This window comes from Scardinius erythrophthalmus (assembly GCF_964197995.2).
Source record: "Scardinius erythrophthalmus genome assembly, chromosome: 24".
Taxonomy (NCBI): Eukaryota; Metazoa; Chordata; class Actinopteri; order Cypriniformes; family Leuciscidae; genus Scardinius; species Scardinius erythrophthalmus.
The window spans coordinates 26,782,453-26,854,229 of record NC_138244.1 but is presented as its reverse complement, the minus strand read 5'-3'; the positions used below and the strand labels follow the sequence as shown (position 1 = coordinate 26,854,229).

The 71,777-nt window shown below is 40.5% G+C and overlaps 9 protein-coding genes and 2 pseudogenes across 11 annotated transcripts; 3 read left to right on the top strand and 8 right to left on the bottom strand.

Moving 5' to 3' along the window:
- Nucleotides 1-1,374: 1,374 nt before the first annotated feature.
- On the bottom strand, nt 1,375-2,232 carry LOC308684626 (zinc finger BED domain-containing protein 4-like; annotated as a pseudogene). The gene is made up of 2 exons: nt 2,222-2,232; nt 1,375-2,175 (listed from the first exon to the last, which is right to left on the bottom strand). The product of its transcript is annotated as a zinc finger BED domain-containing protein 4-like (transcript).
- Nucleotides 2,233-2,238: 6 nt separating this feature from the next.
- Nucleotides 2,239-4,074, top strand: LOC308684625 (zinc finger BED domain-containing protein 5-like; the record flags this gene model as incomplete). Its single annotated transcript, XM_081355889.1, has 1 exon — nt 2,239-4,074. One exon carries the CDS (start codon nt 2,239-2,241, stop codon nt 4,072-4,074), a length of 1,836 nt encoding a protein of 611 aa, XP_081212015.1.
- A 225-nt stretch (nt 4,075-4,299) lies between these two features.
- Nucleotides 4,300-5,580, bottom strand: LOC308684624 (annotated as a pseudogene). Its single transcript has 2 exons — nt 5,434-5,580; nt 4,300-5,090 (listed from the first exon to the last, which is right to left on the bottom strand). The product of its transcript is annotated as an uncharacterized misc_RNA (transcript).
- A 5,975-nt stretch (nt 5,581-11,555) lies between these two features.
- Nucleotides 11,556-34,634, bottom strand: LOC308684707 (piggyBac transposable element-derived protein 4-like). Its single transcript, XM_081355961.1, has 2 exons — nt 34,408-34,634; nt 11,556-13,822 (listed from the first exon to the last, which is right to left on the bottom strand). The coding sequence occupies exons 1-2, from the start codon at nt 34,557-34,559 to the stop codon at nt 12,199-12,201; spliced, it is 1,776 nt and encodes a 591-aa protein (XP_081212087.1). The 5' UTR covers nt 34,560-34,634; the 3' UTR covers nt 11,556-12,198.
- Nucleotides 34,635-39,561: 4,927 nt separating this feature from the next.
- On the bottom strand, nt 39,562-39,955 carry LOC308684368 (histone H2B; the record flags this gene model as incomplete). The annotated part of the gene is made up of 1 exon (XM_081355544.1): nt 39,562-39,955. The coding sequence occupies one exon, from the start codon at nt 39,953-39,955 to the stop codon at nt 39,581-39,583; it is 375 nt and encodes a 124-aa protein (XP_081211670.1). The 3' UTR covers nt 39,562-39,580.
- A 762-nt stretch (nt 39,956-40,717) lies between these two features.
- Nucleotides 40,718-41,029, bottom strand: LOC308684413 (histone H4; the record flags this gene model as incomplete). The annotated part of the gene is made up of 1 exon (XM_081355615.1): nt 40,718-41,029. The coding sequence occupies one exon, from the start codon at nt 41,027-41,029 to the stop codon at nt 40,718-40,720; it is 312 nt and encodes a 103-aa protein (XP_081211741.1).
- Nucleotides 41,030-53,755: 12,726 nt separating this feature from the next.
- Nucleotides 53,756-54,166, bottom strand: LOC308684705 (histone H3.2-like; the record flags this gene model as incomplete). Its single annotated transcript, XM_081355959.1, has 1 exon — nt 53,756-54,166. The coding sequence occupies one exon, from the start codon at nt 54,164-54,166 to the stop codon at nt 53,756-53,758; it is 411 nt and encodes a 136-aa protein (XP_081212085.1).
- Nucleotides 54,167-54,798: 632 nt separating this feature from the next.
- Nucleotides 54,799-55,402, bottom strand: LOC308684675 (histone H2A-like; the record flags this gene model as incomplete). Its single annotated transcript, XM_081355922.1, has 1 exon — nt 54,799-55,402. The coding sequence occupies one exon, from the start codon at nt 55,400-55,402 to the stop codon at nt 55,016-55,018; it is 387 nt and encodes a 128-aa protein (XP_081212048.1). The 3' UTR covers nt 54,799-55,015.
- An 835-nt stretch (nt 55,403-56,237) lies between these two features.
- LOC308684744 (histone H1-like) lies at nt 56,238-56,852 on the bottom strand (the record flags this gene model as incomplete). Its single annotated transcript, XM_081356012.1, has 1 exon — nt 56,238-56,852. The coding sequence occupies one exon, from the start codon at nt 56,850-56,852 to the stop codon at nt 56,238-56,240; it is 615 nt and encodes a 204-aa protein (XP_081212138.1).
- Nucleotides 56,853-62,349: 5,497 nt separating this feature from the next.
- LOC308684820 (histone H4) lies at nt 62,350-62,679 on the top strand (the record flags this gene model as incomplete). The annotated part of the gene is made up of 1 exon (XM_081356134.1): nt 62,350-62,679. The coding sequence occupies one exon, from the start codon at nt 62,350-62,352 to the stop codon at nt 62,659-62,661; it is 312 nt and encodes a 103-aa protein (XP_081212260.1). The 3' UTR covers nt 62,662-62,679.
- Nucleotides 62,680-63,422: 743 nt separating this feature from the next.
- On the top strand, nt 63,423-63,883 carry LOC308684819 (histone H2B). The gene has a single exon (XM_081356133.1). The coding sequence runs from the start codon at nt 63,440-63,442 to the stop codon at nt 63,812-63,814; it is 375 nt and encodes a 124-aa protein (XP_081212259.1). The 5' UTR covers nt 63,423-63,439; the 3' UTR covers nt 63,815-63,883.
- The last annotated feature ends 7,894 nt before the right edge of the window (nt 63,884-71,777 follow it).

Genomic DNA, 71,777 nt, shown 5'->3' with positions numbered 1-71,777 from the left:
GACAAGTTGCAGTCCGTACAAAACTTGGGTGGGCTCTTCAAGGTCCTGAAGGTCTTTCAAATCGGTCAACTTCCACTCATCAGAGTTATTTTATTACCACTGCAGCAGCCCATGATACCCTCTATAGAGACGTGGAGCGATTGTGGAAGTTAGATTCTCTACCTTACCGCAGTGAAAAGCTGTCTAACTCGATCTAAACATGAGCAAGAATCTATTGAGATCCTAGATGGCAAGACCTGCAGGGTGTTAATCGATGGAATTCAGCACTATGCCACTCCCTTGTTAAGAAGAGATGATTCCCCAAGCTCTGTGCTCCTCAGGAATCTGTGCTTGCCAATCTCCGCAGTACCGAAAGGAGACTCCGGGATCAACCAGAGAAGGCAGCCGACTATCAAGGTGAGATGAATAGACTAATTCAACCAGGTTATGTAAAGGAGATCACAGCTAATGAAGCTAATGAATAAGGCTCGGCATAAGTATGAGCCTGCATTATGAAGTACCTTGCAGTGCAGCCTTTCAAATTTGCCAGGCCAGTGACAAGCGCCTCTCACTGATTTCCTTCCTGTTTCAGCTGGTTTCAGTCACGTGACGCTGGGCATTGTGGTAGGCTAGTGCTTTTTGTCCCTCTTTGCTATTAAAGTTTTTCAAAATGGCGGAAACGTCATGGAAGCCTCCTTGGACTTACCCGTCCAATGGGTGCTTCACAATATCCCTCCTCCGTCCTCCATCCTCCATCCTATGAACCGGAAACTGATCGAGCTCAGCCATCTTGAAGGCAGGCTTGTGCAAAATTCAGAATTTCAGAATTGGCCTCCATTCAATTCATGAATTGGAATTTGAATTGAATTTACTCCGCGCCACAGGACGTTGAATTGAATTGGAATTGGAATGACAGGAAGTGGAATTAAATTCATGGCAATTCAAAGAAATTCCACACAGTCACACAACAGAAAGAATGTGTTGAGTCTTGCATACATTCAGTGTTAGGAAGGTTACTTTGGAAATGTCATTGCTAACTGTTATTAGTTACCCATTATAAATGTGGTTTGGATTACTTTATTTGGATAACTTTATTAATGCAAAGCAATTTCATTTTAAGTTGATTAGTAACTAATTGAATTAAACATTTTACCTCAGTAATACAACTAAATACAATTACATTAATTTTGTAATTTAATTTCATTTAACGTAACTATTTACTCCTCAACCCTGCATACATTTTGTTCTAAAATAGATATTGATCAAATTATTGAAATAAATTACCCCCTCAATGTTGTTTAATTAGTTTTGTTCCAATGTAATTTTAATTTCAAAGTAATCACACAAACACAAAGTTGTTGTAAATGCAGTTATCATTTATTCCAATGCAAAACATTACTGAGCAACACTGTTGCATCTAATTCTCAATAGCTCCTCAAATGTTTTTTCATTGAGTCTGCACCGTTCTGGTCTGAATATCTTTCCTGCAACACTAAAGATTCTCTCAACAGGTGCAGAGGAAGCTGGTATGGCAAGATATTTACATGCAAGTTGAGCTAGGGCAGGAAAACGGCTTTGGTTTTCTCTCCAATAGTCCAAAGGATCAGTATCCTCTGTAAGACAAGGGGTACTCAAGTACACAGGGACCTCATGTGGGGCTGTGTCAGCTGGCATGGCAGACTGTAGGAAAACAGGGTTGCATTCCCTTTTGGGGAGGCAGACTCAACTTTTGCAGTGAGAAGGTTTTTGATTATTACCTGCTCTTCACCAATACACCAGTCTAACTTAAACCTTGGGTTGAGCGTGGCCGCCACCTGGAAGCATTCCATGTCTTCAAATTTGGTTAAACGTCTCTCAAGTGAGGATTGTAGAGTTGAGACAAATTTTTTATTACCGGTCATCTTCATGTTTTTGATAGCATGCCTTAAGCCCCTGACACAAGGGATGATGAAGCTGGAGGTCACTATTTTCTCAGCCTGGCATCTGTCTGTAGCTTCCTCAAAGGGTTCCAATACCTCACAAAGCTCCTGGATTATTTTCAGCTCATATGATGTCAGCTGGATGGGGCAATGGAGCTCAGCAAGTACATCACTTGTGAAATTGAGAACAGACCTCAGCATCTTTAACTGTCTATTCCAGCGAGTGGCATTCGCAGGCTGAAGTTTGTGCCCTCCGTCTAGGGCAGTGGTTCCCAAACTGGGGGGCGCGCCCCCCCACGGCTACGGCTTCCCGGGTTAGTTACAATGCTAGCATAACAGCATGGACAAGTTTGTGACAGCGGTCCCAGCTAAACGCAAACCAGATGATGAATCTTCACCAAATGTAGCAACTTCAAAAGCAAAGACAAGAAAATATGACGAGGCATATCTCGCACTCGGCTTCACCAGCACAACAGTGGGTAAGGAGGAAAGACCACAGTGTGTTGTGTGTCAAAAAATACTAGCTTGCGACAGTCTGAAGCCGAACAAATTAAAACGCCACTTGGAGACAACACATCCCGAGCACAAAGACAAGCCGGTGGAGTTCTTCAGAAAAAAACTCACACAGTGTCGTGCACAGCAGAGTCGCTTTACTAAAGCAGCATCCCTGCCTGCAAATGCTCAACTCGCATCCTACAAAGTTGCCTACAGAGTTGCTCAGTGTAAAAAGCCACACACTATAGCCGAGGAATTAATACTTCCCTCTGCGATCGACATGGTCTCAACTACGATCGACGAAGCCACTGCCAGCAAGCTAAAGGCCATTCCTCTCTCAAACAATACTATCTCAAGGCGTATTTATGATATGTCAAAAGACATAGAAGAGCAGCTAAATGACAAGATACGGGACCGACGCTTTGCTCTGCAGATGGATGAGGCGACTGACAGTAATAAAGACTGCTTATTGATAACATACGTCAGATTCATTGATGCCGATGATTTCAGGGAGGATTTGCTTTTCTGCAAACAAGTGATGAGCAGAGCCACTGCAGACGAACTGTTTAAAATAATTGACACTTACTTGAGAGAGGCCGATCTGAAATGGGAGGACTGTGTGGGGATCTGCACAGACGGGGCTCAGGCCATGGCTGGGAGAAGAGGGGGGCTGCAAGCGCTCATCAAGCGCATCTCCCCTAACGTGCAGTGGACACACTGTATGATACACCGAGAGGCGCTGGCGTCTAAACAGCTGAGTCCCGACCTGCACGATGTTATGACGGATGTCATCACTACAGTGAACTACATTAAAACACGACCTGTCAAAGCACGTATTTTCTCTGCACTGTGTGAGGAAATGGGCTCCGACCACACAGCTGTTCTGTTTCACAGCGAGTCCCGATGGCTGTCACGTGGGAAGGTTTTATCCAGGGTCTTTGAACTGCGGGATGAGATCCGCATCTTTTTGGAGGAGGAGGAAAATGAACTTGCCCACAAGTTTAACAACAACAAGTTCCTCATGAAACTTGCGTACCTCAGTGACATGTTTCAAAAACTCAATGAGCTAAATCTGCAGATGCAGGGCAGCAACACACACCTTCCACATCTGGCAGATAAAATCACATCATTCACAAGAAAGCTTGAGATGTGGGAGCAGCGAGTTACAGAGGGAAATATAGACTCGTTTGAGAACCTGAAGTCATTCATTGAGGTCAACAAGCTGCAGAACACAGTGATCCCATGCATGAAAGCTCACATCTCTGCCCTCCAAAAGCATTTCCAGAGGTACTTCCCAGTGCAGGATCCTACACAATATGACTGGATCCGAGACCCCTTCAGTGCAACACCACCTGCCGAATTCAGCACTACAGAGAATGAACAGTTCATTGATGTCACCTCTGATTCAACAATGAGGCTTGAGTTTAAGTCTAAGACACTAGCTGCATTTTGGATTGGAGTGGAGAAAGATTTCCCACTGCTAGGTAAAAGAGCTCTGGCCACACTCCTTCCATTTGCCACGTCTTACCTATGTGAGATAGGTTTTTCTGCTGTGGCCTCCATCAAGACTAAATACAGATCAAAGCTGGACATTGAAAATGAACTAAGAGTAGCAGTTTCACAGCTGCAACCCCGATTTGAGAAGATCTGCAGCATGAAGCAAGCCCACACCAGTCACTGAAAAGATGTGGACATTAAAGGTGCAGTTTTTGCAGAGTTAAATGTTCAGGATTTTGTTATTTTCTTCAGAGAGCTGGTAAAGTGTAAAAGGCCACTTTCATGCAGGAATGGAGTTTATAAGAAGATGTGTTGAAAGCCATGAAAACCATTACATGGTAAAATTTTATGATACATGATGCAGTGTCACTTTTAATAATTGTGAAGGTGATTTGTCATTTTTTTTTTTTTAGTTTTGTTCAGGAAGAAGTTGCCATTTTGTATGACTTACAATGTTAAGTAAAGTCCAGTGGAGTTTAGAAACAAAGGATTTGTATGTTTGTGTCAGTGTGGGGGGGGGCTCGAAAATATTCTTATCTTCAGAAAGGGGGGCCCTGCAGAAAAAGTTTGGGAACCACTGGTCTAGGGCATCAGTAGCCAGTGTGGACTTGTGACAAAAAGAAACAAGTTTTTGGACCTTTCCCAGTAAGTTTTTTATGGAGCCAGCATCATCCATTGCATCACAAACCACAAACTGAAGAGTGTGGACAAAGCATGAGCTTCTCTCTGGTGGGAAGTAGACCATCTCCTCTTCAACATTCACCACTTCAAAATCAGATGTCTCATCCTGCTCTTCCTCTTCACTTTCAACAACATGCATTGGTGGGAAGAGGGTGAATGCCTTTATCATGTTGGAGGCATTATCAGTCACAATGAATGACACTTTGTTCTGAATATTGTAATTTTGAAGAACATCTTCATAAATTCTACAAATGTTTTCAGCTGTATGCCTCCCTTTAAAACGCTGACAGCTCAGCATTACACTCTGCAACATGAAATCTATAATGAAATGGCCAGTCATTCCAAAAAATGACTTCATTGATCGGTTTGACCAAAGATCTACTGCCTAGATCTACTAAGGCAAATATGCTCAGTTTTTTCCATCAGATGAATCAGATGTGATTTTACAGTAGCTGAGCGCTGAGGGATAAGGTCCTGGCTGAGAGCTTTTCAGGAGGGCATTGTGAAGGAGGGTTGGGCCAAATCAAAGTCCTTTTAGTTCATCTACATTACTCACCGATCAAATAAGACATATTTTGTGTCTTTTACTTAGAATGTAAGGTAACATATTTGTGGTCGATATAAAATGCTTTAACTACCTTGGTAGCTGTCGCAAAACCTTAACTGTGCGCATGCGTCAGTGGAACCAGACGATAGGGTTAAATGTTTCCTGGCTTGTCTGTTAAAAGCAGATGATTGGCTTTCCAGCGGGAGGGGCGGGACATGTGCATACAACCGCCATCTTTGCCGTTACGGGTTTTCCTTATATAGTTGTATTGAGGATTGAGGAAGTGGCATGTCTCTTATATAAATTGTCTCTGGCCAAATGCAAAATATTAATGAAATCCTTATTTTCAACAGTACAGAGAGGGAGGAGACCATTTGCAATATATGTAACAACACTGTCAGTAAGAGCAACTTGTCTGAGAGCTGGAACTGGCTGTTTCAGAAGGACAGTAAGGATTACCATGATCTTCATTCTGGTTTGGCTGGATTGTGTAATCGCTGGTTTCACAGTACATCAAGATTTCCTGATGTTTCTTCTGTAGGAAAAAAAGTACCTCAATGTATTACTCTTTAAGAGAACAAATATTTCTATTAATTCCACAATTGACAATAATTGTTTTCTTGATTTTCAATAAGTAATAAGTAAAAAGTGTGCTTGCATGCTTTTAAATGCATGATATCCAGTGTTGGGAGTAACTCAACGAATTTTTATAAGTGAATAATGTGTATTACACGTTCTTGAGTAGTGACCCCAACACTAGTTATATCAAATATCAGTTGTTTAATACCATCAAGAGATGGTTTTCAAAAGATAAGACTGTCTGTCTGTTAACTTACTTGTAGATGCCTTTTGAAATTTGAAGTAGCCTTGACAGAGCCACAGACTGGAGAACTGCAGTGCTTGCATATGCGGCTCTGTGGTTTCCAGGTGCTATTGATTGAATTGGTTCTTCAAAATGAACTAGTACAGATGACCTTTTATGCCTGCTATTATTTTCCATGTCGCTGTTGTTACAGGTGTCAAATCTATCAACCTTTGTAATCTGATGTTGTAAGGGACTTCTGAAACTTAAAAAGTCCAGTGTTGCCCATCAAATTGTCATTTCAAACAAATGTCCACCTGAAATTGTTTAGCAACCATTTTAAATACTTGGTTAAAGTAAAGCATTCTGGGAAATGGAGTCATGTTCCATCATGTTCCACAAAATTACAATTACAATAAATCAAACGTAATTATTTGTTCTGTGACTAGAGCTTTTAACATTCATTGCTGGGGGAAAACATATCCTTTTAATGTAATCTGTACAAGTAGTTCAAACTAATATCATTTATAATGCAATCATATCTGACATATACTGTAAAGCTTCATTGTTAAACACTTCACTTAATATATGTATATGAATTTCTTTGAATTTTTTTTGAATTGCAATTCTGCTTCCTTTAATTCAAATTCGAATTGTAATTCTAGATCCTGTTTTTGACATCAATTCAAATTCAAGAATTGAATTGGAATTAAGGAGTCATTCTCAATTCAATTCTGAATTGTGCACAAGCCTGCTTGCAGGACATCTCAATTCTATAATTGCACCGCGAGGAGTCGAGGATCGAGGAGTGAGGAGGCTTCCTGAGGAGTTATGAGGAAGGATACACAGGTGTATCCTTTGCGGAAGAGTTTTATCAACTAAACGTGACGCAAATATACATTCTCCTACCCGATCACATCTGTCACAATAATTTTAATTTATACTTTACCTTTGCAGTTCATACAAACCACTCATCTCACATATTTCAACAGGACATATTGCTTTATTATTATAAATTTCTTAAATAATCAAACTTTAACAACATAATGGCAGATCCTTTGAGCACAGTTGATGAGGCTGTGGAGTGACGCTCGAGTGATCAAGTATTCCAATGTATAAATAAGCTTTCCTTCGATTCCTCCGTCCTCACTTCTTTTCCTTGCAGCCTTCCCTCACATCCTACAGGGGACGGAGCTGAAACGCGAGGAAAGGAAGCAAGGAAAGGAAACAAGGATGCACAAATAAGAATTGAGAAGCACCCGATGTAAATGGGTCAATGACGTGACGCCTAATTTTTCTGTCCGATTGCATTTTTTCAGCCAAAAATGCGTTTACATGCATACAAAGGTACTGTATATTTGTAGTACCTCTCCCATGTATGTACTCACTTTGAAGAGATATTTCACTTTGAAATTAAATTTTGGTATGTTTTAGCTTACCTCAAGGGCATCCAAGATGTAGGTGTCTTTCTTTCCGCAGTAGTTTCAATTTTGATATTTTTAGGTCAAACCGTTCTTGTCTCTCAGTCATTTGATGCAGGTCTATGGATACTGTCTCAAAGAGCATGCACAGAGTCCAAATTAAAACAATTCCCCATCGTCCAAATTAAACAATTCCCCATCGTAAGTACACATTGATGGACTAAGACACGAAACGAGCGGTTTGTGTGAGAAAATGAACAGTATTTATATCGTTTTGACCTCTTATACACAGCACAAGTCCAAGTGATCTGAGGGCGCGAGCACATCCTGGTGTGTGACGTGTGCGCAGACTGGTGCATAGATACACTAGATGTTGCCTTGTCTATGGCAGTTCATTGGAACGAATGTCTTTAAGGCAACATCTAGTGTATATATATATCTATACTGCACAAACCGCTCGTTTCGTGTCTTAGGCCATCAATGTGTACTTACGATGGGGAATTGTTTTAATTTGGACTCTGTGCATGCTCTTTGAGACAGTATCCATAGACCTGCATCAAATGACTGAGGCAAGAACGGTTTGACCTAAAAATATCAAAATTGAAACTACTGCGGAAAAAAAGACACCTACATCTTGGATGCCCTTGAGGTAAGCTAAAACATACCAAAATTTTATTTCAAAGTGAACTATCCCTTTAACTTTTCAAAAACCTTACTTATTTTTTTTTTTTTTTTTTAAAGTGTCAAAACATTATGTGGTGCGACCGTCCGGCCATAACTTCTGTTTTGAAAACGTCTTTGAAATTACTCTGAATTTATTCAAATTTATTTTCTACACTATTTGGCATGATTTCCAAAATGTTTTGTAATCCTTTAAAAAAAAATCAAAGCATTTGTATTTTTATTTCCATCATAATATACAAACAAACTTTGTCCGATGATGTCCATTTTATGAAATATCATGTGGCGCGACCATCAAGTAACTACCATTTTGGGACTTTTACGTTGAAAACTATTCAAACACAGGAAGTTACATCATAAACCAATTTACCAAGGACCCATGGAAGCAGCAAGCAGGTTTGTAATTTTCTCAAATGGTTGGTATGTAGTTGCCACATTTGGATGTCATGTGGTATGAGTATGACCTCAAAAAAAATTATATTAAAAGGCAAGCTTAATATAAAAATATTTTTTTTTAATATTGGCAAGCTAGCTTGTTTTGTTTAGGTGGCCAATTCTGTGCCTGTAAATTTTGACTTAAGTTGAAAATATCATGTGGTGCGACCACTGCAGACTGTTTTTTTATGATAGATATTTATCCTAGATTGGCAGTTTTATGCTTTTATATTTAATTGACGGTTTATATATATATATAAAAAAAGTATTTTACATTAGTATCATTTGGAATAGATTTTTATGCAATTTGGGATATATTTTTATATATTTCAGACAGTTTATGTTTACTCTTTGTACAATATGAGAAAAATGCAAAAAAAAACAAAAAAAGAGCATGTAATTTCAGTTTACTAATAATGCATTTATTAGTAGTGTATTTATTATTGCCTATTTATTTGTTTAAAACTATTTTAATCTATTTTACCAGATGCCACTTCCATGCGAAAAAATGCTGACCCTGCAGTTAGAGCGGACCTTGATAGGAGAAGAGTGAAATATTATTACTATTTAAAATAGCTGTTTTCTATGTGAATATATAGTAAACTGTAATTTATTCCTCTGATCAAAGCTGAATTTTCAGCATCGTTATCAGTCTTCAGTGTCACATGATCCTTCAGAAATCATTCTAATATGTAACCCTAGACCACAAAACCACTCAATGAGTCAGTCACATGGGTATTTTTTTTAAAATTGAGATTTATACATAATATGAAAGCTGAATAAATAAGCTTTCTATTGATGTATGATTTGTTAAGATAGAACAATATTTGGCCGATACAACTGAAAATCTGGAATCTGAGGGTGCTACAAAATCGAAACATTGAGAAAATCGCCATTAAAGTTGTCCATTTAAGTTTGCGATATTGCTATATTCACTCACAAAAATAAATGTTTATAAATTTATTGTAGGACATTTACAAAATATAAAACATGATCTTTATTTAATATCCTAATGATTTTTGGATATAAATTGTCTCTGGTATTAATCACTTAAAAACAAAAACAAACTATTGACCCCAAATGTTACCTGTATACAATACTTTTATGAAATAATTTATATCTATAACATTATTATTTGTTAGAAAGAAATTCTAAGTCAAGTTAAATTAAATGGTGCACTAGTGTTTGATGCAATTTTTATATTATTTTTTTTTTATAAAATGTTTATGTTCAGGAAAAATCTGTGAAATTTGTATAAAATCTGGTTTAAATCTATTTTGTTGTATAAAATGTATTGTTCATTGATCTCTTTAAATAGATTTTTAACTATATAAGGTCTTCGTGTCATTTGGAGCGACCACTTATGTGGTGTGACCAATAAAAGCAATCACTGTATTAAATTTAAAATATATTATTTCTGTGGCTGAAATATGAATCACTGATTCAGTATGCTTTAGTAAATTATATTTTTAAAACATTTCTATCAGTTTTATGTGATTTACAGGAAAAATAAGTCTGTTAACTAGATTTAAGAAGGCAACTCAGAAATTATAGAACAAAAAATGATTTACAAAAACTCAAAAGAAATGCAAATATTTGGTTTCTAAACACTTCAATTACTAAGAGAACTGAAATTAATCAATTTTAAGATAAATCACGGTCACACCACATGACATTTTTTTAAGGCTACGGACAATTCATCTAGATGACAAAAAAAACTAAAAAAAAAAACTAAAATCACTTAAATTATTTTTTTTAATGAATTTAGGTGTACACAACATCCTTAATGTTTGAACAATTGCAACAGGTATTATTATTTTTTGTATTTTAAAATTGGCCTGTCGAAAATCCTTATACGTCATTGGCCCAAATATGTAAACACTTGCCCTGATTTCTTCAAGGGGAGGGTCTATGGCCAGGTATATGTATGGGCTTTTTAAGATCTTTCAATTTAATGGACAGAATAAACTTGCACAATTTACATCTGAACATGCTCGGGGACTACGGAAAAGACACGGAGAGCAGCAGCTTTCGTTTCTGCTCTGACAGCAGTAAAATCACAGAATCATGTTAAAAATCAGAAATGGAGAGAGAACATTGCGCTTGGTACGTTTTTCATCTTCATACCAAACTTGGCTCTCCAGCTAACTTCAAATCCAGTCTGGGGAAAGCATCGTTAGCCAACTATGGTCGCAAGTTCCGTCGTTATCAGCATAGTTCAATGATTTGGTGTTTCCCGAAACCATCGTTCCAACGAACGTTCGCAAACAGCATCGCAAACTTGTGTGGTTGGAACGACAGCTCTCGAGCTGTGGTTAGAAGCAGTTTCTAGTTTACATGAGATGTAGACTGAATAAATCCTTATCTTTAGCAAAATAAGCAAGCTGACATTCAGTACAACCCGTGTTATTTATTTAGAATACATACAAATGTAATTTACGTCTTTTAGTTTGTCAAGAGATTTAAAGCACCGTTTTTGAAGACTGCGCATGTGCGAATGTGCTAACGAGCCAAATACTGAGTCTGGTAATATAACTGAGAAAAATTAAAATGGTCTTCAGATGCCATGTCTGTAACTTATATGACAAAATCTAGCGTTAATTCGATCTCAAACAGATTAATTAAAATAAGTTATTAGTCCACCACATGCGAGACGTCATAAACCAACGTGGTTGAATGATACTTTGGGACATACGGTTTCGGGAAACAGTCGTGACTAGCTAGTTGATTTCTCCAATGATGCATCATACTATGGTAGTTAAGCAGCGAGCTATATAGTTGTACGGGAAACGCACCCCTGGCTAATGCGCTTCCCATAATGTTTACACATGAGGTCAGTAAGCGGAGAGTAGATGCTGGTCTTTTATGGCTGTTTGAAAACATTCGACCACCTGAGTGTTTACACTGGGAAAGCAATTTGGTCAAATGCATTTCCGGCTACCTCTGAAAGTGGTCGAAAGTGGACAAGCTCAAAACGTTTTAGCCCCCGTTTACACCTTTATTTTAGCGTTGTCCACTTGTGATCCAATCGACCAAAAGACGTCTTAATACCAGGTGTAAACAGGACGTTAAAGTAATCTTAAAAGTATTCACATTATATGACCAAATATGTTTAATATAATAGTTAACATTGCTAACTAAAATTGTTGTCATGTAATTTGGAAGCAGAAACATACAATTTGTAAGTAATCTACCCAGCACTGCTGGGACACAACAGAAGAACATTGTGCTAGTTTCCGGGAAAACTCAACGATACATGGAGATTACCTGAATTTGAGCACAACAATTTTGAACACTCACACAAAAACAATAGACCAAAGCACACTCCAGATTCAAAATTTTTAAACAAATGTTTTACTGGATAATTCATATGGAAATCTTTTAAAAATATGTATAAAAAAAAAAAAAAAAAAAAAAAAAAAAAAAGATGAACTCTAAGGACTCCACTAAAAACAATGTATTAACCACATTGAAATATATACATATATACACATCAGATGAAGGCAACAGACAGTTTTCATTGCAATAATAACTTTAAACAGACTCTTATATTTTTACCTACTGTTTCTAATGCTACTACTACTTCTACTACGAGGCTGGATTGCTGTTGTGTGCTACCATCTCACCAAACGACCACCCCAACATAAACAATACACCACATATTCTGTGTTACAATAAACAAAATACTTGATATCATGAACTCTTTTTGGGGCTGATCTTCCAAATATCTACAAAACCCACTCACAAACCTTTGTGCCACTCCTGGAAACAGTTCCTGTTCAACTGAAGACACAAGTGAACGTCACATCCCTGGCATTTCCATGGTGTATGGTGCTTCTTTTCACCCACTGCTTTGCAATGAACACACATGCGGCGACCAGCAGTGGCAATATTTCTGACATCGGAGGTCAGCTCAGCTCCTGGAACCGGCACATGGTCACTACTGGTGTGTTTTGGTGCTGTTTTCTGAGACACACCACAGAGCTCTCCAATAAGCTCTTCCATAAACTCCTTGTGCGTCATGTTGCCGTGTAGCTCCTTGTGCAATATGAAAGCGTTGGTGGCAGCAACGTCCAAGAAGTGTAGAAAGACTTTTCTGTACCACTTCATGGTTTTGTGCTTGATAGTGTAGTACTGCAACAGCTGATCGGACAGGTCAACACCCGCCATGTGCTGGTTGTATGCGCTCACAGGCGCAGGACATGGAAAAGTCTTTTTCCTCCATGTCTCTTGTGCTTTCACTTTCCTTTTCACACGGTCTCCTTTATAGGCAGCATGGATGGTGGAGCAAACAGACACCTCTTGTTTGTCCATCCACTTCACACACACAAGAGGCCCATCCCGAATCCACCTGATGGATCCCCTGGTGGACTTGTTAGTCAGTGCATTAGATGAGCTCCGTGGAAAGTCCTTCCTATAGTCTCTGTAAGTCCCACAAGCACCAAACTTCATAGCAAGCAAGTCTGTTAAGAGCTTTGGACTGGTGTAGAAATCATCCATGTACACATGGTACCCAGAGCCCAAAACTTTCTTGTCCAGAAGAGACATCACAGCATCATAAGAAAGCCCACGGCCTGTGGGAAAGATGTTCTTGCCAGTGTATACAGAGAGGTCCACAGTATATCCATTTGAGGAGTCCGTAAGGACAAAAAACTTGAAGCCCACCTTAGTAGGCTTGGCTTTCATGTACCGTGCTATTTCTGTATTTTCTCTGGATGCCACAAATCTTTCCTTCACAGCTAAATTTCTTCTAGGATGATAGAAGGCTTTGCACGCAAGACGGATGGTGTCCAGGAGGGGTTTGACTCTGAAAAGTCGGTCATGTTCAGCTGTGCCCCTCTTTTTGTCATTTTCCTTGTCTGCATCTGGGTGGCTCATGTGTAAATTCCATGAAATGGTGCGGTATCGGTCCCTAGACATGACTGTGGCGGGAAAAGGCATAGTAAAAATACTGTGCTGACGCCAGTAGTCAGCGATGGAGCTCATCTTCACCGTGGCCATGTAGAAAACGAGTCCAATGTAGTGGTACAGCTCGCCAACACTGACATCTGTCCAACTGTATTTGCGACCCTGTGCGAGTGCCCTGGCAGCCTGAGCGTTTGTGTTGTGGCACAGATTTGACACGGCGCTCTCTGAGAAAAACTGTTTGAAAAGACTTATAGGGGAGTGTGAGTCAGCAAGATTCAACTGCGGCCCAGGTTCCCGTGCCGGCAGGAATCTCCGAGGCTTTGGGGCCACGTCGACATCAGTCTCTTCTCTCCATGACAGAGTCTTCTTGGCTCTCTTTGCAACAGTCTCTGCTTTCCATGGCAAAGACTTCTTGCCTCTTTTTGCAGCAGGTTTCTTGTCACTGTCATCCTCACATCTGAAAATAAATAAATAAATAAAATTAACAATAATAATAATAATAATAATAATAATGCTGACAAGAACATAGATGTATTGGAAAATTCAGCTAATAGCCTAAACTGGTGACTGGTCCTGACCATTAGCTGGTCATCAGCATCACTAGCTTGACTGGGTTGGTGGACCAGCTTGGCCGGATTGCTATTAGCTTGGCCTTGCACAGGGGTGTCCAATCCTGCTCCTGGAGGGCCACTTTACTACTGAGTTTAGCTCCAACACACCTGCCTGGAAGTTTATTTTGATCCTAAAGACCTTGATTAGCTGGTTCATTAGCTGGCACTAGAGATAAACTCTGCTTGATAGTTCCCTTCAAGGATCAGAATTGGAAACCCCTGCCCTAGTTGTTCTACCAGCATCACCAGATCAATCAGGTCCCAGCCAAATATTGTAAAAAAATAAAAAATATATGGATGTAGTGTCCGTGACATCACCCATTGGTTTCTGAAGAGATTTGATAATAATAGTACTGTGGTTAAATAAGCTGTGTTAAGAATATATATTAAAAAAAATAAATAAAAAAAAAATAAATAAATAAAACCTGACGAATGGTGGTTTTGTCTGATGTACTGTGACAGTGTTTTAAAACCCGAATTCCGGAAAGGTTGGGACGTTTTTTAAATTTGAATAAAATGAAAACTAAAAGACTTCCAAGTCACACGAGCCAATATTTTATTCACAATAGAACATAGATAACATAAATGTTTAAACTAAGAATTTTTACAATTGTATGCACAAAATGAGCTCATTTTAAATTTGATTCCTGCTACAGGTCTCAAAATAGTTGGGAGAGGGGCATGTTTACCATGGTGTAGCATCTCCTCTTCTTTTCAAAACAGTTTTAATACGTCTGGGCATCGAGGTTATGAATCGCTGGAGTTTTGGTGTTGGAATTTGGTTCCATTCTTGCCTTTTATAGGTTTCCAGCTGCTGAAGAGTTTGTGGTCGACTTTGACATATGTTTCCGTCTAATGATGCACCAAATGTTCTCTATAGGTGAAAGATCTGGTCAATTCAGCACCCGGACTCTTCTACGACGAAGCCATGCTGTTGTAATAGCTGCAGTGTGTGGTTTAGCATTTTCCTGCTGACATACACAAGGCCTTCCCTGAAATAGATGTCATCTGGAGGGGAGCATATGTTGCTCTAAAAACTTTATATACCTTTCAGCATTTGTAGTGCCTTCCAACACATGCAAGCTGCACATACTTTATGCACATATTCACCCCCATTCCCACATATGCACCCCCATTCCATCAGAGATGCTGGCTTTTGAACTGAATGCTGATAACACGCTGGAAGGTCTCCCTCCTCTTTAGCCTGGAGGACACGGCATCCGTGATTTCCAACAAGAATGTCAAATTTGGACTCGTCTTTTCCACTTTGAAATAGTCCATTTTAAATGAGCCTTGGCCCACAGGACACGATGGCGCTTCTGGACCATGTTCACATTTGGCTTCCTTTTTGCATGGTAGAGCTTTTAGTTGGCACAGCGGATTGTGTTTATCAACAGTGGTTTCTGGAAGTATTCCTGGGCCCATTTAGTAATGTCATTGACACAATCATGCCGATGAGTGATGCAGTGTCGTCTGAGGGCCCGAAGACCACGGGCATCCAATAAAGGTCTTCGGCATCGTCCCTTATGCACAGAGATTTCTCCAGCTTCTCTGCATCATTTGATGATGTAATGCACTGTAGATGATTTTTGCAAAACCTTTGCAATTTGACGTTGAGGAACATTGTTATTGAAATATTCCACAATCTTTTTACGCACTCTTTCACAGATTGGAGAGCCTCTGCCCATCTTTCCTTCTGAGAGACTCTGCCTCTCTGAGACATCCCTTTTATAGCTAATCATGTTACAGACCGGATATCAATGAACTTAATTAGTTGCTAGATGTTCTCCCAGCTGAATCTCATCAAAATGTCTTGCTTTTTCAGCAATTTGTTTAAAAAAAAAACTTTTGTAGCAGGCATCAAATTAGCTAATTTAGTGGATAAAAGTGTAGGCTAAAATGTCTCCGTTTAAACATTTGCTATGTTATCCATGTTCTATAGTGAATAAAATATTGGCTCATGTGATTTGAAATTCTTTTATTTTTCATTTTATTCAAATTTAAAAAACATCCCAAGCAACCTCACAGGACGAGTCATCACAATTGAAAATGTGACATGATATCATACAACAGTTCAATAAACAGCTAAAAATGAAGTAACTTACATTTTAGATGCAATATTGACTGTTTTTGTTCTGTTTCAGCAGTGAAAATAGTTCCAAACAAAGATCACAGCAGAACGCGCATCTCACAGCAACACTCAGCCGTGTTTTCATTACTGAATGATTCAGCGTTTTGAAAAAAAAAAAAAAAAAAAAACCTTTAGTCCTGCACGGGCAGCCCTACTTATTTCACATATTTTCAAACCAGCATGTCACTTATGGGCATTCTGAGCGAGCGGTGCTGAATCTTCAGAAAGTCGCTCTCCGATGTGGAGGAAATATTACCACTCTGCTCACATGCTCTGGTGTGAGAATGTGTTTTATCTTCTGTTGTCTGAGAGTTGATTGACATCTTTTATTTTATTTTTTATTTTATTATTGGCATCGCCACCCTCTGGTTACATGAACGTGTCATCACCGCATCAGAACCGAAAACATGGGGATTTTTTTATAGACAATAATCACACAATCTATTTGATATTCTATAGTAAAATCAACTAATTGAATATTCGAAAATCGTGACATCCCTAATTTACAAGACATTTATTATTTATTTTTATCGGACAAGAACATGAAAAGGCTTAATGTCAAGCCCTGCCTTTCATTCATAGGTACATAGAGGGTTTAAATGGCAAAAGTGAAACAGCCAGTGTAACAGAGACTCAATTTGATTGGAAATGTGTAATTTCTAAATTCCCTGATGTGTGGGTAAAAGACAAATATATATATACACATACACATATACATATATATATATATATATACACACATATATATACACATATATATACACACACACATGCAAAAAGTGGGTATGCGCTATATGCGGCGCAGCACCAGGGGGGGGGGCACCGTAGCGATGGTAATTTTTTTATTTATTTTTTAAATCTATACGTAGCTGCTGTTGTGCGTTTCTAAATGATTTCTGCATTTCCTCAATCTTATATAACTTTTTAGAGGACTAACAGGCTAAATAAGTGGATGTCAAAGGCAACAGGTAGGATTTAAAGTGTGACGTCCACGCATAGGAGATTCCCGGTGGGCCGACGTGCTTTTTGGGCCGAAACATCTAATAGGCAATTTTCTTTTTGTCTTTGTCTTAACGGCCCATAAAACTCGTACATCGGCGGCCCATTTGTTTTGTTTTGTTTTGTTTTGCTTAATTGCCAGCGCTGTGTTAGTGCCATTGTAATGCAATGGTCAAAAAAATAAATAAATAAATAAATTTCATTAAACACGTAGATCAGCGGCCCATTGGTTCTTTTCTTGATTGACACTGGCCCAATCACATCTCTAATGTTAGGTATAGAAATTAATACAAAACTAATTATGAAAGTTTCCTTTATTTTTCAGTGCATTTGTTTTACAATTATGTCTATTACTATCATGGGATTAATATTATAACTATTATTATACTAGTGTAATGTAGACAAACACTGTTACTAAAAAAAGTTTGAATTTTTCTTTGTTTAATTTGCACACTGAATATGGGTTGGAGCTTTTAATTTTGAACTCTCAAAGTGCACCAGATTGATGAATTCAACATTAAAAAAAGCACAAAATGTCCTTACGGGGGTAAATTTTCATCAGCAAGTACTCCAGTCTTTGGTGTCTTATGATCCTTCAGAAATCATTCTAATATGATGATTTGATACTCAGTTATCAATGATGGAAACAGTTGTGCTGTTTAATATATATTTTTGGAATACTTTTTTCAGGATTCATTGATGAGTAAAACATTAACAGCATTTATTCATAAAAACAGCATTTATTCAAAATAAAAACATTTCTAACAATATAAATCGTTACCATCACCTTTTATCAATTTAACGCATCCTTGTTGAATTAAAGTACTAATTTCTTAAAAAAAAAAAATAGTTATTGTTCCCAAACTTTTGAACGGTAGTGTATATTGTTACAAAAGATTTCTATTCTAAATAAATACAGTTCTTTTTAACTTTTTATTCATCAAATAATCCTGAAAAAAGTATCTCAGGTTATAAAAAAAAAATATTAAGCAGCACAACTGTTTCCAACATTGATCATAAATCATCATATTAGAATGATTTCTGAAGGATCATAAGACACCAAAGACTGGAGTACTTGCTGATGAAAATTCAGCTTTGCATCACAAAAATAAATTACATTTTAAAGTATATTAAAAAAAGAGAACCATTATTTTAAATTGTAATAATATTTCATAATATTACTGTTTTGTTTTTATATATATATATATATATATATATATATATATATATATATATATATATATATATATATATATATATATATATATATATATATATATATATATATATATTGGGGGGGGGGGGGTGCCGGTACTCTCTTGCCTTACTCTCACCGCCTTCACCCAGGGCCGGATTAACAATTTCCTGTGCTCTGGGCTACCAGACTCAAGGCCCCCCGTAGTTAGGGGGGTTCGGGGGCGTGCTCCCCCGAGAAAATTTGGATTTCTCTGATCTACATATGTGCAATTTAGGACTTTTGAAGGCCAAAAAATTATAAGAAATAGGCTCTCTTTAAAACCTTGTCATTAGATTATTTGTCAATACCTGCTCTCTCCTCATCTTCATATTTCTTTTTCTCTCAGTCTTCTTATCCTGGACTATTTCTTCCCCTCCTAAAGCTGAACTTAGTCTTTTCAATTTTGTCTGTGACAATGACGAAAGTAAACATAGGCTCAACAGATATTTATACGTTTTATGAATCATTTTCTTAGACAAGTTAATTCACTCAAGGCTACCAGGAAAGCTGTAGCCTAAGTCAGTATTGCCATTAGGAACCTTCTGCAAGCTTTGGAATTTGAAAACGTCTGTTTTTAAATGTTAAAAGTAATTTTAAATAATACAAATTATATATAATGTCATATTCTGTGTTAATTTTGACCACGAACCACGCGCTGTCACTTTAATTCAGCGCGTGCAGCACAGCGAAAATAGGCTCGGTGTGGAAACGATCGTTGGACTGCTGTATATGCACCGCTCCTGGAACGCATTGCCGGACCGCATCTGCGTTAGAGGTCGACCGATAGTGGATTTTACCGATAACGATAGCTAGGTTGGGCCATACTTGCCGATAACCGATTTATGAACCGATAGTTTTTAAAATTGATACTGGATAAAAACAAATTGCACCTTAATCATTCATGTTAGTTTGATGGTTAACAAATGGTAAACAAATAAAAACCTTAATTTAAAAATGTATTAGTACATGTTAATTAACAAACAAACAATGAACAATCCTTATACAGCAGTTATTAACCATAGTTAATGTTACATATGGAATTTTATTGTAAGTGTTATCATTTCATATCAATCCAAACAGTCATGCTTAAAGATGGCCAACTTTAAATATCTACAACGCCAGAGCATTGAAATGACAAATATTACATGTATAGTCTCACACTTTTGCTTCTATTTTATAAACACTTGATGATTATCTAATCAAAATAACAAAATACATATTAAAGTGATGATGAAAAAATAACCGAAATCGAATGCTTTTCTGATTTATGTTTCTGTCGGCTGTATGAACATATCAGTTTGCTATCTTACATCTCTAGCTTTAAATATGCAACTTCTCTGCATATTTAATGCATAAAAGTGACTAGCTGGATATAAACTAATGCAAATAGATGTTAACAATTGTGACATTAAACATTCGGTTCGGACTTAGTTTATTTTTGTCAGTGTTTTTACCACTTGAGGTACTGGTACTAATGTTAGCGTCCTCTCAGCCTCGAAGGCAAACAAACAAACTGTTGTACTGTTCTTTCTCTACTAATGCAGCATTTAGTCAACAAATTAATCGCTTTATAATGATATGAAAAAATACCTTTTAGCTGTTGGTGGTTTAAACGCGCATCTGAGCGCTCTCCACGCAGCGTGTGCTCTCAGTGCAGCACGCAGAATCACATGTGGAAATAAACAACACCAGGCATCAGCGATAGTTTTTATTACACCTCTAGAGGCCGCTCTTGTACTGCATGATGCCAGCAGAGCCTTCTCAGCTCTCTCTTACTGTGTAATGAATGACAGCGCGCGCTTCTCAGCCGCTCCAGCAACGGACGCAACCAGGAAAAACTATCGGTCTGTATTTTTGCCGATAACGATAGTTCCACCAATCAACTATCGGTGCCGATTAATCGGCAAAACCGATGAATCGGTCGACCTCTAATCTGCGTGCAGTGTGAAAGCTCTAACCTGTTAATATGGGTGCGGAAAAAAAATAAGCCCCGCATACGCATTGCAAACGGAGTGTATATGTGAAATGGGCGTGACACTGATGCTTTTTTTGTCAGTGGTAGAGTACCGGCTACATGCGAGAAGTAGCGGTACGCAAGAAAACGTGCAGGTACGCTTTGGAGTAAAATGCAGAAGTGCCGGTACTGCGTACCGGTGAGTACCGCCCCACTTCGAGCACTGGGGCTGCACAATTAATCGAATTTCTAATCGCGATTACGATTACGGATGCCACGATTACGTAATCGTTCAAAGCCGTGATTACAAAAAAAAAAAAAAAAAAAGCCGCTTACATTATTCTGCGTGATGTGTTTAGAGCATGTTGCGCTGTGAGAGGCGAATCACGACTACTTCAGACAACCTGGCACAATAGGAACTACCAGAGACATAAGTGTACGCTGAAATAAAAAGTCTCTCACCTCAGAAAAACGGACTTTGCTGTCCTGTCAGCCGCTATACTGCAGTAGCGCGCACTCTTCAATTGCAAGCGCAAATGCGGCGAAGCGCGCTGTATATCGCTTCACTAAATAAAGCGCAAAATAAACAAGCATGCAGCGTCGTTACATTTTAAATTAGAAAAAAAAAAAAAAAACGCGTTGCAGTGTTTCCCCTAGAATTTTTTCCAGTAGCGGTGCTGTTATGTGCCGGAGGTTGTTAACAAGCCGGTCGCGGGGGGTCCGGGGGTGCAAGATTTTTTTTTTTTTTTTATAACCCCTTAAACCATGACTTTTGGCAAGTTTTGTGGATAGAAATGGACATTTTGAGACATACAAATTTGACATACCATCAACAGAAGGCCTGATTATTGCAGCACGTACCTTGAACTGGTCATAAACAGCATTAGGACAGGATTATTCATGTTTTTCTTTTGTGTTAATTTTCAGCTGTAAGGTAGAAATTGATAGTGGAAAAATGAAACTCTTTCCTCCCTCACCTGCACTACTGATTTTTTTTCCTGTAACACACTTTAGCACTTAGATACATCATGTAACCAGTACTTACATTTATTTTATCCTGTAGACATTTTGAACATTAAAATCCAAATGAAACTTTTCATTAGTTTAAAAGGTGACTTGCTTGCATAGCCTATTTTACTTCACTAACCTCCAGGGACGTGCAAAGAGTTCATCAGGGGCAGGGGCTCAAATGTAATGCTGTGATTAATCGCATTTCCCCCAAACTTGTAATCATCAATACAATATTTAAATGTAGAATCACTAATTAAATTAAACACAAAAAAGGGGAAAAAAAGAAAAATGTCCACACAAATTGGACAGAAAATAGCCCTATATTAAAATATAAAACATCAATATATTATTCTTCATTCAGTTCTATGCAACATTCTCAGATTTAACAGATTTATTTTTTGACTAATTATCAAAATAAAGTACAGTCATACTCTTATTACCAGAGTATGTGACCAGAGCAGGTAATTTTACCATTGTTACCCAGCATGGCTATTCCAGCTCAGTAGGGCTATTGCAAACAGAAGTCTACTACTGAGAAATTTCACATTATTTGAGCGGACTTTGCTTTTTCAGTGCATGATCGGTGTTTGGGCCGTTACGGAGCAGAACGCGCAGCGCAAACACGGAGCGGAACATTGAGCAGCGAGCGCAATGCGCCGACACACACTCACACGGAACGGAGAGCGCGGCGCAAACACCGAGCGGAAAAGGCCCGTGCGTGAAGTTACGAAACAAGCTGCGCGAGAATGAAACCTGATCGCCGAACACGGAGGGGCGGGACGGCATATTTTCCATAGACAGTAAAAAAATGGACACAGCGACCCCATAGACTTCAACGGAGAAAAGTTCGTACCGCTTTCTCCTTTCCACAAGCGCTTGCTCGCTCTCCCGTGGCGTCTGTCGTTGTGTCTGTCGCCGCGTCGCTTCTATTATGAGTGCGCTGTGCGCCCACATTTGAAATATTTGCATGTGAACGACTCCTTATGACAACGTGTGTAAGTGAATGTCGTGATATTACTGATGATGTGAAGATTTTGCGCTGCGCCGCTGCTTAATACATTGTAGGGGAAACACTGCGTTGTCCAGATTCAGATGAGATGTTGTCAGGATATAGCCAGTGTCATTATTCTATCTATACAAAAAAACTCACCTCAGAAAAACGAAATGTCATGTCCTGTCATCATTATACTGTGCTCGTAGCGTGCACTCTTTAATTGCACGCGCAAATGTGCCGGTGCGCGCTGTATCACTTCACTAAAGCGCAAACAAAATACGAGCATGTAACGTAGGAAGTAACGAAATAAAAGTAAAATACCAATAAATCACGTTATTGGTACGTCATGTGTTTTGCATGCAGGTGATGTTCATTCTATTTATCAGGAGCAGCTTCCATGTTTCTTTAACAGTTCTTGCAAGTATTGTGTATCGCCATGATAGCCTAACTGTTGTTTCCATAACCCCAAAATGCAACTTATTGGTTATTTTGTATATTTTTATATGACTGTGGTGGCTCACACCAAGATTGTATTAACAAAAACTAGTTTGGGACTGCTAATAGCTTAATCTCGTAGGCCTACTGTTTATTTATCTGTATTAGTCATATTCTTACAATTTATTTGTATGTTAAGTAAAGGGGGACAGTACTTGTGTGTGTGTCAACAATTTTTAACACATTGTTGATTTTTAACACCATTTTAACAATTTGTAAACAAATGTATTATAATAGGCCTATATAATTCCTAAAAAGGTGGGTCGCAGCTTGATGACCATGGGGAAATGTGGGTCCCATGGCCAAACTATTCAAAACAACATTAAATGTACAGTAAATTGTGATAATCGTAATTAATAATCGCAATTACAATTTCAAGGGAATAATCGACAATTATGATTTTTGTCATAATCGTGCAGCCCTAATATATATATACATGCGTTTTAAAAAAAAACATGCGTTTTTTATATATATATATAAAAAAAAACGCATGTTTTTTTTTTAAAACACATGTCATCTCTGGCAAAGTCTTAAGCTGGGCTAGAGTTGAAAGATAGTAGAATGAAACTGTTACAAGTTTATAAAAATGCAATGTACTGGTCCTGAATGCCCTTCAGGGTCAGCTAAATGCGGTTATCTGAGCCTGTGTCATGAGTGATAAGCTATTTATAGTAAAGCACAGTGCTTCATTTAAAAATCAGACACAGATGTTACCTTTCAATTTTCATATATTCAGAGGACAATTGGTAGTTAACTGTTTCATAGTTGAAGGGGTGGATTTTGGAATCCACTGCTGCTTCAATGTATGTAATGAGTGATTATAATCAAGGTATTAATCAATATTTTTCCTTCTAAATATCAAATGAGTTGAATGACTTCTCTAAGCTTTGGAGATTTTACTTTGTTATAGAAGTTACCAGTGTGATTACTGAAATGTTCTGTACTACTGACGTGTCTGTATTTGATATGATTACAGTAACAGTGCTTGCTCATTTATCCCGACTTCCAGAAATTAAATATGGACTCGTTTTGTTGAGAAAGGTCTTCAACATGTTAAAACATATCTGTTCTTCTAGCTCACCATGACTATAGGTCACAAGGGACATTGGAACCAAAAGTGACCATTTCTTAGCTAAAGTCTTTACTTTACTGCATTAGACTAAAGTGTTCTCTTCTCCTTGAGAACTATGTTAGACTAAGTATTATCTTGATGTTGAGAAGACTCTCCTGTTTATATTTAGAGCCTGGCCAAATCCAACCTTGAAGAAGCTGTGTGTTTCTGTGTGATTTTAAGTATTCTTGTTTACAGGAACAAGTGGCTTTATTGGAGATGGACTGATTTGTTTTCTTCGACATGTTGGCAACTAGAAACGCAAATCTGAGACCTGGAAGGTCACGACGTGCCTAACTTCAGGGTCTGAGTGTCAGCCAGGCCCGGACTGGCCATCGGGAGCACCGGGAGAATTCCCGGTGGCCTGGCAACTAATTTGGCCTGCTGCCAGCCAGTGTTTTTTTTTTTTTTTTTTTAATACTACTACCTTTACCAGTGATCATTTTCGAATTCGTCATTCAGTAAAATTGTTATAAAATAAAATCATGAATCTGTTAGTCTTGACTGGCAAGGCTACGATTCGACTTAAAGCCTCAGCCAAACGGTTAAACATAAAATGCGAGCATCACCCGATGATGGAGAGAAAACGGCCAGGTGGAGCAGAGAGGGAAAGGACAACGAAAAAAGCACTCAGAGAACAAGCATCAAAATGTTACTGACCTGTTCAGGGCTTCAAGTGCAGGTCAGTTTCATCTGTAAATACTCTACTTTTTCTTTGTTAACTTAGTATTGAAACGCTAGCAAATGCAAGCGGTATAGCGCCCTCATTACTATCGTCACTCAAAATACTGTTTACTAATGCTAAACGAGAATAATATTATTTAGTGTAAAGTTACATTAGTAATTTAGCAGACAAATATTAACATTTATGTGGTACTGGGAGCAGGGATACAGGAGTGATAGTGCAGACATCAACAAAAAATAATGCAATAACTTTTATTAGATAATTTAGAAAAGTATGTCTGCCCATTTGTGAGGTTTAAAACTTTTTTCCTTTCCTTTTTTTTATCAAATAAAGGTTGAGACAGTCAAACTAGCACTAGCTGTGGTGCAACGATCACAATGTTGCTAAATGTTGGATATTTAAAGGTCCCGTTGCATGCGATTCCATGTTTCAAACTTTAGTTAGTGTGTAATGTTGCTGTTAGAGCATAAATAATATCTGTAAAATTATAAAGCTCAAAGTTCAATGCCAAGCGAGATATTTTATTTAACAGAAGTTGACTACAAAAAACGGCTCGATTGGACTACACCCCTCTACATCCTGCATTAGTGACATCACCAGAACCGTTTCTTGACTAACCTCCGCCCACAGGAATGCTCCCTCAACTCTACTGGTTACTTGCGCACTTCTTATAACTTAGCCTACTGTGTTTACTCAGCTCTTACGGTGATTTTCTGAAGTAAAACTGACGCTTCATCTTTTGTGTGATGTACAATAAACTTTATTAAACTCATCAGTACATGTTTGATCATCATTCAGACAGCAGACTTGTAGGTTATTAATAAATAATGGATACATAGCCTACAAGCAGATGACAAATACGTTATAATAACCGTAATTAAACTACTAAACCATACCTGTTTCATCTCTATACAGCAATCTGACTCTGTAGGCATTATTGTCCGACTCGAAATGAACGCCGTTACTGAGAGTTTCTGATATTATCATCATTCCGTGAGATGAATTTTTCCTGACAGACTGAGCACGAGCTCATGAAGCTCCGCCCCCTGTGCCGTCCAGCAGCAGCTCATTTGCATTTAAAGGGGACACACTGAAACAGGTCGTTTTTCTGAGCCCCAAAAAATGTCAATTTAAACATGCTGTAAAAAATGATCTGTTGGGTATTTTGAGCTCAAACTTCACATACACACTCTGGGGACATCAGAGACTTATTTTACATCTTGTGAAAAGGGGCATAGAACGGGACCTTTAAGTAATTTAAAGATAAAATAAAAAATTCAAAGAGATTTGAACACCCTGCTATTTTGCAAGTTCTCCCACTTGGAAATCACGGAGGGGTCTGAAATTGTCATCGTAGGTGCATGTCCACTGTGAGAGACATAATCTAAAAAAAAAAAATCCAGAAATCACAATATGATTTTTTAACTATTTATTTGTATGATACAGCTGCAAATAAGTATTTGAACACCTGTCTATCAGCTAGAATTCTGACTCTCAAAGACCTGTTAGTCTGCCTTTAAAATGTCCACCTCCACTCCATTTATTATCCTAAATTAGATGCACCTGTTTGAGGTCGTTAGCTGCATAAAGACACCTGTCCACCCCATACAATCAGTAAGAATCCAACTACTAACATGGCTAAGACCAAAGAGCTGTCCAAAGACACTAGAGACAAAATTGTACACCTCCACAAGGCTGGAAAGGGCTACAGGGAAATTGCCAAGCAGCTTGGTGAAAAAAGGTCCACTGTTGGAGCAATCATTAGAAAATGGAAGCTAAACATGACTGTCAATCTCCCTCGGACTGGGGTTCCATGCAAGATCTCACCTCATGGGGTCTCAATGATCCTAAGAAAGGTGAGAAATCAGCCCAGAACTACAAGGGAGGAGCTGGTCAATGACCTGAAAAGAGCTGGGACCACCGTTTCCAAGGTTACTGTTGGTAATACACTAAGACGTCATGGTTTGAAATCATGCATGGCACGGAAGGTTCCCCTGCTTAAACCAGCACATGTCAAGGCCCGTCTTAAGTTTGCCAATGACCATTTGGATGATCCAGAGGAGTCATGGGAGAAAGTCATGTGGTCAGATGAGACGAAAATAAAACTTTTTGGTCATAATTCCACTAAACGTGTTTGGAGGAAGAATGATGAGTACCATCCCAAGAACACCATCCCTACTGTGAAGCATGGGGGTGGTAGCATCATGCTTTGGGGGTGTTTTTCTGCACATGGGACAGGGCGACTGCACTGTATTAAGGAGAGGATGACCGGGGCCATGTATTGCAAGATTTTTGGGAACAACCTCCTTCCCTCAGTTAGAGCATTGAAGATGGGTCGAGGCTGGGTCTTCTAACATGACAATGACCCGAAGCACACATCCAGGATAACCAATGAGTGGCTCTGTAAGAAGCATATCAAGGTTCTGGCGTGGCCTAGCCAGTCTCCAGACCTAAACCCAATAGAGAATCTTTGGAGGGAGCTCAAACTCCGTGTTTCTCAGCGACAGCCCAGAAACCTGACTGATTTAGAGAAGATCTGTGTGGAGGAGTGGGCCAAAATCCCTCCTGCAGTGTGTGCAAACCTGGTGAAAAACTACAGGAAACGTTTGACCTCTGTAATTGCAAACAAAGGCTACTGTACCAAATATTAACATTGATTTTCTCAGGTGTTCAAATACTTATTTGCAGCTGTATCATACAAATAAATAGTTAAAAAAAAAATCATACATTGTGATTTCTGGATATTTTTTTTTTTTAGATTATGTCTCTCACAGTGGACATGCACCTACGATGACAATTTCAGACCCCTCCATGATTTCTAAGTGGGAGAACTTTCAAAATAGCAGGGTGTTTAAATACTTATTTTCCTCACTGTATGCATGTATGCATGTATGCATGTATGTATGTATGTATGTATGTATGTATATATATATATATATATATATATATATATATATATATATATATATATATATATATATATATAGAGAACACTAGTACTCCACTTTACTTAATGTATGAGGCTGATGATCCTGGTGAAAGTGAGAGACAGAGATATTAGGGTAAATGAATAGAAGGAAAGGGGAAGTGAGGATACCGTTCAAGAGAAAGCCTTTAATTATTTTACACGGCCCCAGCCTAGGATTTAGACCAATAAATGTAATTTAGGAAAAAAATAGGGTTGTCCGTGTTTCTAAATTTTATTTGGGGGCATAGGATGGCCTGGATGGGTGTAGGATTTCCTGACCTGAAATTGTGTCCCAGTCCGGCCCTGGTGGCAGCCGCATAATCGACGGAGATATGCTTCAGTCTATCTGTATATGTGTGGAAAATGTGTTTATCTATTTCTTAGCCAATCAGAATCATTCAACCTGAAGCAAGGACGTAGCTTAGATCTTGGTGAAGGGTATAATCGCTGTGATCTTTGTACAGGGTATATACAGAAATTCTTAAGTTGAATTTAATACCTTTTAACCCCTTAACGGTCACCGTACCGTATACGGCACGCCTAACTTTACTTCCCTTTATTACTATTTAATCCTAATCTAATTATGACAAACTATATATCGTTGGAAAGTTCTAAGACTCCTAAATAGATATTTAGGACTGTTTTTTTGTTATAAATTATGTAGGAACATAAATAGATGAATTTATGACAAGAGTGCACCTCAAAAAATCTACGTAATAACAGGAGTTCTGACCTTGGTCACAAAAAGTTGACGCACACACTTTTAATAATTGATATGTTGGTTTTTATGCTAAAATTTCATTAGAAAATATATAATCTAGTATTTGTCAATAAAAAATATAAAATAATATTATCTTCTAAAAAGTATAATATATATATTATCCTCTAAAATATTGTATTATATTTTTTTATCGTTTTTTTTTTATTATATTACATATTTTATTAGTTATCATAAATAAGGTATCATTTGAAAGCTTATGATCTCAGAATTCATCCTGTGAAAACTGTTTTGAAATTGGACATTGTGTTACCATAGAAACGGTACTCTAAATTATTTTATCAGGCTCCTCCCCTTTTGGGCATCCTTATGTTTCATAATTTATGATCAGAATATTTTCTAATCTTGACAAAACACATTGTCAGAAAGGTCTGAGTCTCAAGATTCCATATTTTGTGACAGAAGTGATATTTGGACAGAAATTTAATAATTTGTTATGGTAGAATGCATACAGTAAAATTCAATGGAATTCAATGACACCCGGTGGCTATTTTTGGTAATACGCCTAAACAAAATCTCATAGGAACTTCATTTTTTGTGATATCAACTTCAAATTTGGAACACAACTTGGTTAGATATTTGGCTTTGATTTTATAGTAATTTTTTTGTAAAACATATTTTGTAAAATATATATTTTATATAAAATAAAAATATTAAATTATATTTGATTTAATGTAAATTTAAACTTCCATAACTTTTTCATACTTTAATTTTTTGAAGTGCTTTACCTTTAATACAAGACCAAACTTAGGTCTATACTCCAAAGCATTCTTGAATTACAACCATTTAAGCTTGAATAGTGCATTTTGATGTCCATTCTCAAAAAGGGGGGGTGACAGCTAAGGGGTTAATACCTTTTTTAATACCTTCACAATATGTTTTAATACCAGGACGACAAGATGCAACTGTAGCGGTATAAAGTAATGAAATATTTTTTCCAAAAATAATAAAATATTTCATCACAATTTAATGAGGTGATTATAACTTAACTTCAACCCTGGACTCAAAAACCAACACAGAGACAGATAGAGATTGGTGGCCGATCCTTTCTAGCCCTCTTTTTTTTTTTTTTTTAAGCTGTGATTTTACCACTTGATTTAATAGCTTTGTAAGAAAAAATCCTTCTTTGCTAGACCTAATAATTATTTTAGTCTATAATCATATCAATATCAAAAAGTAGAATAAAAAAGTACAGCATTAAAATGTTTATTTTAACTAATAGTCTAATTTTCTACCATAAACTGTACAATTGAATAAAATTAGCTGCCAGGCAAAAAATTAGATATTAGATAACTTGCTTTGCACTTTTTTTTTCTGGTTTCACCTCACTCCAGTCTAAACTAAATGATTATTTTTTTTTTGTTTGTTTGGTAATGTTTCTACACATTATGATATAAATAACCTGAAAATATGTAGCTTACATACATGAATTGTTTGTTCGTGTTACTTAACAGTGCATTAACTAATGTTAACAAATACAACTTTTGATTTCAATAATGTAGGCTACTAAATGGTGAAATGAGTATTAAGAAAGATTAATTAATGCTGTAGAAGTGCAGTTTATTAATAGTTAATGTTAATTAATGTAGTTGACTAGAGTTTAATAAATGGAACCTTAGTGTAAAATGTTATCGATCTGTTACACACCGATTCAGACGTCTTGTGAGTTCAGTGTCGGACAGATCAGTTTTAACCATTCATTAAAGTGAATCGGTTCAAAGGAGTAATTAGTGAATCGGTTCAAAGGAGTAATTAGTTCGTTGTCATTAGCGGACGTCTACGTGTTGTGTGATTATCCCGGCAGTTTAGGACATCACACAAAATTTGTGTCAAACACAGAAAACATTTCATCACTGGATAGGTTTTTTTGTTTATTGAAAGTGTGGTTTTTACGTTATGTCAGCTGAATGGGCGGAACGCTTTTCAGAGAAGATAGGGAAGTGTATTTTAGCACAATTCATACCCAGCGGTAATTCAATGAAATAAATATCCGAATGCGCCACGTGAAACTTCGGTCTTCCGACCTTTTACCATCGTGTCAATAGATTTTGATTAATATGAGCGAGGGAGGGAGAGCAAGAGTAGAGAGAGTGCGCACGCGCGACCGGGACTCTTTCTCTCTGCTCGTTCTTTCAGTTAACATGTCATGCACCCTGTCACGAGCGCAGCAGTCATCTACATTTAAGCTACTCACCGATCAAATAAGGCTTTAGCAGGTCAAAAATGCGCTTTGGCGGCCGCCAAAAAATTCAATTCAGTAAAAACCCCGATGTCTCTTAGGGGCTGTTTACACCTGGCCACTTCATGCGTTTTCTCAGATCGGATAACTATCCGATCGTGAAAAGATCAGGTGTAAACGCCCTCCGAAACGCATTCGAGACGGATTTGAATCCGATCGCTCAAACCAATTCAGGAGGTGGTCTGGGCCGCATTCCAGACGAAATTGGACAAGTGTAAATGCATCTGGTTGTTGAAACCACATATGTAAATTGTACTCCTCCCAAAAATGCAAAAAAAAATAACGTGTGAGAGCGTGTTATAGGCTATATGTAATGTTATAGCCAGATATGACGACGCTACTGGAACATGCATCACCCTAGATGAGCAGCTGAGCATTCATTAATCCAACGTGCAAACTATCGCAAATCAAAGTGAAAGTAAGTCGCAGACCATTAAATCTGCATATAGCGCGGGAATTGAAGATCGGATTTAAATCCGTTGCGCAAAAACACATTTATGTGACTAGGTGTAAATTAAATCGTTTTGATAAATCAGATCCGATCTGAGAAAACACATGAAGTGGCCAGCCTTATGGTGTGTTCACACCAAACGCAAAATGTATATTCGCATCGCGTTACTCGCTCTAGATTACTCGCGGGATGTTTTTCGCGTCACTCGCGAATAAAAACATCCCACGAAAAGGAGTGTGTCATCATCATCATCAACAACACAATTTATTTCTGCCATAATTTTTCCTCATGTCTGAAATAAATGATATTGCTGCTCTGTACTTGTTGTGGAAGTCCCATATACGGAGGAAAGCCAAAAGCCGACATGTCTGGGTTCACAGCACCATCCAGAGGTGCACTCAACTCGGTGAATTTCACCATCTTCACACGAATTTTCCGCTCGAGTTGAAATTTTTCAACTTGCGCGGAAGACGCGATTGAGGCGATTGAGCTTTCGCGGCAAACGCGTCGCCCAATTCGCATCATTCGCGCCGCCCGGCGTCTATTCGCGTCTTTGCATTGACTTTATATGTAATCTACTCGTGCAAATAATTAAATTCGCGTTTGGTGTGAACACGCCATTAGAAGCGAACTCGCGAACAGGTTTGGCAGCAAGCCAGCCGGGTACCCCAGCCGCGCGCGAAGTCGCGAATGAAAACCACGTCGCATGATATCGATCAGGTTCTACTCGCAACATATAAATAAATCCACGCGAATTTTAGAAGAAAGGCCTGCACTTAACACAAATTGAAACTCATAGGCCTAGTTGGATGGGGGTTCGAAAATTTTATACCTCGACAGATGACGTTTATTACTTTTTAATGGCCTTAATTTTGGCTAATTTAATTTACTACCTTTTAATACTTTTTACAACCCCGCGGACACCCTGTTGTAACTGTAAGCGGGGCGGCCTACAAACTCCTTGTGAGCCTTGAAGCTGACTTCTGCTGATGAAACTGCAAACTATCTTAAGTAAAAAAAAAATAAAAAAATCTTCAATTTATTATAATTCTGACTCTGGGTCTTCATTCATCATTTTTGGTTCTGGGTCTTTGAGTTTTACTTTGTAAGGGGATTTACAGTCAATGACTTTGGTGGCCATGGGTCGGACACTTTGGTGGCCATGGGTCTGTTGAAAGCGCTATATAAATGCAGTCCATTTACCATAATAATAATACAATGTAAATTACTGTTTTCAACATTGATAATGAGAAATGTTTATCATATTGAATGATTTCTGAAGGATCATGTGACACTGAAGACTGGAGTAATGATGCTGAATATTCAGCTTTGATAGAAAACAGCAGTTTTAAGTTTAATTAAATTTACAATATTACTGTTTTTTTTTGTATTTTTAATCAAATAAATTGCAGCCTTGGTGAACAGAAGAGACTTATTTTAAAAACATCTTACCGATCCAAAGCTTTTGACTGGTAGTGTACAAACACACATATAAATAGATTTATATAAAACGGACAATAAGAGCCCATTTGTAACATCAAGGTTAACTCATTAACCTTCATTGTTCATTGTTAATTTAAACATTTACTAATACATTTTAAAGTCATATCTCTGTACAATTAGTTACTGCACGACAAATTAATCAAGGTATATTTAATATATTCATATTTTTTTATTTAAAAAGTACCATTCATTTTCATGGTACAGTACTGTTGTTTTTTTGTTTTGTTTTTTTTCGTCTAATAAAGTTATAACTGTTTTACTGTAGTTTTGATTAAACAAATGCAGCCATAGTAAGCAGAAGATAATTCTTTCAAAAAATAAATGAATAAATGTTTCTAAAGTTTTTGTTTGTTTGTTTTTTTTAAGTCAGTTTTAATTTTATCTTAAGATGTAATGTTTCTATTGAAAAAAAATATATAAGCATAACTTTTATATAAAAAAAAATTATAGCCTATTTAAAAAAATAAAATAAAAATCTAATCAGGCAAAAATGACCATGGAATATTTACTATTAGTCAGTTGCGTAATGAAGATGGTTCGCTTTTATCGTACTCAATTACTTAGATTTAAGATTCCTGTGAAACCCTTACATTTGAAGCAATCCCCCAAAAAAGTTTTAAGTTATCATTATTACGAAAGTATGTAGGCCTACTGTATGCCTCTGGTGAAGCTGAGCAACAACCAATCACTTATATTTACTGGTGACATTAATATTCAGTATTCACGGGACAGATCCAAATGATAACTTTTTTGTTACGATTCAGACTAATTTGTAGAGCTTCATCTTGCGTTTGACTGGCGGGCGCGAGCTCGATGTTTAAAAAAAAAAACGCGCGCTTTGTCGCTCTAACAAAGACGCCAAAATGCTATCAAGCGCACTTCTCTACTAATGTTGAGATTATTATTATTTTTTTTTTCTCTCGCTATTAGTATTCTCCCCACTGCACAACCCGCCCAGCTAACAATGACCTGGCGGTCCACCAGCGTTTTTTGGGCGGCACAAAGTCAGCGGCTTGACAGGGTCGGACCTCCGGCGGCACACCATCGGCCACCCGACCAATCTGAAAACCCCGTCGGTCTGCCAGCGTTTTTTGGGTGGCACGCCACCAGCGGTTTTCCGCGGCTGGGCCACCGTCGGCACACCAGTGGCAAGCCGATAGTCGATAGTGTTTCTGAGTGCTTACAGGACATCTTTAATTTATAAAGTTATATTTGTTTTTACAGTTAAAAAGAATCTGAAAGCACAGAATAAAAAAATAATGACCTAAATAGCTGTAGCAATATCAGAAGCAAAGTGCAGTGGTATAAAAAAAATACTGCATTTTTAGCACGCGTTCAAATGAAATGGGGCTTGAGTGTTCGTAAAAACAATTACAAAAAATCTGAAATTACAAAAAAGCCACAATTGTCCCACTTTCACGTGCAGGAGTGGTAATTTGCACCTGTTTCAGCTATCTGTAAGTCTATGAAAAACACGGGACAAATCGCGTCCCATATTGATTTGATCAAATTTGACGCATCACATTAAATATTTAATTTCTAGATGTTAATACAAATTGAACTGTATTTTCATTATTATTTTTAGTACAATTTACCATTGATTTACTACAACTTTTCTAACATAACCTTTTACTTTACTTGGAGAAATTAGTGTAACGTTAAAGAAATGAGCTAAAGCTGAGCCAAACTGCGAACAATCTATAAAGGATATTAAACATTTCACGAGGCAGGCTTTCACAATAACACTGAACCACAGAAAACAAGGCTGTATAAGACACTTTTTTTCAAAGTTTGCCTATTACTCAGGACAACACATTCACTAACGCGCAGAACTCAGTGGACAGACACGAGTATGCGGGAACGTAAACAACTCACTCGTTGCTAACGTTATCCTCCACTGGATCAAATCGATCTTCAAAATGCAAGCGTTCATCTTCAAAGTCTTCGTCTTCTTCGGAGGAAAAGGTGAACTCTTCCTCACTGTCCATGTTCTCCTGGAGAGCTCGCTTTCGTGCACGCCGTGCCATCGTGATGAAAAGTTAGCAAAAAACTGCTGCTTATTTTGGGGTTTTGGCGGCTGGTTCTCTTCTTCGTTTAATCTCTTGGCGGGTTACAGACCATCGTAAAAGAAGCACAGCGCCACTTTGTTGTGTGGATTGAGAAATGTTGGCTGGATACCTCGTCTTCTTTCTTATTTTACGGTGGTTGGTGCATTACCGCCACCCTCTGGTCCGGAGTGTGATCAGATAATAGCTTTACAATCTACCCTCTCTTCCCCACTAAAACAATCATATTTACTCACACACACACAAAATAATAATAATAATAATTCCCCACCACCTCAAATGTGATTCTCCACAATAGCTCTGTTCTGCTGTATTACTAATATTACCTCACATTCTATTAGTATTTCAAATTCTATTGAAACCCAGATTCTCTTAAAAAGCCACCAGTACTCTGATCTGTGCCCTATCTATCGTGTTCATTAACCTTTTTAACGTTAACACCCATATCTCCGCCAGTTTATTCTTCATCACCTCTCCGTGCTTCATATCTCATAGGCGGAGAGTGAGCCAACTCTATAGTAAAGATAAATGCGATTCCTCCTTTAAAACACATAAAAGTAGAAATGTCATGACATTTACGGATCGCCTTGCTACATACACATCCCAGCATTAAAGGAACACTCCACCGTTTTTTTGAAATAGGGCATATTCACCTTCTTTCCTATATTTAGATAGGTGGGCAAATGCATTTGTGTCTCAGTGCATGCATTGTTTTAGTTTGACAGGGTCGGCGCTAGCTTAGCTTAGGTTAATGAATGGAATAATTTGTTGCCAGCTAGCATGTCCAGAGTAAAAGTGATCAAAAAATAAATAAATTACTAATTACTTTTTGTGCCCTGCGTATTCACAACGAGTACAGATAGTGATGCAGATTAACACTAGGCGATTTCCTAGGCAGATATTGACTTGGGACTATATTAGGGGGAAGCACAGGCGAAGCACTGCTACTTGGGCGCAGAGATATCACGCAACACATGAAATCCCACGACTTCCGTCAACATACCGGCGTGAATAGTAGCTGGCTATTTTTCCTACAGTACATGAATAGCAATGAACATGGCTAATTTTGTGAGAGACGAAGAGGGTGACTTGTTCTCATACAGTCAAGAGCCAGAGCCAGAACCATACCTGAGTTTTCAGAAGATGAGCTGCGTGCTTTGGAAATAGAACGACAGGAGGATGAGGCGATCGCTCAACAGAGTGGGACAAGTTGCTGCCATCGATGACCATGCTCAACATGTCAGATCAAGATGAGCGTGCCCGCAGTTGTGTCACAGCTACCGAGGATTTCACGGCGCTGATCCATCCGGCAGTACTCGATTTTTTTTCCCCGGTGTGATAACGTGAACTGGAAAAAACGGCCCACGCCGAATGGACCAAGGACAGCGGTCCACAGAGTAAGGGATTATTTTAAACATTACGCATGTATAGATCGGCCCATATTATACCTGTATTCACATATTATACCACATATTCACGTCATGTGTTGCGTGATATCTCTGCGCCTAAGTAGCAGTGCTTCACCCTAATATAGTCCCAAGTCAATATCTGTCTAGGAAATCGCCTAGTGTTGATCTGCATCGCTATTTGTACTCGTTGTGAATACGCAGGTCAAAAGAAGTAATTAGGTGGGGGTTTTTTTGGATCACTTTTACTCAGGACATGCTAGCTGGCAACAAAGGATTCCATTCATTAAGCTAAGCTAAGCTAGCGCTGACCCTGTCAAACTAAAACAATGCATGCACTGAGACAAAAATGCATTTGCCCACCTATCTAAATGTAGGAAAGAAGGTGAATAAGCCCTATTTAAAAAAACTGTGGAGTGTTCCTTTAAAGTGGTTATGTTCACGAACCATATAATTATAACAGGCAGTGATTTGGCATGGCAGTCAGTTTGAATAATAGCCTATTGCTCTCAAATAAGCAACACATTACACAGCAGAGTTAAAGGAGAACTCCGGTCAATTTTAACCCTTATATGACCTTAGTTTCCTGTTTACACTCAGTGCATTTGGGGTCTATATGACCCCAAAGATGCACAGAGCTTTTGTACAAGAAATATACATTTTAATAATACAAATTATATATCATTTTTTTCGTTTACTTCTCATCTATATTTTTATGCTGTGTTTTGGGGGATATGAAGTACTTTTTTACCTATTTACTGCAAAATTCCTCAACTACACCATTAGCATACGTATGAAATATAACATTTTTATGAAAAAAACACATTTATGATGATCAAATTTAAATATGAGTTGTTTCTGGATATTGATCTAGGTGTTAGATGCAGAATTCTGCCATCTGGTGGTTAGATGTTTTTTTGTAGATAATATAGTTTTAGCCACAAAGTGTAATTACCATATACTTCCAGCAGAGGCCCCATAGAGATCCATTCATTTTTCTGGATGTGACTTATTGCTCTTATAACAACTTTTTTGATGAATTATATATTTAAACATTTTAAAATACATTAAATCAGTATTGTGTCAAAGTTTAGAATTTTTTTGTTGTTGTTTGAGGTCTTTTGAAGTGTCTTGTTATTGCAATAATGCTATATAAATTTGCAATAATATCACATAAGTTGCCACTAAAAGAAACTACTTGATTGCAATTGCATATTATTTCAATAATAGAAATGTATAAAATGATTAACTTTAGAATAAGAAAAAAAAATAAAAATTTTTTTTTACAAAAAAAACAGTAAAAAAAAACAGCTATAGGCGGAGAGGAATAGGAGTGAAAGTAAACACACTGTGTGTCTTCGTGTGTTTGTGTGCATGCACGTGCATGTGTGTGTGTGTGTAATCATGCTCATTCCACATTTTTTTTTTTTCTCTAGTACCAGGCCTTCATTTATGTGTGAACATTTTTAGATTCATGCTGGAATTATTGATTTTATTTACCAATTTCAATAAAAATGCTCTCTTTTGCAGTCACACTTGTTTGTTTGTGTTTGGCTCTCTGTGTATGTGATCTGTGTGTAGTCATGTTCTTTCCACGCTGCATTTGTGCTCCCATACCATACCTTCATTTATGTGTGAAATTTTTTAAATTTATGCAGAAATTATTGATTTTATTTCCCAATTTCTATAAAAATGCTCTCTATTGCAGTCACACCTCTCTCTGTCTGTGTGTGTATTTGTGTCTGTGTGTGTGTGGGCGCATATGTGTGTGTGATAATGTTCATTCCACATTGCATTAGTGCTCTAGTACCAGGCCTTCATTTATGTGTGAGAATTTTCAGATTTATGCTGGAATTATTGATTTTATTTGTCAATTTCTATAAAAATGCTTTCTATTGGAGTCACACCTGTGTGTGTGTTTGTGTGCGCGAGCATGTGTGTGTGCAAGTGATCATGTTCGTTCCACATTGCATTTGTGCTCGAGTACCAGGACTTCATTGTGGTATTAAAATTTTCAGATTTATTCTGGATTTATAGATTTTTTTTGACAAATGAAAAATAAAAACCCATTTTTTCCCGATTTTCCCATTCATTTCAATGTGGGGTCATATTGACCCCAAAGGTCATGAGTGTGACTTTTTTTTTTTACATGCCTTTAGAACAACCGAATCAAGCCCAGTTTTTTTGTGTGTGTATAGATAGATAATGTAGGAAAAGTCACCAAATTTTATTCCACTGAGATGAAGGGAACCATTTTTTTTAATGAAAGAAAAGTCGCTTGGGGTCATATTGACCCCAAAGGACAAATCCATTGAGCTCATTTTTTTGTACATTTGGAGTGCTGTCAATACAGAGAACAACGACAAAAATCGGTGTTGCCTACACCGAGTTATTCTATTTTTAAAATTTGCACCCTATTGACTTCAATGGGGCAAGTAGTAAGCCTGCTTTTTAGCCTCTTAACAATGAAATGAAGTTAATTCAGCCAGCGCTCATACCTCTGTTTACATCCTGTTTTCGGTGGAAGGCCATAGTAATCGATTGTCGAGTTCACGCGCGTGATCATAGGCACTAAACCTATGCGCGTGAACTCGACAATCGATTACTATGGCCTTCCACCGAAAACAGGATGTAAACAGAGGTATGAGCGCTGGCTGAATTAACTTCATTTTTATTAATATCTCTAACATCTACTGCAGTCAGATTCACTCGTGTTCACTCAGAAGGAATCACTCACATTTTCTGTGCACTTGTAATGACACATCAAGGATGTTAAGAGGCTAAAAGCAGGTTTAGTACTTGCCCCATTGAAGTCAACAGCGTGCAAATTTTAAAAATAGAATAACTCGGTTACCGATTTTTGTCGTTGTTCTCTGTATTGACAGCACTCCAAATGTACAAAAAAATGAGCTCAATGTTAAAATTGACCGGAGTTCTCCTTTAAGGCTATCCTAAAGCAGCTCTGTATCTGCTCAAAGACCTGAGATTGTTTTCAGCATTTATATTAGCGGCAGTGTTGCCAGATTGGAAATGTCCAAGTATTGTACCAGAAGCTCAAAATTATCGTATTTGGAAGGAAATTCGTATTTGGAAGGAAGGGGGGGGGGGGGTTGGGGGGGTTGTTCTGATTCGGTTCGGGAGTATAGATAAAAACCCGCCCGCACTTACAATTCATTGGTTGGGTCCTTACATGCGCTTCGTGAGGCACACTAGCACACACACACGCAAGGTCTCTCGCTCCCTCTCTACACGTTCTTCCCCCGGTAGACGTAGAATCCACAGCTAGATCAATGAGAAGTCCTGTTACAACGACCATCATTTGAAGTGTCACACAGTTCTGAAATTATCGTACATTATAGGATTTTTTCCATTATTGATCGTACATCGTACAGAGGTCAAAATTATCGTACAAATACGATAATTATCGTACATCTGGCAACACTGATTAGCGGATTCATTCATTCATTTCTCATGGGATTAAGATTGTAACTAAAAAAAAAACACACAAAAGCTCTTTATCTGAGAAGATGGGTGGCTCTTAAAAGAGCCTTTGGGGTAGTTGAAGTCAGGCACGCCTCACTTTGAGCTGGTGTATTTGGTGACGGCCTTTGTGCCCTCGGACACGGCGTGTTTGGCCAGCTCTCCGGGCAGCAGCAGACGCACGGCGGTCTGGATCTCTCTAGAAGTGATGGTGGAGCGCTTGTTGTAGTGCGCGAGGCGAGACGACTCACCGGCGATGCGCTCGAAGATGTCGTTGACGAAAGAGTTCATGATGCCCATCGCCTTGGAGGAGATGCCGGTGTCAGGGTGAACCTGCTTCAGGACTTTGTACACATAGATAGCATAGCTCTCCTTCCTGGACTTTCTGCGCTTCTTTCCACCCTTACCGGCGGTCTTGGTGACGGCCTTCTTTGAGCCCTTCTTGGGCGCGGACTTTGCTGGTTCAGGCATGATGATGCGAGATCAAGAGACTGACACAGTAATGTTCCCTCTTGTGTGACACAGAGGTATTTATTCACTGCCCTATGCTAATTTTTAAAGCGATACGAGAATTCTCTGATTGTCTGTTTTCATAGGCCAAACCCATAAACTCGTACTTCATTGGACGACTCAAAGCATCAAGCGGGCCAATCACAGGCGGATAAATTGTAGTCCCGCCCACCACTACCCTATTTCCGTTGTTTCGTTTCCCGCTCTTTTATTCAAAATTTTTGAGAAATATAAGCAGTTCTAATACTGTGCATCATCGAGTCATTTTTAAACCCCTTATAAATCCGTTGAGAGAGTTTAGAAAAAGAAAGACAGCGTGTCCTCAAACTCTTATTGAAATGTTTAAATGGCAGAAAACAAAAAACAAATACAAGCTCATTTGACCATTTGTGTACAACATATAACATTTCATCAACATGTTCACTTCTGTTAACTGTGGTATTATTTTGATCTAATCGATTTTTTTGTTAGCTTTGTAACGAATATTTGTTCAATTGATTAATGTGTAATAATAATTCAGTGTTATCTGTTAAAGAAAACATTAAGTTTCTATTTATTGTGAACGTTTAAGAGAGTTGTTTGAAGTTCATTTTGGATTCATAAAATATAGCGTTTTATACTAAACTATGTCGACATGATCAACACATTGTCTCTTTATGTGTCAGAGTGTGTGGCTCTTAAAAGAGCCGTTGGGTTTGTGTGGTCTCTCCTGGTTTCAGGCGTTTATCCGCCGAAGCCGTACAGGGTGCGTCCCTGTCTCTTCAGCGCGTACACAACATCCATGGCGGTAACGGTCTTTCTCTTGGCGTGCTCGGTGTAGGTGACGGCATCGCGGATCACGTTCTCCAGGAACACCTTCAACACTCCGCGGGTCTCCTCGTAGATCAGACCGGAGATGCGCTTGACGCCGCCGCGGCGAGCCAGACGACGAATGGCGGGTTTGGTGATTCCCTGGATGTTATCGCGCAAAACTTTACGGTGACGCTTAGCGCCTCCTTTCCCGAGTCCCTTACCGCCTTTGCCTCTTCCAGACATGTTTCACTCTGATTTCCTCAGTCGATCAATGAAAGACAAAGAATAGATACTGTGTTTGTGGGTGTTAGGAGAAAGCATTTTACATTCGCTTACAGGACCTGACAGAAACCAGCGCCGCGTCACATGACACACCCCTCCCCCAGAGCACATGTGATTGAATCACAACCCTGACCTTTGTTTCATATTAAAATTCAGGTTTCATTAAATGTATTTTATCTTCTGTTTATGCCTGTATTTGTTTGTGTATTTTAAGTGTATATTTGTTTACCTTTTTAGTAATGGGAATCAAGAAAACACAAACAATGGAGACAGACACATTTTAAAACTGCAATGCAAAAATGCAGGTTTGTTTGATACCCAGCAAACATTTGGACGTTTAATGACCGTTGAAAAGACGTCCGACAGAGACGTCCCGTCATGGTTGAAAAATAGTTCCAAAATGGAAGTTGAACCGACGTCTTTGACGTCGTCTGGCCGTTAATTCCACGTCTCTTCTGCGCGTCCCTGGACGTCTAAATGCGTCGTCATATGTGTTTTAATGTGTTGCTGCATAATTTAAGTGTATAAGCCTGCATATAAAATAATCACACACCTATTGTGTAACATCGTGAAAGGCAATCAAGGTTTACACATCTTGACAAAGGTTCTAAAAAGGTCCAAAATTGGTCCAGTCAGACCTGAACGTCAATAAAACGTTTTAATCACGTGTACATCAAAAACAATAACACATTATTTGTGGACATAAGCAAAAAAGAAGCATGTTCTGATTAAGCACATTTTATTGATCTTGAACAGCCAAAATTTCTCTTTATTTTTTTCAATGTTTAACATTTCGTGAGCTTAGAATTATAAGGTTCTACCTCCACTTTTGGTCGAAATTGAGTTTTTGACAATCTGATCCATTAGGTGTTTATTGTGGTGCTATTTTTGTTAAAAAAAATATTTTGTGAGTAGTTATTAATAAAATAAAAAGGTTCCATCTCACAAAACATAAACCAAGTTTAAAAACTTTGATCCTCAATAAACTACAATAAACGGAGATAGAATCTTATAATTCTAAGCTCTCGATTTGTTAACCAAACTAAAATACCAATTGCAAAATACTGAATTATTATATAAAGATAGTTCACCCAAAAATGAAAATTATGTAATTTACTCACCAAATTCCAAACCTGTAGGAGTTTCTTTCTTCTGCTGAACACAAAAGAAGATATTTTGAAGAATGTTTGTAACCAAGCAAATAGAGCATCCACTGACTACCATTATTGGAGAAAAAATGATTATGGTAGTTAATGGGAAGCGACATCTGCTTGGTTACAAACATTCTTCCAAACATCTTTGTGTTTAGCATAACATAGAAAGGTATACAGGTTTGAAACATGAGGTTGAGTAAATGATGACAATTTTCATTTTTGGGTGAACTATCCCTTAAACACATTGTTTGGCTCATTTTTTGTATCCACAACCCCCAGCTCTTCCTGGAGCGTGTTTCAGGTGTTCTGCCATTGCTGCATCAATTTCAGAGTCTGTAGCATGTGGGCTCCACCTCTTCACAGCATCTAAGGGAAGAGAATATATTTATTTTTAAAATAAATGAAAATTAAAAATTTGAGGTAAATGACATGCACTTATTTTCAAAATATTTTTATGGTCTTCAGCTAAATTAAAAAAAAACATGGAACAAGATGAATGAATCATGAATGAAACATTAGAAAAAAGTAATCAACATGCATTACATTGTATTTTATTGTATAAAAGATGTTCTGCTTTAAATTGGTGTTAGATCAGTTGGGGGGGCGGGGGGAACAGCATTTGTCCCCTGCCTCTTCAATTCCACTGTGGTGCCCTTGAGAAAGACCCTTAACTAGGTGTAACAGTGAGAAAGTGAACAGGACATTTCTGATAAAGACAGGTGGGCTGTGATGTCCCCTGAATAGACATGTTTAGCAATTCTAAAATTACAAAATATTTTTAAAGCAGTTACTGAAAACATTCAAATCCAGCTAAACATTTCATTCTACTTCAGATAATTTACTTTCTGAAAGAAACTCTCAAAAGGCTACATTAATAATTTACAGTAATAACTTTGACTGTATCATTAAACATACTTTATACTATGGTATACTGTTGTATAAGTTCAAATTAACTTTTAGCCTACTAGCTAATTTTAGCCAAACTCAGTTAGCCAATTTCAGTTGACAATGTGGGCATCATTTCTTTCGGTTCATTCATGTCAAACAAGTAAAACTCTAGCACGTGAATCTAATAATACAAAATGTACGTACCCAACAGTAGATTTCTAATAATATGGGCCTCAATTCCTCCTCTCTTCGTGGTTGTTCAAACTTCAGTGTTCTCTTACGAGAGGTTCTCTCGTATTGCGTAAGTAGCTTACGCATCGGGAAAGTCTTCTTTCTTCGAGATCTGAAGCCAAAAAATTATCCTTAATTTTGTATTCATTGTCAACGCAGTGCAGCAGCCGACAGACCTAGGCAGGCTAAATAAGCGTGCTCATTGGCTGCTCGGCTGCAACTGCTTAAGCCTATCGGTGAGCGCTCTGAACGCGGCAACCAATGAGGGCGCTTCGCGCCCTCCACACCCTTCTAACCGTCAGAATGGGCGTGGCCAGCGTGTATATATTCAGCGCTCACAGGCTAAAATTCTGATTTTCTTGTCTTCAGCGACGCTCTTCGCATCGCTGGATCTTGAGAGCCGCCGCCGTTGAAACCAGCGACCAGCAAGCTTAGGACAGCGCCTGAGGAAGCCGGCCGTCTTCGCCGCCTTCAGCCATCCGTGCCTGCTACGCTATCCGGCGACATATCCTTTACATTATTACTGTTTCTGTGTGTACTCTAAAAGAGCACGAGGCGTTTTTGTAAAAGCGCCTCGTTTTTGCGGCTCGTGCCGCGCCCCGCTCAGCAACGGAGACCGCCACCTTTCTGCGCTCTCCGCCTGGGCCGCGGGCACGCCGCCACCGCACTCTCCGAGTGCGAAGAGCTTTCAATGTCGACCCTGCGGGCTCGACTTGAAGCTTTCGACCAAGCTGTCGCTCCGCCTGTCCCTGCCGGGCCGCGCAATAAGAAGCGCCGCTCGCAGCGACCACCGGAGACTGTTGTGACTGAGGAGCTCGCCGGAACCTCTCCCTCGAGCTCTCTCTCGCCCTCTCCCTCCCGGCCGCTCAACCGCCGGCTCTGCCCGCGCCGCCGCCGCGTCAGGAGATGAGGTGAATGTGATAGATACCCGTACTCTCCCTCTGTTCGAGCCGTGCAATACGCCGCTCACAAGGGATGGCAGAAGCGGACGGTCTCGGAGCGAGTTTCCTCTCCCTCTGTTCGAGCCGCGCAAACTGAGCCGCTCACGAGGGATGGCAGAAGCGGACGGCCTCGGAGCGAGTTTCCTCTCCCTCTGTTCGAGCCGTGCAATACGCCGCTCACGAGGGATGGCAGGAGCAGACGGTCTCGGAGCGAGTTTCCTCTCCCTCTGTTCGAGCCGCGCAAACTGCGCCGCTCACAAGGGATGGCAGGAGCGGACGGTCTGAGCTCTCTTTACGTTACAAGAAAGCTACTCCGTCCTCGCGCGTCACTGGTGAAAGGGGAACAGAGTGTTTTCGTCCCGCCGTGGCCTGGACTATAACCTCCATTCTCACACATTTCTCAGTCCCCTCTTAAGTTCAGGCGACTGGAATTGTTACTATTGCAGTATACGAGCCTGTTATAAATACACGCTCGCCTGCAAGCAAACGCTGTCACAAGACATGATGACGCTAACCGCGTACTAATGTATTCTCCCCTGTGGCTCAGTGGCGGAATCCTAGACTGTCAAGCTAGAGACCCGGGTTCGGTCCCCGCTCTCGCGGCAGTTAAAGTTTATGCTGTTCGCTTCTCCGAGCTCGCGGCCAGTTTTTCTTACATACAGAAAACAAGCCCGCTCTCTCCCTCGTTGGGCCGTGCAGATTGCGCCGTTCAAGGGATGACAAAGCGGACGGTCACGAGCAGCGTTCAGCGTGCGCGCCTCACTCACCGGCGAAAAGAGAAGAGAGTGTGTTAGTCTCGCTACGGCTGGACAACCGCCAATCCTCACACATTTCTCAGTCCCCTCTTAAGTTCAGGCGACTGGAAATATTACTATTGCAGTAAACGAGCCTGTTTTAAACACACGCTCGCCTGCAAACGAACGCCGACGCGACACATGAGGTCGCTTTTTATATGCTCGCGCTAACTGAAAGCCTATGTGATTCCCCTGTGGCTCAGTGGCAGAATCATACGCTTTCATGCGAGAGACCCGCGTTCGATCCCAGCTCTCGGGGAAAATAAAATTTATGCTGCTTGCTTCTCCGAGCTCGCGGCCAGTCTTTCTTACTTACAGAAAGCGAACCCGCCCCTCGCACCACACCTTCTCAGGGTGCTCGAGTATTTTTTGAGCGTCTAAACACGAGAGAAGAAAAGACGGTTAAATCCCGCAGCCCTGCGGCTGGACCACCGTCGAAGCTTAACGCTCTGTCAGTCCCCGTTGCCACGGCTACTGCAGCTGTTTACCCCGCAGTCAACGAGCCGGTATCTACTCGCTCGCCTGCGCGCATCCGCCGTTCTCACGGCAACCCAGAAAATGTCAAAAGAGCATAATGTCTGGTTGCACGGCTGACGCCGTATGTGTTTCTAGTACAGTGAATGTGCCCACGTTCTGTGCTCACCCCTGTACACAAGCACTATACATCCCGTGCCTCTCACAGAGCCCACTCTCATGAAGCAGGCAAAAGCCGCTTTAGTGTTAAAAGTAGGTCACGTGTCCACTTCTCCGTGCCCACACCTACTCACTGCCCGCTCTGTCACACGGCCTTGCACGACCGGTCATGTTTTAAATGTGAGTCCTGTGCCCGCCCTCGAGCGCTCACACATACATTTTCGCGCCTCACACTATATGTTCCCCGTCCAAAGCCACCGGGACACTGTGTGTAAAACGGCCAGCTATCGCTACGTGCGATCCGCCGTATCTAACCACCAAGAGCGCGCGCGCCGCGCCCGCCCCTGAATGTAACTCCTGTGCCCGCCCTCGAGCGCTCACACATACTAACGAACATTTTCGCCCCGACGCCGCCAGCGCGCGTCGCGCCTCACACTTTATGTTCCCCGTCTAAAGCCACCGGGACACTGTGTGTAAAACGGCCAGCTATCGCTGCGTGCGATCTGCCGTATCTAAGCACCAAGAGCGCGCGCGCCGCGCCCGCCCCTCCGTTTCGAGCTCTCGAGCCCGCGATGCGCGGCGATCGGAGCCCGGAGGCCATTCTGCCCCTGGCTGCACACGCAAAAGCGTGGGAAACTATTCCAGGCGCATCAGAACGGGTGCTAAGCACAGTAAAACAGGGTTATACTCTGCAGTTCGCTCGCCGCCCTCCGCGCTTTCAAGCGCGTATCGAGACCAGAGTGAATGGGGAAGTAGCACATCTACTTCGAGCAGAAATAGCTACACTTCTGTGCAAAAGGGCTATGGAACCGGTTTCCCCTTCCATGAGCGAGTCGGGCTTTTACAGCCGTTATTTCCTCGTTCCCAAGAAGGACGGAGCACTCAGACCAATTTTGGATCTGAGACGTTTGAACGAGGCTCTTATGAGAAGACCGTTCAAAATGCTCACAACCAGACAAATTCTCGCGCAAATTCGCCCGAGGGACTGGTTTATATCTCTCGATCTAAAAGACGCGTGCTTTTCAGATCCTGATAATACCCCGTCACAGGCCATTCTTGAGATTTGCCTTCGACGGTCAGGTATATCAGTACACGGCCCGCCTGTCGACACAGCGCGCACGCTGCATTCGACGCCTGGCCGCGTCTTTCCGGCCGGGCAGCACCGTACCTCTCAAAACATTTCAGAGGCTACTGGGTTGTATGGCCTCAGCCGCAGCAGTGCTTCGGCTGGGTCTTTTACGAATGCGCCCGCTACAATGCTGGCTGAATGCCCGAGTGCCTCACAGAGCATGGGCTTCCGGCGGTATTCGCATCAGAGTGACTCAGAGCTGCGTTTCAGCTCTGAAGCCCTGGTTAGCGGCCGACTGGTACCAGCGGGGAGTGACAATGGGAGCTATCTCACACCGCAAAATTATCTCGACGGACGCTTCCACCTCAGGCTGGGGCGCTCTGTTCGAGGGCAAACCGGCTTTTGGCCTATGGTCAGACCGGGAAAAATGCCTCCACATAAACTGTTTGGAGATGATAGCGGTCGAGAACGCGCTCAGGCGCTTCCTCCCATTCATACGGGATCACCATGTGCTAGTCCGCTCGGACAACATGTCCGTGGTATCCTATGTGAACCGACAGGGCGGTGTCAGATCCAGGAATCTGTGCAGGCTGACAGAACGCCTTCTCGTGTGGGCTTACCGCTCGCTGCGCTCGCTGAAAGCCGCGCACGTACCGGGCCACCTGAATGTCGGTCCAGACAGACTGTCCAGGGACAACATTCCCCCGGGAGAATGGTCTCTGCACCTCCAGACAGTCCAGTTTCTCTGGCGCCTATTCGGCAGAGCGGAAATCGACCTCTTTGCGTCGAAAGACAATGCTCAATGCCTGAAGTTTTATTTGAAGAGCGAAGACGCGCTGTCCCAGACATGGCCCAGCCTCCCGCTGTATGCTTTTCCTCCGATCTCCCTGTTGCCACAGGTCATTTAGAGGATCAGAGAAACGCACCACTCAGTGCTGCTTATAGCCCCGCGATGGGAAAACCAAACTTGGTACCCAGAGCTAGTGAGGCTGTCGCACTCACCCCCGTGGCCGATCCCGGTGAGAAAGGATCCTCTCCCAAGCCGCTGGATCGATCTGGCATCCCCATCCAGAGCGCTGGTCGCTGCATGCATGGGTGATCAACGGATACCCGTTGACCTGTCAGAAGGGGTCGTGAACACGATCACACAGTCGAGAGCCCCCTCCACGAGACGGCTCTATGCGTCTAAATGGTCGGTGTTTTCTAAATGGTGCGCTACTCAAAACCTGGATCCGCGCGCATGCGGGGTCCCGCGGGTGCTCTCCTTCTTACAAGAGCTGTTGGAAAAGGGCAGATCCCCTTCCACGCTCAAAGTATATGTGGCCGCTATTACAGCGTTCGCTGAGACGACGCGCGGCCGGGCAATGGGAAGGAATGAGCTCATTATCCGCTTCCTCAGAGGAGCTAGACGGATGAATCCCCCGCGGCCCCCCTCGGTTCCCTCGTGGGATCTGTCCTTGGTCCTGGCGGCCCTAAAGGCTTTTCCCTTTGAACCGCTTGAATCCGTGGATCTAAAGTATCTGTCGCTTAAAACCGTTTTTCTGATAGCTCTGTCTTCAGTCAAACGATTGGGTGATTTGCACGCGCTATCTGTTAGCCCTGCATGTCTCGAGTTCGGGCCGAATGACTCGAAAGTCATTCTCAGACCGAGGCACGGTTACATCCCCAAAGCGATTGGAACCCTGTTTAGGGCACAAGTTATTTCCCTCTCGGCTCTGCCAGCATCCGATAGTGGGGACAGTGATAACCTCCTATGCCCTGTCCGGGCGCTGAGAGTTTACATCACGCGCTCCGCCGCTTTCAGGCGTTCAAAGCAGCTCTTTGTTTCCTTCGGCGGACGCACCAAAGGTCTTGCCGCCTCGAAGCAGAGCTTGTCCAGGTGGATAGTGGACGCGATAGCAGCAGCTTATGCCTCCAAACACCTGCAGTGCCCTCTGGGCATCAGAGCCCATTCCACTAGAGGCATGGCCTCGTCGTGGGCCTGGTCCAGCGGAATTTCTATCCACGACATTTGTATGGCGGCGAGCTGGGCCTCCCCGTCAACATTCGTGAGGTTTTATAACCTGGAAGTTCCTGCCCTACAGGCAAAAATATTGTCAGTATAAGTGACATGTATGCTCTGCCCAGCTCCCGTGTGCAGACTACGTTCATATGCTGGCGCTATTCTGGTAACTACTCAGGGTGAAGTGTTTGACTCAGACCGGCTGATCCGTTCTGTTTCCTATTTCCCGTTACGCGCTGTTATCGGTGCTGGCCCGCGCTGCTGGCCGCCCGCATTATTCTCTGCCGCGTGGGAATTTTTCTCTTCATGTGAGACCGACTATGTCGTTTTCTCCTACCCTTATGAGTGCTTATGTGCTGTATGGGCTCGCTCCGCCGGCCCTACTGTTTGTACTGCTATGTTTATAGACCGGCCGCGCCGCTCTATTTCATATGCTGCATGAAGTGCATGTACTGCGCTGGCCCGTCTCTCCGACCGGCCACATTTCCCAGCAGAGTGTTTTCCCCGGTTCCCCTGGGATTCATGGGCTGGATGCTCGGCGCAAACGGCGTTGACAAAGGGTTCCCGATGCGTAAGCTACTTACGCAATACGAGAGAACCTCTCGTAAGAGAACGTACTCGGTTACTAATGTAACCTCGGTTCTCTCTAGAAGAGGGAACGAGTATTGCGTAACCTGCCGTGTCGCGCCACGAGCTTTTGCGCTTCAGACTGCGAAAACCAGAATTTTAGCCTGTGAGCGCTGAATATATACACGCTGGCCACGCCCATTCTGACGGTTAGAAGGGTGTGGAGGGCGCGAAGCGCCCTCATTGGTTGCCGCGTTCAGAGCGCTCACCGATAGGCTTAAGCAGTTGCAGCCGAGCAGCCAATGAGCACGCTTATTTAGCCTGCCTAGGTCTGTCGGCTGCTGCACTGCGTTGACAATGAATACAAAATTAAGGATAATTTTTTGGCTTCAGATCTCGAAGAAAGAAGACTTTCCCGATGCGTAAGCTACTTACGCAATACTCGTTCCCTCTTCTAGAGAGAACCGAGGTTACATTAGTAACCGAGTACGTTCTCCGGAGTGAGTCTATGGGGAAAACGCGTTAACATCTCGTGAGATAATCTAACCTATCGCGGGATTTGGTAATGTCGGGAGATCTTTTGTTACATCTTGGCAGCACAGTTTTGGCAATTACATCCAACTCAGACATAAAAGGTGACCAGATATATTTCTGTTTTACATGTATATGCATACATTGAATAAAAAAAAAAAAAACACAACGTATCAGGTAGGCTACAGGTTGAAATAATGACTAAAATGCAGAGGCTTTGCATTCACTTAACCACACTGGGAACTGTGTGATTATAATTTATTTAAACAAGATAAAGTAAATATATTTACTTTGTATACAATTCGTGTATTTCATAAAGATAATTCCTGTTTTTTTTTTCTGTCTTGCTTGACTAGACGTGTAAAGGACGTCAGTGGACGTGTATTCACAGCCTTGACGTGTAAAGGACGTCAGTGGACGTGTATTCACAGCCTTGACGTGTAAAGGACGTCAGTGGACGTCTTCACAACCTCTTAAAAACTACTTGGGCAATTAAATTAATTTTTGCAGTATTAACCATGCAAGGATTAAGCACAGCTTTTGCATATTTCACAAGGATTTCATGATGGAGGGTCATGATGGACTATAAATGCACGTGTAAAAGACGTCGCCAGGTGAGGTCCTCTCACCCAATACACTATATATTGAACTACACGTAGCTAAAAGTCAAAATAACAATTATACATGCAACCCCAGAGAGCTGTAGACATGTACAAATGTATCTGAATGCATTTTTGGGAAATGTTCTGTGTTACATATTTTTACCGATTTATGCCGTCATACCGCGACTATTTTTGGCCAGGGACAAGACGTTGCCGTCGGACCAATGTTTGCTGGGTACTCTTTACTGACTGTGTAAATTTGAATCCTTAAACAGGCGAGTGTGGAAACTGATTAGAAAAACATTCTTTTCATTTCAATTTTATATAATCTAGACTTGAGTAAAACAAATTCAATGGAGTTTTTGATATATTTCATATATTTATATTTTGATAGATTTCATCTCTTATTATAAGTTTTTATATTAAGGTATAAATTAAAACCAAAGTCATCAATATTTGTTTTATGTAATGCAAAAAAAAGTAATATGCAAAATATGCTGCATGTATGACATGTCTAAGTGTCCTAAAATTGAGGCATGTAAATCAGTGGTTCTCAAACCTGTCCTGGAGGACCACCAACACTACACGTTTTCTTTGTCTCCCTAATCAAACACACCTGATTCAACTCATCAGCTCATTAACCCCTATTTTTTACAGTCTATGATTAACCCATGTGATAATGAGCTGATGAGTTGAATCAGGTGTGTTTGATTAGGGAGACAAAAAAACGTGCAGTGTTGGGGGTAATGTTACTCCAGGACAGGTTTTTTTCAGGTCAATTCTTTTGAGGAGCCGACTTCTCTTTTCTGGTGGTCTTTCGTAGCCCAACCACAAAGTAGGATGCGGGTTTTCCTCCGTTGGCAATATATTGTATACAATCTGTAATCCCAACCCTGACCTTTTTTTTTCATAATAAAATTCAAGTTTAATAAAATGTATTTAACAAATATTACAGTAGTACTGGTTGATAATGAAAAGTGATTTTCTGAAAGTTTACCAAATTAAACGAAGAGGGACATATCACAATATCAAAGTAAAATTATTTACCCATGTAATCCCATTTCCCTCCCAGAGATGACACTTATGAATATGTATGGTATGCGTAGGGATATTAAACAATAAATGTTAATTATGTAAAAAAAAAGAAAGAAAAGTCAATTAAAAATGGGTTTAATATCTGGTCATAAACACATAGACTAGGTCTATGGTGTTAATGCATTAAACAAATGACAAACCTCCAGTAATTAGTTTAAAGACTGGGTTAAATTGTTGAATTGGGTGTTTTATTCCATTAACAAATAAGTAAACATTGTCTGGCTCAGTTTCAAAAGGGACAAAAGCATTCCTATGCAGCAGTACTGCTCAAATAATCAAATACAATGATGACAAAATTACATAAATTATAGGAAATTGGAAAGTAATTATTGTTAACTTCATTATAAACTGAAATAAATAAATAGCACATTTAATAAGTAAAGTGAAGTAAAGAGATGGATAGATAGATGAGAAAATTGCATAATATATATATATATATATATATATATATATATATATATATATATATATATATATATATATATATATGGGTGATTCTTAGACTATGGGCACTTTTATGTACTTTGGTCATATTTTTTGAAATGAAATGCTAAGTATTAAAATGCTAAGTATTAATTCAAAGCTAATCAGTGAAGCTATCTTCCATTTTTTCACAAAAAAACTACAAAAATGTCAATGACAGCATGTGGTGGAAACATGCTGTACCTTCAAGGGTGTTTGTAAAAAGTATTATTATTTTTTTTTTAAGTTAAATAAGAGTATTTTGCATGCATGAAATGCTGAGTATTAATTCAAAGCTGATCAGTGAAGCTATCTTCCATTTTTTCACAAAAAAAAATACAGAAATGTCATTTCCTCCACACTGCCCTCTGTGGTAGAAATAACAGCATGTGGTGGAAATGACATTTATGATTACAAAGTACAATTGATAAGGATTGCAAGAGTAGATTGACTTTGTGAATTGAGTTTACTGAGTGTGATGAGTTTAAGAGTTTTTCAAATAAATATTTCTCTAAATATTACTGTTTCTCTACATTCACGTTAATTCATTGTCATTTCCACCACCACCCTGTCATTTCCATCACCACACACATTTTTAAAAAACATTTAAAAAGTTCTCATCACACATTAAAAATGTATCCACAATTTACGAGATCATGCTCTACTTAATATAAAAATTCAAGTTATTTATTTTCTAATAAGCTCTTGCCCAAACCAATATTAAATTTCAGAGTGTGACAGGTGTACAGTTCACCATTTGGTCCTTAGGGCAGTTAATTTATCTCATTGACAAATGTATAATTATTGTACATTGTGGAAAAACTGATAAAACTAGTTACAAAAAATGATCTTAGACTATTCTTGAGTGGCGTAAGTTATTCTGTTTTTAAATAACAGCTGTATATAGAGATGTGGTGGAAATGACATTTGTTCATTGCAGGTCTGAAAAAATGTAAAATATTTACAATTTCTCTTGTAATCGAAGTTTTTCCTCTTACAGACCTTAAAACTAGACAAATTATTTAAACTTATGAGACTGTGCTACGTGACTTTTGAACAAGTTTTTTTTTTATTCAACTTCACAAGCCTAAAAGTGCCCCTAGTTGAAGAAACGCCCATATATATATATATATATAGAGAGAGAGAGAGAGAGAGAGAGAGAGAGAGAGAGAGAGAGAGAGAGAGTTCAGTATTATCATATGACATTTAACAAAATTAAAATCTATTAGTCATGTGCTTAAAGTTGTTGGCAGGAGACATTAGCACATGTTAGGACACATGCTTGGTATGGTTTGGTAACCATAATTCTATCAAATAAATTTGTGTTCAACAAAGAAATCCATCCATACATGTTTAGTCAGAACAACTTGAAACTGAGTATATACTGACAGAATTTTAAATTTTGGGTGAACTATCCCTGTAAAGAATAATGTTAACAAACCTTATTGTAGTGTTACCAGTTTCTTTTTGAATGAGAAGTACACGTTGCTCGTGTGTGTGTGTGTGTGTGTGTGTGTGTGTGTGTGTGTGTGTTGCAGCTTGATATACTAGCTTTTCTGATTATTCAGACCTGGAAGTTAATGTAATCAAATATCATACTGCGTAGGACCCGGATGTTTAATATTTGTTATTTTCAATGTTACACTAGAAATTCCCTCGTTCAGTTTAAACTGAAGTGGCTCTTAAAAGAGCCGTTGTGGGTTGAGGAAGACGCGGGTTTAAGCGCGCTCTCCGCGGATGCGGCGGGCCAGCTGAATATCTTTGGGCATGATGGTGACCCTCTTGGCGTGGATAGCGCACAGGTTGGTGTCCTCGAACAGACCGACCAAATAAGCCTCGCTGGACTCCTGCAGGGCCATGACAGCGGAGCTCTGGAAGCGCAGGTCCGTCTTGAAGTCCTGAGCGATTTCTCTCACCAGCCGCTGGAAGGGCAGTTTGCGGATCAGCAGCTCGGTGGACTTCTGATAGCGGCGGATCTCCCGCAGAGCCACGGTCCCGGGCCGGTAGCGATGAGGCTTCTTGACGCCGCCGGTGGCCGGAGCGCTCTTACGGGCGGCTTTAGTAGCGAGCTGCTTCCTCGGGGCTTTACCACCGGTGGATTTACGAGCGGTCTGCTTGGTTCTGGCCATTGCTGCAGTCTTTCTCTCTGTCCTGCTTGAGCTGGAAGGAAATGCTGCTCTACGTTAAACACCCGCTTTTAAAGCATCGAACCGCCACGAGCTCATAGTGACGCGATGATGCAGGCCTTGTGATTGGTAAGTTAATACGTGATTTCTGCGCATGAGTGCCAGCCAATGACTGTGCGTTTCCTCTTTTCAAACAAGCGGAGGGTTTCCCGCTCGAGATGCTTTCTATGTTCCGTTGCCTACTTTGCTCATAAAACAGTGTACATAAGATCCCTGGTCTTTATACTCACATTGTTGTATTTGTGTGTTCTGAAATACTCGCCTTAATTCCCAGTGGTTATGCAGATTTTGGATTAGAACACAGTCACATTACAGTCTGTGTAAAAGCACTGCAGCGAGACTTAATAGGGTTTCCATCCGCCCCATAAAACAGGGGAACGTTCCGTAAATCAGCATAAAGGGCAAAAGACCCAGAGTAATATTGATGACCAATGTGGAGCTGATATGCAAATGGATTTATTTATTTGAGATAATATATATATATATATATATGCAATAAACTATCAAGACTTTGTAGACAACTATATTTTAATATTAGGTGAGATATTGGGTAGCAAATACACGTCAGGGGATCATAATGCGCTTATAACAAGCATGCGCACAACTACGATTATACATGTAATCGTCGATGTAGAGAAATCATACATATTATAGATTTGATGGGTCATTTTCCCACTTCACCAAGTGAGTTCATGGTATTTGTAAATATAAACAAAGAAAAGCGCTCGTTGTCAGATAAAATGGGTGGCTCTTAAAAGAGCCGTTGTTTCAGTAACCCAGTCTTCAATCTGTTTATTTGGATTTGGCGGGTTTCTCGGTCTTCTTGGGCAACAGCACGGCCTGGATGTTGGGCAGCACGCCGCCCTGAGCGATGGTCACTCGGCCCAGGAGTTTGTTGAGCTCCTCGTCGTTGCGCACCGCCAGCTGCAGGTGACGGGGGATGATGCGGGTCTTCTTGTTGTCCCGAGCGGCGTTTCCAGCCAGCTCCAGGATCTCAGCGGTGAGGTACTCGAGCACCGCCGCCAGATAAACAGGGGCACCGGCACCGACGCGCTCGGCGTAGTTTCCTTTGCGCAGAAGCCTGTGAACACGGCCGACGGGGAACTGCAGTCCCGCCCTGGAGGAGCGAGTCTTAGCCTTGGCTCTGGCTTTACCGCCGGTTTTGCCTCTTCCGCTCATTATTATTTTTTCAGATCGATTACTCCAAACACCTCAGTCAGAAGTGATAGAATGATTCTAGCGTGTTTACTTTCCACACACTGCATATAAACGAAAGTGGCAGTCGCCCATTGGTTTAGAGTGTGTAAATATTCAAACCAATCACTGAACTTCCCTCCAAAGCCCAACCCCCTTTCCTGGCGGGGATTACTATGCACACACGTATTAAGTCCTTTAAGACTTAAGTCTTAATAAAACAGAAGAGATGAAACCATATAAATGTACGTTATATAAAATTTAAATAAGTACAAAAAAGGATATTGTATGCTGTTACTACTAAAGGTACTACACCTGTTTACACACTGTATATTCTGGGTACAATGACTGTCTGATACTGTACAGTATTATGTTCCTATTGTAATATTGGAGTTTTATAACTAATTGGTTGGGTGTGGGTTGTTTGTATTGTCACAATTATCCAGCATAGTGTCCTGTGCAGAGCCATAGAGAGAAGTATCTATGAATCAATATCTTTCTCTCTATGGCTCTGGTCCTGTGTATATTCTGCCTGTCTAAAACATATTTAGACTGATCACTGTCTGAAGCTTTTGCAATACAATAAAACACGTACATCTAAACAATGATTAAAATACACAATTTCACTCACAGAATGATTTTTTTTTTTTTTTTTAACTGGGGTGTTTTGAATTGTTTGTTTAGGTTGCGTGTGAAGAGGACAAAAGTCACATCTCATCTATTTTCTTTGAAAAGTAACAAATAATCGATATATGTTTTGCTCTAATTCAGAGTTAGTGGGTGGCTCTTAAAAGAGCCGTTGAGAAACAAACATTGGACTTTATTTCTTTTTGGGCGCTGCCTTTTTGGGCTTTGCCGCTTTAGGTTTAACAACCTTTGCCTTTTTAGGGCTCTTGGCTGCTTTCTTAGCGGCTGCTGGCTTCTTCGCCTTCTTGGGGCTCTTCGTCGCCTTCTTGGGGCTCTTTGTCACCTTCTTAGCGGCTTTGGCTGCGGGTTTCTTGGCCTTCTTAGGAGACTTCTTGGCGGCGGGCTTCTTAGCCGCTGCGCTCTTGGGCTTCTTGGCAGCAGCGGGTTTCTTGGCCGCGGACTTCTTCACTTTAGGAGCTGCCTTCTTCTTGGTCTCGGCTTGCTGCTTGTTGAGCTTGAATGAGCCCGAGGCGCCGGTCCCTTTGACCTGCACCAGGGTGCCTTTAGTCACCAGGCTCTTGATGGCGATCTTGACGCGGGAGTTGTTCTTCTCCACGTCGTAGCCGCTGGCAGCGAGCGCTTTCTTCAGCGCGGCGAGGGACACGCCGCTCCTCTCCTTGGATGCGGACACAGCTTTGACGATGAGCTCGCCGACGCCTGGACCTGCTTTCTTGGCCTTCGTAGCGGACTTCTTCTTGGGCGCTTTAGCCGGGGCGGCAGCAGCGGGTGCTGGGGCGGTTTCTGCCATTTCTGTCTGATCGGATCAACAGTCTTTCAAACGCTGTCTCTGTTTTCAGCAATGAATAGCGCGCTCGCGCGGCGCTGCGCTCTTAAACAGCACATGAGAACCTTATAGACTCAACCTGCCCGCTCGGCCTTCTGTGCGCGTCCACGAGCCCCTCACGCGTGTGTTTTCTTCTCTTACACTTGGTTCAAAACTGGAGTGGTAAAATAGTTTGGCGCAGTCAAAACAAAGTGAACACTAAGCAGAGGTTCTGAGCTTTCGTTGGAGACTAAAATACGCGACAGTAAATGTTTATGTTGCTTTCGTCAGATCAAATCCAAGGCGAGCATCAGACACGGGGGAAAGCCGCGTGTACATTTGACAGATCGTTTAAGTGGAAAGGTTAATAAAAGCCTGGACGCCTCATCTGTGTGTTCAGCAAACAGTCTGAAATAGACTTTACTGAAATCAGCATCAGTGAGAACCGTGAGGAGGCTTTCATACAGATGTTGATTTGGGCAGCTTGAAGCACGCGAACATCATCCGGAGGCTCCGAGTCTCTCTGTGACTCATGTCCGGCCAGCAGATGATCTGGCAGTAAAGTAATAACTGGTATTATTATTAATTAAAAATATATAGCATTTTCATAATCTGATGTACATAAATAAAATATCACATAACTAAAAATGTAAATCGTCATATTTGTCTTTCCTTATTCGTCCTTCATCTCAGTTTTCATCATGTGAATGAGGATCATGTAAAAGCTCATCTGAATGAGCTGCCCATTTAAGCAAGGCAGAGCAAGTGACTCAAAAAACAACTTATTTTTCCCCACTGTTTCATATTTGCCTTGTTCTAGCTTGTACTTTTCTGGACAATGTTTGAAACTTTGTGTTGGAAGCATTTCTTATATCATTGCCTCCTTAAGATGAACTGCTTGTTGTATTTCTCCATAAATCGCTTAGGATAAAATCATCTGCTAAATTAATAAATGATAAAGAGCAGGCCACTTATTGTAAGTTTGTTATATTTTGATTTAACCACTGTTGAATACCAATTCATAAAATAGTCATATCATTTGCACTATATGTTTGATATATTTGTACAGATGTTGAGGTTTTGGTCAGGCTATACTAGTTCAGCTCTAACCCAACTCCGGGTCAAGATAATGAAGGTGTTCAAAATTACACGGGTAGCTTACACTGGGATTATTACGAAGTTATGAGGACACTGGAGCTGAAGAGTGAAGTTTTAATGAATGTTTTAATGAAGTTAAAACATTTTGGGTCTCAGTTGTTTAGAAGTTTTCGCTTATTCCTAAAATGTGTTTATTGAAATTGAAAACATCAGGGAATATGAGGGTATTCTAATCCAAGACAATATTTTTCTGTTAGATTCTTTTTCAGGTAGACTCTCTGCAGCCTCGAAGCATCTGTCAGTCATCAGATGGAAACAGGCCTCAACCCCTGTGATGTGTGGCATCAGTGCGAGATCAATGATCAAGACACAGACAAGTGTAGTACCATCACATTCTCAACTTTATTAAGGAGGAAGGGTCATATTTATACAAGATAAAGCAGAATCATCCAGAATGCCCAGGCCATCCAATCATAATACTGAAAGATCAACCCCATACGGTATATTAATAAATATAATAACAAGTAAGAGAGAGTAAGAGAGGTCAGATATTCAAATGTGTGTGTGTCTTGACTCTATCGGCATAGTCCTTGTTTTGTCTAGGTGTGCCCATGATGTGCACATAACAAAACTGAAAGAAGGTGCACAAGTCTTACACAAGAAAAGAAGAAAATATTACAATTCTCTTGTGAAAAAGAAATGGGGCTCTCATGACGCACTGTAATTATATGAGAAACATAATTTCCCTAATGTTTCACTATATTAGCAAGGACATTTTGTGCCTCACGTGTAAAACCAAACATACCGCATCTTTTATTTAACCCTGAACCGAAACTGGGAAAACTTCTCTGCCTAAAATAACACTCTGTAGGCTACATTAATGTGCTTAAATATATTTAATTTTGAGCGTGCTTAAACTGCGTCTGCTTCAACCCACAACGGCTCTTTTAAGAGCTACTTTAACACTGAGTGAGGGGATTTCTAATGTAACGCTGAAAATAACGAATATAAAACACGGTCCTACGCAGCATGATATTTGATTTCATTAACTCCCATGTCAGAATAAACAGGAGATTTATCAAGCTGCAGCGCACACACACAGACACACACACAAATACGGCTCAGGAAGGAAGTGAAGGCAAGCCATAGCTCTTTATGGTTTAGAGATGGTCTTAGACTAAAAATACATGATCTGATTATTTATTGATATTCAATTTAAACAATGCAGTTAACTAATGAAACATAGCTTTTTTTCTCTCTTTTTTTATGATTTTTTTTTTTTTATTATTGTAGGCTATTATGAGATAACATTAACTTCATGTTAATTTTGTAACCAATACTTAAAGACAGTATGGATATTTGATGCCAAATTTGCTTAAAAACGTTTTTGATGCCAAAACTTTTTTTAATTTTAAATTCTAAATAAATTTTAAATTTCCAATATTCATTATTATTTACATTTACTCACCCTCAAGTAGTTTTGACTAAATCTGTATGATCTTCTTCATTACACACACACACACACACACACACACACACACACACACACACACACACTACATAGATTTTTGAAATAAAAATATTATCAAACCGTTTATGGTCCCATTGACTTTTTTCATACTATGGAACTATGGACCAGCAACTGTTTGGTTACCGACATTATTATAAATATCTTGTTTTGTGTTCAACAGAAGAAAGAAATTCATACATGTTTAGTCAGAACAACTTGAGGGTGAGTAAATGATGACATAATTAAAATGTTGGGTGAATATGAAGAAACATGAACTAACAATGGGCAATACTTATACAACATTTATTAATCTTAGTTAATCTCAACATTTACTAATACATTTTAAGATTAAAATGTTTATGTGTTAACATTAATACACTGAACTAACATGAAACATTTTCATTAACAAAGGCTAATAAAATATATTGTTCATTGTTAATTCATTTATTTTTAATGCATTAACTAATGTAAACAAATTAAACCTTATTGTAATGTTTCCAAGACATTTCAACAAACAATAATAGAACAAAAAATTAAGTCAGTTCTGGTAGGTCACGTTAGTCAAGCTCTCACCAGTGACTCTCAGCTGATCCACGTCTACCTATAGTAATACGACACCTATCACTGTATACGCTCCTTCAGCATTATCAGCAGCTATCGCGTTTCTCAGGAGCGAATTATTTCCTCCATCCCCGGCTCCTCATCTCGTCCAGTCTGTATGGCATTCTGATTCCCCCTGAATCAGAATAAATTCTCAGATCATGTTGTACTTTAAATTCTTGAATTAATGATATCTGCATTCATTCATGCTCTCTGCTCTTATCCATGCTAGGCTGTCCTGACAGAATTATACACAAGTTCAATTGTAATAGGAGAAGCAACCAAAACGAGGATTTTCAACTCCAACGTGAAGTCTGTTCTCCTATATGGGTCGGAGACATGGAGAATGACCAAGCGCACACTGCAGAAGATCCAGACTTTCACCAATGGATGCCTAAGGTGCATATTCAAGATCTGGTGGCCTGACCGTACCAACAATGAGGAGCTCTGGCAAAGAGCCAATCAAGAAAGCCATCACCCAGTAGATAGGGAGGAGAAAGTGGGGCTGGATTGGACACACATTACGCAAATCAATGAGTAATGTGACATGCCAGTCCCTCACTTGGAACCCTCAAGGAAGAAGAAAGAGAGGACAGCCCAAGAACAGCTGGAGGTGAGACACTGAGACAGAGCTGAAGAGGAGTGGTATCACCTGGACTCAAATAGAAAAGACAGACCAAGACCGTGCCCGCTGGAGAATTGTTGTCGATGGCCTCTGCTCCAGGAGGAGCGATGGGCCTAAGTAAATAAGTACAATTGCAATAGGCTATATAATAATAATAATAAGAAGAAGAAGAAGAATAAGAATAAGAATAAATAGGACATTTATCAACTTAACACTCTTGAAAAGAACAGTTTACTTTTCAGTCCCATTGTTTCATTGCATTCTTATAAAAAAAGACTCTATGTCTTCTCTAAATGAAAAGGAAATGTAAAGGGCTCTTTGAAATCTTTCAACTGTTCCGTGAGATTTCGGAGGGCCATTTCCCTGTTGTCCTCATCCATTTTGATGAAAATAAGCTCTTCCACGGGGCCCCTGAACACGGAAGTATCCTTTTCACGGCCAATTCCATGTGTCTGATTATTGGGAGTTCCTTCATTAGAAAATGGCAAATAAATAATATAAAAAACCTTGGCTGTAGTTTGCTGGCCATGTGTTTTGGACGTTTTCTGTCCTGTAACACATGGTGTGGTTGATTTAGGCTTTTGGTTGAGATGTAGTGTGAGCTGGAGGGAAATAAGGAGATAGGCTTTCAGAGAAAACTCCAAAGTAGTGCCCATCATTTCCTAATATTTGAAAAGTCATGCTTTAAGACGGAAATATATAAAGACAACATTAAATATCAACTGCAACAATAGCGTGAAATCCATGCAATTACTTGAGCTGAATTCAGTTTTAAGAATCAATTTTTTAAAGAATCAATCAATGTTTTAAGAGAATTTCAGAATTTAAGTCAAGTATATTTGTATAGCGCTTTTCACAATACAGATTGTATCAAAGCAGCTTCACAGTATTAAATTAAAATAATACAACAAAGTTTGTTTCTAGTGAAATTTATTGATTGATACAATTAAATTAAATATTTAGTCAGTTTCTTCATGTAATCACAGACTTGATGATGGTGAGATCAGATCATACCGGCTGTTTTACAAACATCTCACTGGATTATAGCAATTAATGGCAAAAGGAATGTTTGAAAGTGTAAACTGATATTTTCCACTGACACACGTAGCAAAAGATATAAATAACTGGCAAAATATGATTATGATATATCATAAAGTTTAAACGGTATCAAACCAAGTGTCCGAGGTCAATGCGGGTTATAAGCTATGTTCATATGACTTGGTTCAAATGTTCTGTGTTTCATTGGTGCTGGACATTCAGACTTTGCGGAAAGTAGTATATTATTCAGTAAAGTAAGCAATAAGCTGCTAATAACAATCGTCATTAATTCATCATCAATTCAACAATCGTCATTAAATCATTCACTTTGGTGAGTTTGTTGAAAATCACTTTTCATTATAAACCAGTTACTACTGTAAAATATATGATCTGTGTGAAATACATTTCACAATTTTTTATACGAAACAAAGGTCAGGGTTGGGATTAAATCACATGCCCTAGCTATAGTTTGAGGGAGGTGTGTGTCATGTGACACGGCGCTGCATGGTTTCTGTCAGGTCCTGTAAGCGAATGTATAAGGCTTCCTTGTAACACTCGGAGCATCTCTCTGTTGTCTTTCATTGATCGACGGAAAGTAGTCAAAGTGAAACATGTCTGGAAGAGGTAAAGGCGGTAAAGGACTCGGGAAAGGAGGCGCTAAGCGTCACCGCAAAGTTTTGCGCGATAACATCCAGGGAATCACCAAACCCGCCATTCGTCGTCTGGCTCGCCGCGGCGGCGTCAAGCGCATCTCCGGTCTGATCTACGAGGAGACCCGCGGAGTGTTGAAGGTGTTTCTGGAGAACGTGATCCGCGATGCCGTCACCTACACCGAGCACGCCAAGAGAAAGACCGTCACCGCCATGGATGTTGTGTACGCGCTGAAGAGACAGGGACGCACCCTGTACGGCTTTGGCGGATAAACGCCTGAAACCAGGAGAAACCACACAAACCCAACGGCTCTTTTAAGAGCCACACACCCTGACACACAAAGAAGCAATGTGTTGACCATGCCAACCATAGAATAAAGTATAAAATGTTTCGTTAACTGAATACAGGATGAATTCCACCAAACAACGCTTCACAGTAATAAATCGTGTCAACATGTTATTTATCAGATAACACCTAAGTTACAAATTAAAACATTTGTTTGTGTTGCACATGTTAATCATTTGAACGAGTTTTATTTTACGAAATTAACAAAAAAGCGATTAGATCAAAATAATACTACAGTTAGCAGAAGAGAGGATGTATAAAATGTTACACAAATTGTCAAATGAGCTTATATTTGCTTTTTTTCTGTCATTTAAACATCTCAACAACAGTTTCATAAGTAGGCCTACACCGTTTTTTTTTTTCTTTTTTACTCACTCAGTGGATCTATAAGGGGTTTTAAAATTACTCGATGATGCACAGTATTAGAACCGCTTATTTTCTCAAAAATATTGAATAAAAGACCGGGAAACGAAACAAAGGAAACTTGGGTAGTGGTGGGCGGGACTATTATTCTTCCTCCTGTGATTGGCCCTCGTGATGCTTGAAGTTGTCCAATGAAGTACGAGTTTATGGGTTTGGCCTATGAAAACAGACAATCAGAGAATTCCCGTATCGCTTTGAAAATTAGCATAGGGCAGTGAATAAATACCTCTGTGTCACACAAGAGGGAACATTACTTTGTCAGTCTCTTGATCTCGCATCATCATGCCTGAACCAGCAAAGTCCGCGCCTAAGAAGGGCTCAAAGAAGGCCGTCACCAAGACCGCCGGTAAGGGTGGAAAGAAGCGCAGAAAGTCCAGGAAGGAGAGCTATGCTATCTATGTGTACAAAGTCCTGAAGCAGGTTCACCCTGACACCGGCATCTCCTCCAAGGCGATGGGCATCATGAACTCTTTCGTCAACGACATCTTCGAGCGCATCGCCGGTGAGTCGTCTCGCCTCGCGCACTACAACAAGCGCTCCACCATCACTTCTAGAGAGATCCAGACCGCCGTGCGTCTGCTGCTGCCCGGAGAGCTGGCCAAACACGCCGTGTCCGAGGGCACAAAGGCCGTCACCAAATACACCAGCTCAAAGTGAGGCGTGCCTGACTTCAACTACCCCAAAGGCTCTTTTAAGAGCCACCCATCTTCTCAGATAAAGAGCTTTTAATCTAACGTATCTACAGCCTTGATTCTATGAGAATTTTGATGAAAACATTAATATAAACGCTGACAACACTATGGTTTCAAGTTTTTGAAGAGATTTAGGCTTGAATACGTTTCATACCCTATTCAATCTCATTCAATATGTTACTAGTTTAAAAATCTGAAAATAAGGTTGTCTTTTTCTTCCTTGCTACTTGTGTAAATTGATTAACTTACAGCATTTCCTAGCTTATGTAAATCTCATTAAACACTGAACCACCAACTTGCTTACATTTGAAACTCACTCCAACAACAGGCATTCCTGCATTATACCAATAAAATATATACATATATATATACTAATGAAAGTAAGCAATCACTATGTTTATTCTATTTTTAACAAGAGTTCTAAAATAACTGAGGGGAAAAAAAATCCTAAAACCAGATGGGTTTACAGAAGTACAGACAAAATTACCATGATGTGCTGACACTTTTTAAAGATGGTGGTATTTTATACCCTTTTTTTAAAAAAAAGTTTTTTTTTTTTTTTTACTGTTTTTTAAAGATTTTACTATTTAAAACTCAATTCATGAACTTTTGTTTTATTGTTCTAACTTCATCAGCCGTGTGTGCAGATAAAAGTTCAATGCAAAAACTTTATTTACATGGATTTTACTATTTATGTGTGAGTAAAATTATCCCTTTATAAACTTCTGCCAACTTTTCTTCCAATTTTCAAAAACATTATGGTCTTTTAGAGAGTTTATTTCCAGAAAATGACACGTGCATGGACATATTTTTTATTTTTTATAATTTTTGTTCATTAATGGAAACTAAAATCAGTTTGCATCACGAATATTGAGATACTTTATTTTTTTTGAGATATACTTGAGAAATAACTTGAGATGCAACACTGAACGATAATCAGATTTATATAAAGTAATTGTTTCTATATGAGCAATGGCTGTGCTAATGCCAGTGACAATATCTTATTGGTCATTAAATTTACATGCTATAAATAAGTTATATAGTATGAGCTCTAGCTGTTCATTTGAACTAAAATAGATTAGAGGGCCACCACTCCCTTTATAAGTGAGTTATGTTGAAACTAGTTAAACAACAATTGAATATTTATAAGTAATCAACATCAATTTATTTGTGTTTATGCTTCAAATTAAGTTAATCTAATTCAATGTTGTTTGTAAGTAGAAGATAATTTAATTAGAAGTTGTGACAACAGTTTTGTTTATGCAAACTCGGTATAATTTGTTACAAAATACAATACAATATTCATTAACACAAATAACTAAGATGTGTAATAAAATACACTGCAAATATTATGGTAATAATCAATTACTTCTGATTCTTATATCTTTTTTGATACAAAGGATTGCTCTATAAGTTATAGTCATTGCTTAATATGTAAATTCTGAGCTGTTGTGCATAATCATGACCATGAAGAAATGAGAAGCCAGAGGAAGTGGAGTAGAGGCAATGTTTATTCATTGGAACAAAATAAAGAAAAACATCTACGTCTTTATGCATAGACTCTGTTTGCACACGTTACTTGCTCACTCACTCATTCTTAATGGAAAGCCGTAACAATCTGAGTTCCTCTTTCAAGCACTTAACGTAAGTTATTTGTTTTCCAGTGTATTGATTGACAGCTCTCCTGTCCTCATGTTGAGAGAAATCATGAGTATAAGTGCTGAGGTGTTGTGTGTGCTGTGAACAGGATGCTTACTGTAGTTGTATGTGCAGGCGTTTACTCATCTCACAAAAACCCATTCCGTATATTATCCCTTATGTACTGTTGTGGGTCAATTTGACTCGTTTTGATTTGTGTGTAGTCGGAAATATCAGTATGTTGTTGTTGTTTTTGTGTGTGTGTGTGTGTGTGTGTGTGTGTGTGTGTGTGTGTGTGTGTGTGTGTGTGTGTGTGTGTGTGTGTGTGTGTGTGTGTGTGTGTGTGTGTGTGTGTGTGTGTGTGTGTGTGTGTGTGTGACTTTTTCTCATTTAGGGTTTGACACAAAAAAAATATTATTATGTTCTATTAAATTATAACTATGCAACGTCTACTACAGTATCACATCAGGCAGTGCATTGTAGTCTCCTTGAGGATAAATTTGATTCATTCATTACTATAGGAAAGGAAGAATTTTCTAAATTCGTTAAATCATCTAAATAGACAATATGTATGTTAGCCCCTGACTAATCGATTGAAAGAGATGCTCCCAGAGGTCATAGATCCTCTTCTTAATATCATTATTCCAGTCAGGATTTAGACTGTACCATAGTACTGAGACTGCTCTTATCGCATTTGATACTATTGACCACAAAATTCTTTTAAATAGACTCGAAAATTATGTTGGCATTAGTGGAATTGCACTAGCATGGTTTACATACTTATCTGACCGTTATCAGTTTGTAGCAATAAATGTCTTATCGATCACAAGTTCAGTATGGAGTACCACAAGGCTCAGTACTAGGGCCGTTAGGCTGCATAAATTAGGTCAGCCGGAACCAGGAACACTTTCTATAACACCCGATGTACTCGTTACATCATAAGAAGAATGGCATCTACGCTAATGTTAGTCTTTCTGCCTATTCCGAGGTTTACTGTAATCAGCCGGATCCAGGCCGTATCCAGATCAGATGGAGGACCTGCGCTTAGACACGACCACAACGCATGATGTAGTCAGCCATCTCCATCCCGGTGTGATGATTCTGATCTTAAACCAGATGGAACTGGATAATATTCTGATTGTTCCAAACCAATCTGACTTCTGACCTATAATGCTGCCTGACTCATAATCATACACTGTTCGTTCGTTGGCCAGAGGAGAACTGGCCCCCGACTGAGCCTGGGTTCTCCCAAGTTTTTTTTTCTCCATTCTGTCACCTGATGGAGTTTTGGTTCCTTGCCCCTGTGGCCTGTTTCACCTTTTTTTTTTCCACCTTTGTTGCCATTGGCTTTTGGCTTGCTTAGTTGGGGACATTAAATGTAACATTTAAATATGATCTGCCTGCATTAACACCATTATATGAGAACTGAACTGAGCTGGACGATGTCATCACGGTTTTCTCCTAAATTAACTCAATTTATAAACTTTTATACAACAAAATGAAACATCACTGAACTTAATATTACCCCAGAACAAATTGTATGCAGGCCAATACTTAATTATATTACCTTTGTTGTACTGAAAATTATATAATTTAATAAAACAAGCAACATGTAATTAGTTTTGTCTTATGACATAGCTATGAATACACTCTAGATAAATCCAGTGAAAACATTTAAATTTTCAGTCAAGCAATGAATTAATGCATTAATTAAATAATTATATTTTATTTACTGACAACAATAAGAAACATGAATAAATTAGTAAAAGAACAAATAAAAGTAACCATCAATAAACAAATGCATATACAAGTCAACAACATACAAAACTTTATTCAAACTACAAGCATGTATTTACAGGTGGTGAACGTACTCGGTTACTTTCGTAACCTCGGTTCTCTCTAGAAGAGGGAACGAGTACTGCGTTTTGTAAAAACGCTACGGGAAAAGTTATCCTTAATTTTCATATATGTAAAGTGCGTTGCAGCAGTACACAGCTATGGCGAGACGGCTTGCTCGCTCATTGGCTGCTCTGCGGCAACTGCATAAGCCTATCGAGCGAGGCCTAACGTGACGTCAGGCCAATGAGGGCGCTTCGCGCCCTCCTCGCCACTTCCCGCCGAAACGGGTGTGGCTAACCTCTATAAAAGGCGCTCGAAAAGGCTGATTCACTTGATTTTGATCGCCGAAGCGAACCAGAGTGAACCGCGCGCACGGCAGAGAACGCAGTACTCGTTCCCTCTTCTAGAGAGAACCGAGGTTACGAAAGTAACCGAGTACGTTCTCTTACGAGAGTCCTCTCGTACTGCGTTTTGTAAAAACGCTACGGGAACCCCTTGTAAAACGCTGTGCGTGCTGGGATAAAACACCGATCACCGGAAACCAATTCAGGCGTACAGTGCATAATCACCAGATAGACTCACACAGAGTCAGGGAATAAGGGAGGTAAACCTTAGTTTCCCATACTGTAGCATCCGCAGGCATAATATGACCTCACAGAGAGAGTCTAGAGACAAGAGGGGATTCCCTCCGCCCTTATATAGCCATGTCCGCAGACGAGAATATGACATCACATAGACAGGGTAGGGAGCCTGAACTAATGTGGGAAATGTGGGTCTTACACAGTTCTGCCCAAAAACAGTCGGTAGCGCGATGCGCCTGCGATTTCAGAGATCTAGCTAGACAGCTGAATCGACTACACCGACAAAAGCTTAGCCTGTAAGGCGGGAACCTCTAGGTTATAAAACCTGATAAATGTAGACGGTGAGGCCCAGCCTGCCGCCGTACATATATCCTGCAGGGGAAATCCCGCTAGACCAAGCCCACGAGGAGGCAACGCCTCTCGTGGAGTGCGCTCTAACTCCCAACGGGCACTGGATGCCCTTGACAGTATAAGTCAGCGCTATGGCGTCAACTATCCATCTGGATAGACTCTGTTTCGAAACAGCCATTCCCTTGGAACGTCCATTGAACGAGACAAAGAGCTGCTCTGTCTGTCTGAAGACAGCAGAGCGGGACATATAAGCTCTTAGAGACCTAACAGGGCAAAGAAAACTTGAGTCCCCTTCCTCACATGATCCCGGTAGGGCAGACAGGGAAATAACCTGAGCCCGAAACGGCGTGTTGAGGGATTTTGGCACATATCCATGCTTAGGTTTGAGTATGACTTTAGAGTCATTAGGGCCAAACTCTAAGCACGCTGGGCTCACGGAGAGCGCGTGCAGATTGCCTATGCGCTTCACTGAAGCGAGAGCCATCAAAAACACTGTTTTGAAAGACAACTGTTTGAGGCTAATAGACTGGATAGGCTCGAAAGGGGCACCTTTCATGGCCGCCAAAACCGTAGAAAGATCCCACATAGGGACTGAAGGAGGTCTGGGTGGATTCAGCCTCCTAGCTCCCCTGAGGAAGCGGATGACTAAATCGTTCCTTCCTAGTGACTGACCCAGCGTTGATCCAGAGAACGCTGAAATAGCCGCCACATAAACTTTGAGCATGGAAGGGGATCTGCCCTTATCCAACAGCTCCTGAAGGAAGGAGAGAACCTCCGTTACCTCACAATTGAGGGGTGATAGGTTCCGAGCTGTACACCAGCCGGAGAAAACCGACCACTTTGAAGCATAAAGCCGCCGAGTCGACGGTGCTCTAGCCTGAGTGATGGTATTTATCACTCCCTCTGCGAGACCAACGGATATCCGTTGAGTGCCCACACATGAAGGGACCACAGCTCCGGGTGTGGGTGCCAAATCGAGCCCCCGGCCTGTGAGAGGAGATCCCTCCTCAACGGCACTGGCCATGGAGCGATGTCTGCTAACTGCATCAGGACTGGGAACCATGCTTGGTTCTTCCAGAACGGTGCTACAAGCAGCACTGGGCATTTTGTTTCCCTGACCCGCTCTAACACCTGTGGCAGGAGGGAGACGGGGGGAAAGGCGTATAGCGGGCAGCGCGGCCACTTCTGAGACAGCGCGCTGTCGCTCTTGGAAAAGAACGCGGGGCAATGAGCGTTTTCGTGGGACGCGAATAGGTCCACCTCCGCTCTGCCGAATCTCTCCCACAACAGCCGGACTGTTTGTGGGTGTAGAGACCATTCGCCCTGGGGAATGTTGTTCCTGGACAGTTTGTCTGGGCCCACATTCTGAAGCCCAGGTACGTGCACCGCTCTCAGCGAGCGTAAGTTGTGCTGAGCCCATATTAGGAGGCGTTTCGCCAACCTGTACAGGGATATGGATTTCAGACCGCCCTGGCGATTTATGTAGGACACCACTGCCATGTTGTCCGAACGGACTATGACGTGTTGGTCCTTGATATGGGGACAAAAGCGCGTCAACGCGTTGTGCACTGCCAGCATTTCTAGGCAGTTGATGTGTTGGAGCTTTTCCCGTTCCGACCACAGGCCGAAGAACGGTCTGCCCTCGAGCAGCGCTCCCCATCCCGAGGTGGATGCGTCTGTCGACACCATCCTCACTCCCGAGGAAGTCCCCAGGCTTACACTTGATCGGTACCAGTCGTCCGCCAGCCAGGGTATCAGGGCTGTCACACAGTTCTGATTGACCTTGAGGCGTAATCGACCCGACACCCACGCTCCGCGCGGTACTCGCGCTTTCAACCAGAACTTTGTGGGCGCATGCGGAGCAAGCCCAGCTGGAGAACTGGTGATGCTGATGCCATGAGACCTAGCATCCTTTGAAACTTCCTGAGCGGGGTGGACGCGCCGCAGCGGAAAGATCTCGCCGCGCGCTGAATGTGCAACACGCGCTGTGGTGACGCGCTGTGCCCTAGACTGTGAGTCCAGAACGATACCCAGAAACAAAATCGTTTGACTGGGGTTCAGTGAACTCTTTGTCCAGTTGACCGTGATACCAAGATTCTCGAGGTGATCGAGTAAAATGGTTCTGTGCTCCACAAGCTGTGATCGTGATTGAGCTAGGATCAGCCAGTCGTCCAAATAGTTCAGCACTCGCATGCCTCTGAGTCTGAGAGGAGCGCTGCGTCCATGCATTTCGTAAATGTACGAGGTGCCAGGGACAAGCCGAATGGCAGGACTGTATACTGGTATGTCTGACCCTCGAAGGCGAATCTCAAGTATCGCCTGTGATGTGACGCTATCTGTATTTGAAAATACGCGTCCTTCAGATCTATCGACATGAACCAGTCTTCTCGGCGAACATGCGCGAGGATTTTGCTGGTTGTGAGCATTCTGAAACTGCGTTTCACTAATACTCTGTTCAGCCATCTTAGATCCAGTATGGGTCTGATACCGCCGTCCTTTTTGGGGACTAGAAAGTATCTGCTGTATAGCCCCCCTTCGCTGGAGCGGGTTCCGGGACCCGCTGCGAGCGGCGCTTCTTACGGCGCGGCATCACGGCGGTGAATGCAGCTTCGAGAAGGATGCCAGGCGAGTCCTCAGAGTCACCATCGGCAAAAGCTCGCAGTGAGGGCAGCCGCCGTCAGCGAGCGCGAGCGCTGCATGGTCCTCACCCAGGCAGGAGACACAGATGACGTGACTGTCTCCCTCGGTGAGTGGGGCTCGGCACGAGCCGCAGGAAGGCATCTTTACAAAGACGCAGCTCTTTTAGGGGTGAGTGTTGCAGCGAACACACACACACAGAAAACAGAGCAATATGCAATAAAGGATATGGGCGTCGGAAAGCGCAGCAGGTACGGCTTTAGAAGGCGGCGTTGGCCAGCGGCTTCGAGGGCTCGTCCCGCTGAAGTGCTTGCTTCAAACGACGCTTGCTTCCGTGATCCAGCGATGCGTGAGCTTCGCTGAAGAGATTAAAATCAAGTGAATCAGCCTTTTCGAGCGCCTTTTATAGAGGTTAGCCACGCCTGTTTCGGCGGGAATTGGCGAGGAGGGCGCGAAGCGCCCTCATTGGCCTGACGTCACGTTAGGCCTCGCTCGATAGACTTATGCAGTTGCCGCAGAGCAGCCAATGAGCGAGCAAGCCGTCTCGCCATAGCTGTGTACTGCTGCAACGCGCTTTACATATATGAAAATTAAGGATAATTTTTTGCTTCAGTATTTCGTGAAAAGAGACTTTTCCCGTAGCGTTTTTACAAAACGCAGTACGAGAGGACTCTCGTAAGAGAACCCCACATCCTACTGCCATCTCAACACAGCGGTTTCCATTCTGCGGCTTTATTCTGATGAATCAGCTGACCACCAGAGGTGAGCCGTGCCTTCGTGCCGGAGGTTGTTGCATGCTCTCCACCAGATAAGCACACGCGTTCATCTGTTCCTGTAACATTCAGACAAGATTTACATTACCTCTATGATTTATGAACTCAA

Bases quoted from the DNA above. Each gene is read 5' to 3' on its own strand.
- LOC308684707 (XM_081355961.1), bottom strand. From the start codon at position 34,559: ATGGCACGGCGTGCACGAAAGCGAGCTCTCCAGGAGAACATGGACAGT. The intron at 13,823-34,407 runs GTGAGTTGTTTA...ATTTATTTTCAG, and splicing joins GAGGATAACGTTAGCAACGA to ATGTGAGGATGACAGTGACA.
- LOC308684819 (XM_081356133.1), top strand. From the start codon at position 63,440: ATGCCTGAACCAGCAAAGTCCGCGCCTAAGAAGGGCTCAAAGAAGGCC.